The 72089-nt window shown below is 44.3% G+C and overlaps 2 protein-coding genes, 1 non-coding gene and 1 pseudogene across 3 annotated transcripts; 1 reads left to right on the top strand and 3 right to left on the bottom strand.

Moving 5' to 3' along the window:
- The first annotated feature begins 8420 nt into the window (after positions 1 to 8420).
- On the top strand, positions 8421 to 19026 carry LOC136502797 (putative receptor protein kinase ZmPK1; annotated as a pseudogene).
- Positions 19027 to 19884: 858 nt separating this feature from the next.
- LOC136506064 (dirigent protein 22-like) lies at positions 19885 to 20498 on the bottom strand. Its single transcript, XM_066501188.1, has one exon. The coding sequence runs from the start codon at positions 20496 to 20498 to the stop codon at positions 19980 to 19982; it is 519 nt and encodes a 172-aa protein (XP_066357285.1). The 3' UTR covers positions 19885 to 19979.
- Positions 20499 to 40336: 19838 nt separating this feature from the next.
- Positions 40337 to 44278, bottom strand: LOC136503235 (verprolin-like). The gene is made up of 6 exons (XM_066498379.1): positions 44265 to 44278; positions 44075 to 44174; positions 42304 to 42746; positions 41707 to 41768; positions 40815 to 40948; positions 40337 to 40684 (listed from the first exon to the last, which is right to left on the bottom strand). Exons 1-6 carry the CDS (start codon positions 44276 to 44278, stop codon positions 40337 to 40339), a joined length of 1101 nt encoding a protein of 366 aa, XP_066354476.1.
- Positions 44279 to 58918: 14640 nt separating this feature from the next.
- LOC136506232 (small nucleolar RNA R71) lies at positions 58919 to 59025 on the bottom strand. The gene has a single exon (XR_010771455.1). It is a non-coding gene; the product is annotated as a small nucleolar RNA R71 (small nucleolar RNA).
- Positions 59026 to 72089: the final 13064 nt, after the last annotated feature.

Here is a 72089-nt window from a genome sequence, read left to right on the forward strand (position 1 = left end):
GGTGTGCGTGGCCACGGCGAAGAGCATGAGGCCGGTGCCCATCCGCTGCCACAGGCTGAGCCCGCGCGCGTGGCCGGTGAGCCAGGACAGTGGCCGCACCAGCACGCGGTCGTACACGGCTACCCAAACGGTGAGCGTCAGGATGGCGAAGACGTCGAAGGAGGCCGCAGGGATCTCCATCTTGCCCACCGTAGTTCCCTCCATGGCCATGCCAGCGACATGATGAATGCCACGGAGATGGAGAGCCAGACGATGTTGAAGGGCACCTCCTGCTTGTTGACACAGTACTAGAGCCGCGACAGCGGCATCACGCCGTCCCTAGAGAAGGCATACCCCATCCTCGAGTTGCTGGTCACGGACACCATGCCGCAGAGGAATATGGCGACGGCCATGGCCGCCAGGCATAGGACGCCCCCGCCGCCGCCGCCGAACCTCTGTTAGAAGGTGGTGTACAGGGCTTGCGCGATGGCGTTCCCACCGGCGTCGTTGGTAGGGTCCAGGAGCGACGGGATGTCGATCACCATGGATGTCAAGGCCACCAGGTAAATCCATCTGAAGATGCTCGACGGGATGCCCCATGCGTGTTCGACGGACGCCGCGCCGGAGCCAGACTCGAGCGCGCGGGGATGCCCAGGAGGAGTATGGCGGCGCCCGTGCGTGATGCCGGTTCAGTGCCGCGCGTCGCGGCCACCGGCGCCAGCCAAGCCTCGAGCACTCCGTACCTCGCCCGCGTGCCCGCGTGGTCGTGGCGGGCTTGTTCGCGCGTGTAAGGAAAATGGACCCTAAGCCCATTTACATTGGATTTTGGTGTTTGATGACCAACACAACCAAATTGGACTAATGAATGTGCAAGTGTTTGTTTTGTAGTCCAACAGGGTGCAAAACGTGACTTGGACGAAGGCGAAGTGATGATCCGATGATCAACACCTTAAACAAGACCTTTGGAGCACAAGAAAAAAACCCAGATATCAAGCAAAGTCCAAGCATAAAGATAGGAACCAAGCCGTACGCAAGATCACGAAGAAACGAGCTTGCAGATGCGACTAGACGCAAGGACCGAACGCTGGAAGCACGACCGGACGCTGGACTGATGGCTCGGCAGACAGGCGACCGGACGCGAGGACCGAACGCTAGCGGCAACTGACCGGACGTAGAAACGCGGCGTCCGATCGAGTACATAAAGGTTCCAGAGCGGCATATCTGCGACCGGACGCATCCGATGGCAGGCGACCGGACGCTAGCCAGCGTCCGATCAGTGTTTTGCCGGCTCAACGGTCGGGACGACTAGACGCGTCCGGTCAGGATGATTCAGCGTCCGGTCAGGATGATTCAACGTCCGGTCAGTAGCAGTTTCGCGGGAATTCGACCCCAACGGCTACTTTCTCAGTGGGGCTTATAAATACAACCCCCAACCGGCCATTTGAGATGTGTGGAACTGAGGAAACATACCAAAGGTGTTGATACACCATTTTAGTGATCTCCACATACATAGTGCTTAGTGTTTTATTAGGTGATTAGCATAAGTGCTTTGTGAAGTGCTTAGGTTGATTAGACCACCGCTTATGCGCTTGCTCTAGGTTTATGCCTAGTGTTTAGTGAGGTTTGCATACCTCTTGCCACCCTGTGCTTGCGAGCACAAGTGTTGTACATCGAAGGGGCTTGAAGTCTTGCGAGATTACACCAACCGTGTTTGTGGTGTGGCCACCACCGTGTATCGAAGGGAACAAGGCCCACAGCGTTTCGGCCAGAAGCTTGATAGTGAAGATGGCGGGGAGCATCTGGGAGAGGCTTGCCGAAAGGCACATCGGAGACCCACTTGCGCGTGGAGAAGGCCCAAGGCTATCCATGGAGTTACCCGACCGGGAGCTTGGCCCTTGCGAGGGATTCTTTGCGAGGGGCTCCAATGAGGACTAGGGGGAAGCTTGCGCGCTTCTCGACACCTCGGTAAAAATACCAGAGTCGTCGATGGGAGTTTGCATATCTCTACCTTGCTCTTTAGCTTCTGCATTTACATTGCTTACTTTACTACGTTTGCGGTAGAGATAGCAACACACTAGCAAAACCATAGTTGCACATCTAGATAGTTTATCTATTACATAGGTTTTGCTATGGTTAGAAAAAGAGGCCATAGTTTAGAGTTAAAGTTTTAAGTTGCCAAATTCACCTCCTCTCTTAGGCATCATGGTCCCTTCAATTGGTATCAGAGCCGGTTGACTCATATTTGGACCTTTGGCTTAACCGCCGTTGAGCCAACACTTTTGTAGAGTGGCTGGGATGGATACCGCTAGGCCTCCTCAATTTGATGGCACTAACTTCCCCTACTATAAGGCTAGAATGGCTTGCCACCTTGAGGCGGTTGATTTAGGTGTATAGAGAGTCACTCGTGACGGGATAAAACCCATTAAGAATCCCGAAAAGCCCACAAAGAGTGACGAAAAAGAAATGCATTTTAATGCTAGAGCTAAGAATTGCTTGTTTGAATCATTTAGCATGGATATGTTTAACCAAGTGTTCACCTTAAATACGGCACATGAAATTTGGTTAAAACTCCAAGAGCTCCATGACGGCACAAGTAATGTCCGTGAGCAAAAACATTGTCTAGCTAAGCAAAATTATGATTCCTTTGCTATGAATGATGATGAGCTTGTTCGTGATATGTATTCTCGATTGAATCTAATTATAAATGAGCTCCATTCAATAGGATTATTAAAGCTAGATGATGCGGACATCATGAGGAAGATCATCTCCGTTCTACCACAAAAGAAATATGCAAGCATCATCACCATTCTTCACAATATGGAGAACTTGAGCACTATGACCCCAGGCATTGTCATTGGCAAGCTAGTGGCATTTGAAATGTCACGTAAGATGGGTCAAGGAGAAGCATCTTCATCAAGCAAAGGCAAAGTTCTCGCTTGTAGCGAGAAGAAAAAGATGAAGGGCAAGAAAGTTGAGTCAAGCTCAAGCTCAAGCTCCTCAAGTGAAGAAGAAGAAGATGAGAATGATGATGATGATGAACAAGAATCAAGTGATGATGATCAATCTTCCTCCTCCACCTCCGACCTTGATGAAGAATCAATCAAACTTATCAAAAAAGTGGAGAAGATGATCGTAAGGCTCAATGTCAAGGGTGTGCCCATCCAAATTCAAGACCTCGTTTTCTCTAATCAAAGAAACGAGTAAAGAAAGAGAGGATGCTATGGATGCGGCGAGTTGGGGCACTTTGTGGAAGTTTGTCCAAACAAGCCCACACCCAAGGCAAAGAAGAAGGTGTGCAAGAACAAAGCCCTCACATCAATAAGGTCATGGGATGATTCTTCAAGTGAAGAAGATCATCACAAGAGGCGAGGGCGCAAGCACTCATCATCAAGCTCTTCTCGTGTGTGCCTTATGGCATGAGGTAATGAAAGCTCATCCTCTAGTGAGAGCGATAGTGATGATGATTTGCCTTCTTATAATACAATTGTCCAACAAAATCACAAATATGCTAAAGTTTGCACTAGTCAACAAAAGAAGCTCAAAAATTTAAAAGAAGAGCTAGGTAGTTCACAAGAAGCATACAAGAATTTGCTTGAACAATATGAAAACTTTGCAAATCTCAATGTTGAACTATCTACTAAAATTGAGCAACTTGAGGCTAATGCAACAACAAATGAATGCACAATCAATGATAAGCAACTTGAAAAGAAAAATGAAAAGTTAAAAGAAAAGTTAGCTAGCTCACAAAATGATTATCAAAGTTTGCTTGCTAAATTGGAAATCATGTGCAAACATTGTGATGAGCTAACTAATAAAGTTGCTAATCTTGAAGCCATCAAAAATACCTCCATCAAGGCACCTAGAAAGAAAAGTTCTATCATTAAAAGGGATGCCTCTACTTCTTGTAATGATTTATGTTTAGACTCACCTTTGTGCAACCAAGTTTATGTTGAGAAAGTTATTGTAGATACATGCACACAAGAGGTTGCAAAGGAAAATGAGGAACTTAAGCAAGAAGTAGCTCGCCTCACGAAGGACTTGACTCAAGTAAAAGGCAAGGCGAAGCAAGCTCAACTTCATCAAGATAACACCATCAAGGGAGTGAAGAAGCTTAATAAAGGACAAACCGTGGTTTGCTACGTGTGCCACAAGGAAGGCCACAAGTCCTATGAGTGCAAGGTGAAGAATGGGGGAGGAGCAAAGGAGGAGAAAAAGCAAACAAGCAAGTTCTCCAACATGGTGGACAAGAAGGCCTCCACACCTTATCTCTTGAAGAAGAAGAAAAATGACAAGGTGGTGGCCATCAAGGTGAACAAGCAAGCCAACAATGGGGTCAAACGCTTTTGGGTGCCAAAGGAAATCATTTCAAACATGAAGAGCACCAAGAAAGTTTGGATCCCAAAAAGGAAGTGAGAAGTCTGTTGGACGTCGGGGAATTTGGAGACTTAGCAAAGTATGGGTGCATTTCATGGGGTGCATCATAATGAAAAAAGTAAATGCCAAGTAGGTGAGTGGATACTATGGACCCAAATTCTCCTTCCCATGTTAGGTAACTAGATGTCATTACTTTTAAATAGTATTTATTTCAATTGGTTTTGTTTTTCAATTGATATACTCTTAAAGCATCTAGTTATCTTTCATGCCTATGTTTGCATTTAAATGCTTAAATCTTTTGTCATGCATTCAATAGGTATATCATATGGTAGGATTGCTCGGTTTCATTATCAACCCTTGGAGCAAACCTACATGGTTTAAAATTATTTAGGAGCACGGCACATAGCTTGTTTTACAATTATTTATCTAATATGTGCCATAGTCCAAATTGTAGATAATCTCTCCAAAATATCATCTTTCAAGTGGTATTTTGATACTTAAATAAATGTGCACAAACTTTACAAGTATTCAACACTTATGTGCACATATTTAGGGGGAGTAATTCTACAACTTGGATGATTTGAGACTATCACTTGTTCACATGGTATCAATTTTTCAAACCTATCACATGTGTAGTAGTCTCATTGTAAGGAAATTGGAGTCCCCGGAGTTAAGCATCACTCTTCTATTGTCATCATCTTGTTGTTTTTCTTTTCATATTTACATGCTTTCTCTATGCATTATATAGATTAAACTCTCTTGTACAATAAATTGCTAATTATGCATATGCTTTGCTTTCTACCATATGTATGCATATATTTAGGGGAAGCTTAGTCTATATAATGTGAGAGTCAAATTTTGTGATCCATTTCACTCAATTTTCGAAGGATCATGAAATTTGATCCTCCCTTGTGCTACTAATGTCTTCCTTTTCGGTGTTTGATGCCAAAGGGGGAGAATTTGAAGGACCAAAGGCAAGCATCAAGTAGATGTCTACAAGTGGTAATGGTCCGAAAAAGGGAGGAAAGTGAATTATGTATTAGTCTAAGTAATGGGGAGAGTTTTTTAGAAAGCTAGGCTTTAATCCATAATATCACATGGGGACATTTGCAAGGGCAAGACAAGCTTTTAAGTAAAGTTTCATTTGGTATGTATCAATTAGTATCATATAACCTTGCCCTTTGCATTGCATCCTAGCAAGTAGGTAGTTTTTAAATTTCAAAATCTCTATCATTTGCTTGCTTTGGTCGTGTTGTCATCAATCACCAAAAAGGGGGAGATTGTAAGGAAAATGGACCCTAAGCCCATTTACTTTGGATTTTGGTGTTTGATGACCAACACAACCAAATTGGACTAATAAATGTGCAGGTGTTTGTTTTATAGTCCAACAGGGTGCAAAACGTGACTTGGACGAAGGCGAAGTGATGATCCGATGATCAACACCTTAAACAAGACCTTTGGAGCACAAGAAAAAAAACCCAAGATATCAAGCAAAGTCCAAGCATGAAGATAGGAACCAAGCCATACGCAAGATTACGAAGAAACGAGCTCGCAGATGCGACCGGACACAAGGACCGGACGCTGGAAGCTCGACCGGACGCTGGATCGGTGGCTCGGTAGACAGGCGACCGGACGCGAGGATCGGACGCTAGCGGCAACCGACCGGACGCAGAAACGCAGCGTCCGATCGAGTACAGAAAGGTTCCAGAGCGGCATATCTGCGACCAGACGCGTCCGGTGGCAGGTGACCGGACGCTAGCCAGCGTCCGATCAGTGTTTTGCTGGCTCAACGGTCGGGACGACCGGACGCGTTCGGTCAGGACGATTCAGCGTCCGGTCAGTAGCAGTTTCGCTGGAATTCGACCCCAACAGCTACTTTCTCAGTGGGGCTTATAAATACAACCTCCAACCGACCATTTGAGATGTGTGGAACTAAGGAAACATACCAAAGGTGTTGATACACCATTTTAGTGATCTCCACATGCATAGTGCTTAGTGTTTTATTAGGTGATTAGCATAAGTGCTTTGCGAAGTGCTTAGGTTGATTAGACCACCGCTTATGCGCTTGCTCTAGGTTTATGCCTAGTGTTTAGTGAGGTTTGCATACCTCTTGCCACCCCGTGCTTGCGAGCACAAGTGTTGTACATCAGAGGGGCTTGAAGTCTTGCGAGATCACACCAACCGTGTTTGTGGTGTGGCCGCCACCGTGTACCGGAGGGAACAAGGCCCGCGGCGTTTCGGCCGAAGCTTGATAGTGAAGACGGCGGGGAGCATCCGGGAGAGGCTTGCCGGAAGGCACGTCGGAGACTCACTTGTGCGTGGGGAAGGCCCGAGGCTATCCACAGAGTTACCCGACCAGGAGCTTGGCCCTTGCGAGGGATTCCTTGCGAGGGGCTCCAACGAGGACTAGGGGAAGCTTGCGCGCTTCTCGACACCTCGATAAAAATACCGGAGTCGTCGACGGAAGTTTGCATATCTCTACCTTGCTCTTTAGCTTCCGCATTTACATTGCTTACTTTACTACGTTTGCGGTAGAGATAGCAACACACTAGCAAAATCATAGTTGCACATCTAGATAGTTTATCTATTGCATAGGTTTTGCTAGGGTTAGAAAAAGATGCCATAGTTTAGAGTTAAAGTTTTAAGTTGCCTAATTCAACCCCCCCTCTCTTAGGCGTCACGGTCCCTTCAGCGCGCCCGCAGCGATGGTGGCGGCACCTGCTCACAGCCACAGGATGTTTGACGAAATGAAGCATCAACGGTTGTTTTAGAAGAACAGGTCAGCAGGCTACGTCAGCATGAGAAGCCTATATGGAGCGATATGGACCTAAGTGATACACATGTTAAGTTTATGGACCCAAAAAGACACTTTAAAAGTTGATGGACCTAATTGAAACCTCCTCACAAGTTAATGGATCTCTGGTGCATTTAACTCGTAAAAAAATATTGTTGCGGGATAAACCTTCGGAACCTTCTTCCCTCCTCTCACGTAGAAGGAAGGCATGAAGGTCAACGTGGAGGACAGCAGGGCAAACACCTTCATGAAGGCCGAAGATGCCAAGCTCACAGCACGAGACACAGGCGGGCCCACTTCTGACATCTGATCTAGGGCAATATTGGGCCTCAAATGAGAAAACAAAAAAGACCTGTAAATAAGGAATATAGATTGCCCTAGAATATTATTTGTTTCCCATATAAATAACTCATGATGGGACTGTACATGGCATGACGTATAATTGCGTTTCCATACTAAGAAATACACATGAAGCATAGAATACCTTCAGAGCTCCCGGTGGAGATCCGCAACGTCTTGTCTCACTTTCATTCATTTTATGTTGATTTTCATTTAAATTGACTGAGTTCATTCATGTTCTCATCTAATTCCTTGAACCATTAAGTCTTACCTTTAGCTTTGCCAATTGAAGGTTTACGTCCAAGGCTAAGGTTTGAACAAAAACTAAAGTCCCAAATAAAAGAGGTAAGAAAAAAAAACCGATTATAGTCATTTTCAAATAGATAACCCAAAAATGTACTCTCTTTCTCATTTTTTTTCTCTATATGTATGTAGTATTCCCCATCAAATCGAAACACTTTTACTATTGTAGTACTGTCACAAAACGAGTTTGTGCTGTACTAATGAATCTTTGTTACATTCTTAAACAGCAGGCGTAGAACTGACAGCCCTTAACATGAAAACCTCAGTAGTTTGTTGGATTGACAGGCTGTTGAAATTAAAATTAATTATGATGAAGATGTGTAAAATCAATCATATATGGAGATTGAGGTAGTTGAATGGAAGAAATACAGTTTGGAGAGTGTCGGCCACGTATAAAAAACTTGTTCTCACCACCTTCCATGTCAGCTCAACTGATTATGTCATAGTTTTAAATTAGGAACGTAAACCACTTCCATGTGCTTGATGCATTGTTTAACTGCAAGTCTGCGTACCCAGTACATAGAGCTCCTACTCTGTGCGGGGTCTGGGAAAGGATGTCAGTGCCAAGCCTTACCCTCGCCTGTGCAATGCAAGAAGACCACGACTCGAACCCGGGACCTTCCGGTCACAGGCGATAAGACTCTACGGCTTGCACCGGCACAACCATGGAAGCACCAAGTACCAGCATGCATCTAAGATACTCCTCTCCTTTTTTTTTTTGAAATGAAAGATACTCCTCTCCTTCCTCTATCTGATCAGTAGCACCTTTTTCTCTATATGTATGTAATATTCCCCATCAAATCAAAACGTTTTACTATTATAGTACTGTCACAGAACGTGTTTCTGCTGTAATAATGAATTTTATTAGATTCTTAAACAATAGATGAAGAAGTGACAACCCTTAACATGAAATTTCAGTACCTTGTTGGATTGACAGGCTGGTGGAATTAAAAAAATGTAGATGTGTAAAATCAACCGTATGGAGATTGAGGTAGTTGAATAGGACAAATACAGTTTGGAGTGTTGGTCGCGTAATAGAAAACTTGTTCTCACCAACTTCCAAGTCAGTTCAACTGATATGCCATAGTTTTAAATTAGGAACATAAACCACTTCCATGTGCTTGATGAATTGTTTAACTACAAGTCTGAAACATGGTCAATATACTGGCACAACCATGGGAGCACCAAGAACCAGCATGCATCTAAGCTACTCCTCTCCTTCCTCTATCTGATCAGTAGCAGCATCGGTCCTCTTTACCCTGGTATCGTTTGTGCATACTTTGTATCATGGTGAATCCGTTTTTGATACTACACATTACATTCCTTTTGATCTGTTCCCTTTTAGATGAAAGAGTAGCAGAGATTGCTCATGCCACTTACCTTCATAGAGGCTCTTCCCTCTCAGCAAGCCTCAGATGTCATAAGATCACCAGATGGCTCCTTCTCATTTGGCTTAGGCCTGGTTTAGTTCCTAAAAATTTTCATCCCAAACTATCACATCGAATCCCACGGCATATATAAGGAGTATTAAATATAGACGAAAAAAAACTAATTGCACAGTTTGGTTGGAAATCGCGAGACGAATGTTTCAAGACTAATTAGTCCATGATTAGCCATAAGTGCTACAGTAACTACCATGCGCTAAGGATGGATTAATTAGGCTTAATAAATTCGTCTCGCAGTTTCTAGGTGAGCTGTATAATTAGTTTTTTTTATTAGTATCCGAAAACCCCTTCCGACATTCCCGAAACATTCGACGTGATATCCAAAAATTTTCATTTCACGAACTAAACACACCCTTGTACAATCTCTCATCCACTGCCTTCACCTTGTCAATCTGGTTCACCAATGCAGCTGACAGGACCACCGCCTGGACTGCGAACCGAGACCGCCCCGTGCACGGGAGTGGATCGAAGGTTACACTGAACAAGGATGGCAGCATGGTTCTCAAAGATTATGATGGTACGGTTGTGTGGAAAGTCAGAAAAAGATCTGCCATGGTTGATCGTGTGGAGCTCATGGATACCGGGAACCTTGTGATGGTGGATCAAGAAGGCAACATCCTGTGGCAAAGCTTCGACCATCCGACCGACACTCTGCTACCAGGTCAGCCGCTAACGGCCACCACAAAGCTGGTATCAACCAATCCCTCTCACTAGTCAAGTTACTACACATTGCGCTTTGATGAACGGTACATTCTGTCACTTTCTTATGATGGACCAGACATTTCCAACCTCTACTGGCCTAACCCTGACAAAAATAGCTGGTCGAACTACAGGATCTTGTATAAGAGCGGTAGGAGAGGTGTGCTTGATAAGCTTGGGCAATTTGAGGCTAGTGACAACACAAGCTTTATTGCTTCTGATTGGGGTTTGGAGATTAAGAGGAGGCTGACGCTAGACTATGATGGAAATCTTAGTGCGTGTTTAGTTCGCGAATTTTGAGAATTTGGTTACTGTAGTACTTTCGTTTTTATTTAGCAATTAGTATTCAATTATGGACTAATTAGGCTCAAAACGTTCGTCTCGCAATTTCCAACCAAGCTGTGCAATTAGTTTTTTTTCGTCTATATTTAATGCTTCATGCACGTATCGTAAGATTCGATGTGATGGCTACTGTAGCACTTTTTGAAAAACTTTTTGGGAATTAAACAAGCACTTAGGCTTTACAGCCTAAACGAGTCAATGGAAGCTGGTACAACTCTTGGATGGCTTTCTCCCAGCTCTGTGACATTCATGGCCTATGTGGTTGGAATGCACTATGTGTTTATGTTATCTTTCTAGAATCATCTAGCAGTCGGTCTAGAGGGTAGACATCCAGAGCAGTAGACAACGGTAATGATGTAGACCTAGAATGCTATCTAGAGGAAGGAGAAGGTGTCGAACCTGAGATCCCAGAGGGAGTGGATCCAGAGGCCTCCATCAGCTTCGTCGGTGAAGTCTGCTCACGGGCAGCGATGGTTGGGGAAGACATCGGTGTAGCGGTCGTCGGTGTAGCATGGCGGCGCGGCTAGTGGTGCTTCCCGTCACTGGCTGCGCGCCCTCTTAGATCGGTCTAGGGTTTGTCGGTGGGGTTTGCGGCTCACGGTGAACCTCGTGCTTTGAGCCACCGGCCCCCACCTCTTTATATAGCGTAGTGCGACGGGGGCCCACCAACCATGTAGGGTTAGACGCCCCCGATCAGGGCGCATGACCAAGGCCCAATAGGCCGTTGGGCTTATTGGATGGGAGATCAATCTAACATTCTCCCCCTTGATCTCACTATTACTTTTATCTTTAAACTTTAAACTTCAATCCTTTTATCCTTACTCATTTCTTCACAGATGATGCATAGAGCATGTCTCATCGTCACGGTCAATCACCGATAGATTTAACAGCTACAATGCACGTCTCTGATCTAAAATAGTTACTTTAACTTTTGGGCCCTTTATAGTCCAGGAATCATAGACTTTTCCTTAAACCCATGCCGGCTACATGTTCTCTGAACACGTTGGGTGGTAAGCCTTTTGTAAGCGGATCCGCGAGCATCTTTTTGGTACTTATATGCTCAAAACTTATCATTTGATCCCGGACTTTATCCTTCACAACATAATACTTTATGTCAATGTGTTTGGCAGCACCACTTGACCTATTGTTGTGAGCATACTGTACTGCTGGATTATTATCACAGTATAACTTCAGTGGTCTATTGATGTCGTCAACCACCTTCAAACCGGGTATGAACTTCTTTAGCCAGTTCACCTGCCCCATTGCCTCATAACACGCTACAAACTCGGCATACATTGTGGACGATGTAGTGACGGTTTACTTTGAGCTTTTCTATGAAATAGCTCCCCCTGCGAGAGTGAACACATATCCAGACGTAGATTTTCTATTATCTCCCGCATAATCAGAATCTAAATATCCCACTATATGGAGTGAATCAGATCTTCTATACGTCATCATGAGGCCTTTCGTTCCTTGCAAATAATGCAAGACTTTCTTTACTAATTTCCAGTGTTCTATTCCAGGATTGCTCTGGAATCTGCCAAGTAACCCGGTAACAAATGCCAAGTCAGGGCGCGTACACACTTGAGCATATTGCAAGCTTCCGACAGCTGAAGCATGTGGAACCACTTTCATTTGATCGATCTCATATTGGTTCCTGGGGCATTGAAAATCCCCATATCTGTCACCCTTGACTATAGGAGCAGGTGAGGGACTACACTTGTGCATACTGAATTTCTTTAAGACTTTTTCTATGTATGCCTTTTGTGACAGTCCTAATACCCATTTACTTCTATCTCGGTGAATCTTGATCCCTAGAACGAACGAAGCTTCACCAAGATCTTTCATATCAAACTTTGAGGACAAAAACTTCTTTGTTTCCAGTAGTAGACTGACATCACTACTAGCAAGTAAGATATCATCCACATACAGGATAAGGAAGATAAACTTCCCATTCTTAAACTTTGCGTAGACACAATTGTCCTCAACATTATCTTTAAACCCAAAATTCTTTATTGTCTGATCAAACTTCAAGTACCACTGTCTTGAAGCTTGTTTTAATCCATAAATGGATTTCTTTAGGCGGCATCCCAAACGTTCTTTTCCTTCCATGACAAAACCTTTCGGTTGTGCCATGTAAACATTTTCTTCTAAGTCTCCATTGAGGAATGACGTCTTTACATCCATCTGATGTAATTCCAAATCGAAATATGCCACTAATGCCATTATGATTCTGAAGGAATCCTTACATGAGACTGGAGAAAAGGTCTCATTATAATCAATCCCTTCTCTTTGTGTAAAGCCTTTTGCCACAAGTCGGGCTTTATATTTCTCTATATTCCCTTGAGAGTCAAGTTTTGTTTTGTAGACCCATTTACAGCCTACTATTTTGGCTCCTTTAGGAATTATCTCCAAATCCCAAACTTTATTTACATTCATTGATCTCATTTCATCTTCCATGGCCTCAAGCCACTTTGATGAATGATCACTTTTCATGGCTTCTTCAAATGAGGTGGGATCATCCTCCATTTGAAATTCTTCAGTGTTGTACACTTCATAATCAGCAGGAATAGCTTATTTTCTAACTCTTTGAGACCTTTTAGGGGCCTCCTCAATTGGCACATTTTCTATTTGAGGCTGTTCTTGCTCCCCCTCATGTGTGGCAATAGGTTCTATAGGATCCTGAGGCACAGGTTCCTCATCATCATTCATTGTTGCCACAGGCGGGATAACAACAGGTGCTGGCACCACAGTGTCTTGTACTGTTGGTGCAGCAACAGCAGTTAGTGAGAAAAATGGCTCATGAATGATCGGAGTGGGTGCATACACCTGCTTCTCTTCAAGGTCAATTTCTCGAGCTACCATGCTCCCCCTAATCATTTCATCCTCTAGGAAGACTGCGTGTCTCGTTTCCACAAACTTTGTATGTCTGTTAGGACAGTAGAAACAAAAACCTTTTGACTTTTCTGGGTAGCCAATGAAATGGCAACTCACTGTTTTGGGATCTAGCTTCCCAATGTTTGGGTTAAAAACTTTAGCCTCAGCAGGGCTCCCCCACACACGCAAGTGGTTAAGTGAGGGTACTCTTCCTGTCCACAACTCATACGGTGTTTTGGGCACCGACTTACTTGGTACTCTATTGAGAATATGAATGGCGGTTTTTAACGCCTCCATCCACAGACTCAAGGGTAAAGTGGAGTAACTTATCATACTACGCACCATATCCATCAGGGTACGGTTACGCCTTTCAGCTACTCTATTCTGCTGAGGTTCGCCCGGTGTTGAATACTGGGCAACTATACCATTCTCCTGTAAGAACCTTGCAAAAGGTCCAGGAACTTATCCATATGGGGTATGTCGACCGTAGTACTCTCCCCCACAGTCAGACCTGACTATCTTAATCTTTAAATTATGCTGATTTTCAACTTCTGCTTTAAATATTTTGAATTTATCGAACGCTTCTGTTCTTTCTTTAATTGGATAAATGTAGCCAAACCAAGAGTAATCGTCTATGAATGTTATGAATGAATCATAACCATCCACACTTTTCATAGGAAAAGGACCACATATGTCTGTGTGAATAATCTGTAGAATTCCTGCGCTTCGTTTGATATCTTTCTTAATTTTCTTTACATACTTTCCTTTTATGCAATCTCTACATTGTTCTAAATCTGAGAGCTCTAATGGAGGAAGAATATTATTCTTAACTAGTCTTTCTATTCTCCCCCTCGAAATATGGCCTAAACGACAGTGCCATAATTTCGACAACGCATCGTGAGCTCTCTTTTGTTTTCTGTTTCCATTGTTCGATGAGGATACATTTTCATTCACATCACATACGGAATTCACATTTTCACGAAGTGATAACAAATAAAGCTCGTCTTGTCGGAAGGCAAGATCAACACATTTATTATTAAACAATATCTGATATTTGCCATTTCCAAAATGACAATCATAACCATCATGGTCCAACTTTGATACACTAATCAGGTTTCTTTGCAAAGAAGGTACATAAAGAACATCTCTAAGAAAAAGTATGAAGCCATCTAGAAGCTCTAGAGGAAGATCTCCAACGGCCTCAACATCTGCTTGTACTCCATTTGCGACTTTAATGAAACTTTCGCTTCTTTGCAAAGTTCTCATCGAACGGAATCCCTGTAATGAATTAGCAACATGAATAGTTGCACCTGAATCAATCCACCAAGTAGATTTTGAAAACTTTACATACAAGGATTCATTTACGAACGTAATAATGTTCTCACCTTTATTCTTCATTATCATCTTTAGGAAATCAGGACAATTCTTTTTATAATGTCCCGTCTTCTTGCAGTGGAGACACTGGTCTTTAGCCACTGGGAATTACTGGTTCTGAGACTGTTGCATGGGACCTTTTCTAGATGACTTGGAGGAAGAGCTGTTATTATAATTCTTTTTCTTATCTTTTAGGTAGTTGACAGAACCACCTTGTGAAACTTTTATTCTTTCCTCCTCCTGCACACACATGGCTATGAGCTTTTCTAAATCCCATTTTTCAGGCTGTATGTTGTAATTAACAACAAAGGTGTCAAATTCTTTGGGCAAAGAAGCAAAAATCAAATAAATAAGAAACTCATCCTTGAGTGCCAAATCCATTGGTTTGAGCTTAGATGCCAGATTGCTCATTCTCAGTATGTGCTCTCTAATACCACTGCCGCCACCAGAGTACCTTTCTGTAACCAGCTGCTTGATCAGCTGGGTTGCATATGTCTTTGAAGAACCAGTGAACTGACTCTTTATTCTATCTAGGTACTCTGTGACCGTGTCACAGTCTGGAATTGAGCCCGCAATAGCAGGTTCAATCGTGTTCTTTATCACTGCCAAATACTTCTTATTGGCAGTGACCCATTTCCTATGCTCAAGGTCATAGGACATCTTTACAGGAGCAAAATCCCGCTCTCTGTTCTGCCATGCAGCATCAGTCTCATCTGTCTCCCTCACCGATGCCACAGGTTCTCTGGGGCACGGTGTGGTGACAACCCAGCCCACCTCAGCGAGGATGAAAGCCAGGTCTATCTTTTTCTTCCACTCAATATAGTTATCACCTTTTAGAGTGGGGATCTCTTTGATACAACTCATCAAGTTGTATTCTCCTGAAAAACACAATTCAAATAGTGTGAGAACAGAAATAACAACAATAATTGCATGCCTTAGTTTAACGTTGGTCAAAATTAAAACATACAATTATTTTATACATTAAATCTACATCACCGTTGGGCAGAAATAGAAATAATGCATAATCATTAAAATTATAATATTGCTATTAACAACGTTGGTCAGAAAATAACAATATCATAATCAACTCATTTTTATCTCTTGGCTCTTAAAATCAAATTCTCCCGTTGGTTCGAATTTAATTAAAAGTCCATAATTACTTTAAATACGCAGCGGAAACATTAACATTCAATAATTATTTTCCTATTTTCCAGAAGCAACTTTACTATTTACTGAACAAAAAATATCATTGGATAAATTTTGTACAGAAAATTATCATAAAAATTCAATTCAAATTGATCAAACTGTTTTTTGGAAAATAAGAAAATCAAAAACTGTGACTGTACTATTTTATTTGGCCATTTCGGCCCGATCCAGCAACAGCCCATGGCCTGTTCACGCGCGCGCGCGCCAGCGCACCCGGCCCAGCTACCCGCGGCCCAGCCACGCGCGCTAGCTCTCCCGACCCAGCTGCCCGCGGCCCAGCCGCGCGCGCGAGCGCACCCTCGCGCCCAGGCCGCAACCTGGGCCTAGGCCGGGAATTTGGCCTCGCGCCCTTTCCCGCCTGGGCTGAATGTGGCCCGATGCGCTGGTGGCCGTTGATCTCCGATCGACGGTTCTCCTTGCTTTTTGGCCGGATAAAAAACGCCCCGGCCGCTCCCCTCCAGAAACCCTAGGCTCATTCTCTCCCTCCCCTTCTCTCTCCACACCGCATCCGAGTGACTGAGCACCAGCGTCAGCCGTCCATGGCGGCCGGAGAAAAGAGAGTACGGCGCCGCCGCGGGCCCCCTCGCCGGTGCGCGCGCTCCCCTTTGGGTGAGCGCGCCGCCGTCGAGCGGCCTCGCGTTGGTGCCCTGAGCGCATCCGCTGGCGACCGCGCGTGCGTCTCGGCTCTGTCCCGCGCGCCGTTCTGGAGCGACGCCGTGGTCTCCTTTCCGCGCGGTGGCGATGCCGCCGGCGGTGGGTAAAAGCCCAGGTAGGCTTCCCTTTTAGGGTTATGGTTTGCTTTTCCGATTTGAAATCGGTTCTTTTCCTTTCTCAGTCAGTCACCGAGCGGGCGCCGGATCCCGGCGAGCTATGCCCCCGGCCGGCCTATCTTTTCCCCACGCGCCGACGTGACTGCAGTGCCACGCAAACGCGAGGTAGGCTACCCTCTTCCCTTTCTTCCCCTTCCTGGATTAGGGTTAGGGTTTGGATAGCTTTTCCCCTGATTTGATTTCTTCTCGGGTAACTTTTCTTTTCTTTTCCCGAACCCGATCTAGGGTTTGGGTTCGATTTCTTTCTTTCCCCGATCCAGATCTACCGCTAGAAAGGCTCTGGTACCATTGTTATCTTTCTAGAATCATCTAGCAGTCGATCTAGAGGGTAGACATCCAGAGCAGTAGACAACGGTAACGATGTAGACCTAGAATGCTATCTAGAGGAAGGAGAAGGTGTCGAACCTGAGATCCCAGAGGGAGTGGATCCAGAGGCCTCCATCAGCTTCGTCAGTGAAGTCTGCTCACGGGCAGCGATGGTTGGGGAAGACGTCGGTGTAGCGTGGCGGCGCGGCTGGTGGCGCTTCCCGTCACTGGCTACGCGCCCTCTTAGATCGGTCTAGGGTTTGTCGGTGGGGTTTGCGGCTCACGGCGAACCTCGTGCTTTGAGCCGCCGGCCCCCACCTCTTTATATAGCGCAGTGCGACGGGGGCCCACCAATCATGTAGGGTTGGACGCCCCCGATCAGGGCGCGTGACCAAGGCCCAATAGACCGTTGGGCTTATTGAATGGGAGATCAAACTAGCAGTTTACACACCTGCAGCGGCCTGCAGTTGTCCTCGCGGTTATGTAGTCGTTGATCCAAATGATTGGAGCAAAGGCTGCAAGCCACAGTTCAACATCACCTGTGGAAAAGGTGTTCAGCAGATGGGCTTCGTGGGCATTCCTTGGACAGACTTCTGGGGCTCTGATACGGACTTTGTCATGTCTGCATCCCTGGACACTTGCAGGGAATTGTGCTTGGCAAGTTGCTCCTGTGTAGCATTCGTGTACAAAGTTTATCCACATCCACATGGGTGCTACTTGAAATCTGGTCTCTTCAATGGCAAGACAACTCCAGGGTACCCTGGTGTCACATATGTCAAGGTTCCTGAGAACTTTCTGTCTCACTCACAGGCAAATTTCTCCGACTCTGCTCCAGGGTACCCTGGTTTGCAATGAATTAAGAACACATACATTCAATTATGCTGCCAACAGAGTTGATGAAAAGGGTACGGCATGGTACTACTACTATTCGTTCCTAGTTGTATTCTTTCTTGTTGAGTTCTGTTTCATTGCTGTTGGTTGGTGGTTCATGACAAGAAAGCAGTCAGTATGTTCGGTAATATGGGCAGCGGAGGATGAGGAAGGCTTCCGGGTGGTAGCAGATCATTTCCGTAGTTTCACCCACAAGGAATTGCAGAAGGCAACTAACAATTTCATGGATGAGCTTGGCCACGGCCGACATGGGTCTGTGTACAAAGGCATTCTACACGACAATCGTGTAGTTGCCGTCAAGAAGCTCAAAGACATGAAGGGAGGCGAAGCAGAATTTGAGACAGAGGTTAGTGTGATTGGTAGGATCTACCATATGAATCTGGTGAGAGTAATGGGTGTATGTTCAGAGGGTACGCACCGGCTGCTGGTCTATGAATCTGTGGAGAACGGTTCACTGGACATGTTCTTGTTCGGTAGCAAGGGACTACTACTGCAATGGCATCATAGGTACAAAATTGCAGTCGGAGTGGCCTACCTTCACCATGAGTGTATGGACTGGATCATTCACTGCGACGTGAAGCCTGAGAACATACTTCCGGACGAGGAGTTTGAGCCCAAGATCAGCGACTTTGGGTTCGCAAAGCTGCTGCAAAGAGACGAGTCTGATTCTGACATGTCCAAGGTTCGAGGAACTAGAGGCTACATGGCTCCAGAATGGGTACCAAGCGCTCCTGTGACTGAAAAAGTAGATGTCTACAGCTTCGGAGTTGTGCTTCTGGAGTTAGTGATGGGCCTTCGGGTGTTCGAGTTACCGACAAATGGCTCTGAGGATGCAGAGTCTGCATTGAGGCAACTGCTATCGACGATTGGAGAAAACAAGAAAATTAGCGATGGAAATTGGATCGATGACCTTGTGGATCCTAGATTGAATGGTGATTTCGTGCGGTCAGAAGTGTTACTGATGCTTGAGGTGGCCGCTCTGTGTTTGGAACAGGACAAAAACGAAAGACCGAGCATGAGTAATGTAGTGCAGAAGTTCCTCTGCAGATAATGGATCTGGCAATTCGCTAAGTACCCTATCCTCTTAGTATTTAACTATTCTCTCCCCTTAAGTAAAGTTGTGTAGTTTTGCGTTCCACTTCTTTTTTCTTACGAGGGTATAAAGTTGATTTGTTTGGTGGATGACTAATTTGATGTAAATACCCCTTTGCCTTTGAACTTTGAGGTATCACTTTGGCACTGAATTGCATGTTCTTTGAACTTTGAAGATGCTGCTGCCTCCTGCAGTTGTTTTTGTAGTGAGTTACCTGATCTATTAGCATCGTTGTCTTCGATTGACTAAATATTATCTTGTCATTCTGTTCAGAGTCGTTTTGGTTGGGTGATTGTTCTGCTACTTTTGTCCTCTGTCTTGAATGAAGTAGTGACCAAACTAAAACATTGAAGCCTTTTGTTCATGACCTCTAAGCCCTGTTCTTCACAATACTCAGCTGTCAAATACTAGATTGCTAGGGGTGCTGGAGCAAACATGTTTAGCTTTTCCTGATGGATGATCTGAAAAAAAAAACCTTTCTTGCAATACCAACATGTCATTTCTGCTATCATGTACAGAACATCCGACAGCTCTAGTAGGGAGGTAAATTTCTCTAGGGCATAGGTTTTTTAGTGCCTTTAGCTTAGCTGCTCAGAGAGAGTCTCAAATAGATAGCTATCGCATCGTATAGATCAAGGTAAATCATAAAATATATTTCATAATCTATATAATAAGGAAGTTCATTTGATATCTTAAATAATATTGTTTTTTCATAAACTTAGTTAAACTTACTATGGTTTGACTTAAACTACTGGAAATCCCTATATTTTGGGTTGGATCAATGGAGCTGAGTAGATAATTAGTCTCCGACGAAATATATATAAAGAGAGTGAGAGAATATATATCAGATTAAAATAAAGCAGCAGAGCAAACAACTGATCCATGCATAATTAGCGCGCGCACACGACACAAACACTGCCTTGTTTCTTATTTGACCAGAGAAAACTAGAACACAAAATACAGAAGTTTGGAGATCCCAGTAAGTGTTTGATGAAGAGGTTGTACTCGACGGTGGCATCGCCGGTCTTGAGGTCGAAGATGTGTGTCCTGGCCTCGTGCCAACCTGAACACGCCGGTGCCGCCGACGATGGCCATCTCCCTGACGGAGGAGAAGACCGAGCACTCCATCAGTGCTTGATGTAGAGGTTGTACTCGACGGTGGCGTCGCCGGTGTTGAGGTCGAGGGTGTGCGTCCGTGCCTGCGCGTACCCGCGCGCCATCCTGAACACGCCGGTGCCGCCCACGACGGCCATCTCCCGGACGGCGTTGAACACCGCGTTCCGGCCCATGATGGCGACGGTGCTGCCGTTGTACTTGCTGCCGGCCTGGAACACGAAGTTCATGTTCATGAACAGGGACACCTCGTCCTTGCCGGCGCTGATGTAGGTGCCCTGCGCGCGGCCCAGGGGCTTGGAGGACCTGAGGTCGGGCCCCTCGGTGAGCGGGTCGTCGATCACCACGACGGCGCCGAAGCCCGTCTTGGAGGTGTTGGTCACCGCCGCGCGCGCCACCTGCACCGCCGTCGGGTTCGGCCCGCTCACCACGTCGTGCCAGTACACCTTGATGTGCGTCTCCTTCTCGCCACCAGCGGCGACCACCACTACCAGGAGGAGGGTCAGGAGGAGCGCGGGCACGGCGGTGGCCATATGGCGCGAAGCTCGTATACTACGTATACGTTACCTGTTGTCCTATATTGACTATTGTTGTGCTGTGGCTCTGTGCCAATGTCTAGCTATAGGGCTATAGGCTATATATAGGCTACAGCGCATGCCATGGATTCAAACGGAGGTTTATGGCCAAACATATAGCTTCTGCTTAGCGTGTCAAGCTAGTGTTGGAGGGTGAGAGACTGATGAGATGGCACGATCGTGGGAGGGGGGAAATGTGACGTTAATTATTATATACTAAATCCAATCTAAATTATGGTTCGTTTGACTTTTTTTTACCTCAAATTTAACCACTCGTATTATTTAAAAATTTGTGCAAAAATATCACTTCTTTTGTTGCAGCCTGCTTTATTAACAAAAGTTCTTCAAGAATAACTTAAATTTGACTATGTTGCCATAAATTTTTTTTGTATAAGACGAGTGGTTACACTTGGGGTAAAAAAAAAGTCAAATGAACTATAATTTAGAACGGAACGAGTAATATATATGTGTGGAATGGATCAATGGAACGTAGATCTCTCTCTCTCTCGCCATGCGTTTCACGAAATCTCGGCACAATCTCTTTTTACCATTATTACATCTAGAAAAATACAATTTGGGTTCATTCCATCTGTTGGGGAAAGACGCTACTTGTATTACCTGCTGGCTGGTGAGGTGCAATATCAGTTGAAGCACGGTGGTTTGATTAGTCGGAGTATTTTATCTCAGAACGCATTGCATTATTTAAATGCCATATTATTAGCCGTCTAGGTTAATAGTAAGAGTAGACGTTCCAAAGCTTGGTTCTGCTGTTCAACGAATTATTGGGAAAGGAGAAAAATGGAGTACAAGAGCATCTCCAACCGTATCTAAAAAATACTCCCCCAAAACAGGTTTTCCAACCTTTGCAAAATGTATTGGTAGACATAAAAAAGTTTCCAAAATCTCGCGCATAAAAGGTAGAAGGTAATTTTACATTAGGAATCCTAAACTATTTTTAAATCACACTAAACACTTTTATACTTTATTTCTTGATCTTTTGTACATTTGCATCAAGAACCCTGTCCTAATTTTTTTCTTCCCCACGTCCTTCCACCTCAGATTGGGGCGACGATATGTGCGTGTAACTTATGTGCGTGGGGGTGATTTTTTTTCAAGTGCCAAAAGATTGGGAGATGTGTTTGGGAATTGTTCGAGATGAGTTTTTTTTCAATCTTGGAGACTCTTTTGGGTACTCTTGGAGTTCTCAAGAACTTCTTTCTAAAACAATAGAGTTTTCCAACTCACCAAAAATTATTATGATGAATAAATAAGACCATCTCCAACAGTTTCCAACAATTCACTCCTAAGATATAGAAAATAATTTTACACCAAGAATCCTATACTATTTATAAATTATCCTAACCACTTTTATATATTGTTTCTCCTTGTACAATTTGGGTTCATTCCATCTGTTGGCGAAAAACACTACTTGTACCTGCTGGCTGGTGAGGTGCAATATCAGTTGAAGCACGGTGGTTTGATTAGTCGGAGTATTTTATCTCAGAACGCATTGCATTATTTAAATGCCATATTATTAGCCGTCTAGGTTTAATAGTAAGAGTAGACGTTCCAAAGCTTGGTTCTGCTGTTCACCGAATTATTGGGAAAGGAGAAAAATGGAGTACAAGAGCATCTCCAACCGTATCTAAAAAAGACTCCCCAAAACAGGTTTTCCAACCTTTGCAAAATGTATGGGCAGACATAAAAAAGTTTCCAAAATCTGGTGCCTAAAAGGTAGAAGGTAATTTTACATTAGAAATCCTAAACTATTTTTAAATCACACTAACCACTTTTATACTTTATTTCTCGATCTTTTGTACATTTGCATCAAGAACCCTGTCCTAATTTTTTTTCTTCCCCACGTCCTTCGACCTCAGATTGGGGCGACGATATGTGCGTGTAACTTACGTGCGTGGGGGTGATTTTTTTCAAGTGCCAAATGATTGGGAGGTGTGTTTGGGAATTGTTCGAGATCAGTTTTTTTTTCAATCTTGCCAAAATTTCTGGATTGGGAGACTCTTTTGGGTACTCTTGGAGTTCTCAAGAATTTCTTTCTAAAACAATGGAGTTTTTCAACTCACCAAAAATTATTGGGAGGAATAAATAAGACCATCTCCAGCAGTTTCCAATAATTCACTCCTAAAATATAGAAAATAATTTTACATCAGGAATCCTATACTATTTCTAAATTATCCTAACCACTTTTATATATTCCTTCTCCCTTGTACAATTTGGGTTCATTCCATCTGTTGGGGAAAGACACTGCTTGTATTACCTGCTGGCTGGTGAGGTGCAATATCAGTTGAAGCACGGTGGTTTGATTAGTCGGAGTATTTTATCTCAGAACGCATTGCATTATTTAAATGCCATATTATTAGCCCTCTAGGTTTAATAGTAAGAGTAGACGTTCCAAAGCTTGGTTCTGCTGTTCACCGAATTATTGGGAAAGGAGAAAAATGGAGTACCAGAGCATCTCCAACCGTATCTAAAAAAATACTCCCCCAAAACATGTTTTCCATCCTTTGCAAAATGTATTGGCAGATATAAAAAAGTTTCCAAAATCTCGCGCCTAAAAGTTAGAAGGTAATTTTATATTAGGAATCCTAAACTATTGCTAAATCACACTAACCACTTTTATACTTTATTTCTGGATCTTTTATACATTTGCATCAAGAACCCTGTCCTAATTTTTTTCTTCCCCACGTCCTTCCACCTCAGATTGGGGCGACGATATGTGCGTGTAACTTACGTGCGTGGGGGTAATTTTTTTCAAGTGCCAAAAGATTGGGAGGTGTGTTTGGGAATTGTTCGAGATGAGTTTTTTTCAATCTTGCCAAAATTCCTGGATTGGGAGACTCTTTTGGGCACTCTTGGAGTTCTCAAGAATTTCTTTCTAAAACAATGGAGTTTTTCAACTCACCAAAAATTATTGAGAGGAATAAATAAGACCATCTCTAACAGTTTTCGATAATTCACTCCTAAAATATAGAAAGCAATTTTACATCAGGAATTCTATACTATTTGTAAATTATCCTAACCACTTTTATATATTCTTTCTCCCTTGTACAATTTGGGTTCATTCCATCTGTTGGCGAAAGACACTACTTGTATTACCTGCTGGCTGGTGAGGTGCAATATCAGTTGAAGCACGGTGGTTTGATTAGTCGGAGTATTTTATCTCAGAGCGCATTGCATTATTTAAATGCCATATTATTAGCCATCTAGGTTTAATAGTAAGAGTAGACGTTCCAAAGCTTGGTTCTGCTGTTCACCGAATTATTGGGAAAGGAGAAAAATGGAGTACAAGAGCATCTCCAACCGTATCTAAAAAAGACTCCCCAAAACAGGTTTTCCAACCTTTGCAAAATGTATTGGCAGACATAAAAAAGTTTCCAAAATCTGGCGCCTAAAAGGTAGAAGGTAATTTTGCATTAGAAATCCTAAACTATTTATAAATCACATAACCACTTTTATACTTTATTTCTCGATCTTTTGTACATTTGCATCAAGAACCCTGTCCTAATTTTTTTCTTCCCCACGTCCTTCGACCTCAGATTGGGGCGACGATATGTGCGTGTAACTTACGTGCGTGGGGGTGATTTTTTTTCAAGTGCCAAAAGATTGGGAGGTGTGTTTGGGAATTGTTCGAGATGAGTTTTTTTTTCAATCTTGCCAAAATTCTTGGATTGCGAGAATCTTTTGGGTACTATTGGAGTTCTCAAGAATTTCTTTCTAAAACAATAGAGTTTTTCAACTCACCAAAAATTATTGGGAGGAATAAATAAGACCATATCCAACAGTTTCCAACAATTCACTCCTAAAATATAGAAAATAATTTTACATCAGGAATCCTATACTATTTGTAAATTATCCTAACCACTTTTATATATTCTTTCTCCCTTGTACAATTTGGGTTCATTCCATCTGTTGGCGAAAGACACTACTTGTATTACCTGCTGGCTGGTGAGGTGCAATATCAGTTGAAGCACGGTGGTTTGATTAGTCGGAGTATTTTATCTCAGAGCGCATTGCATTATTTAAATGCCATATTATTAGCCATCTAGGTTTAATAGTAAGAGTAGACGTTCCAAAGCTTGGTTCTGCTGTTCACCGAATTATTGGGAAAGGAGAAAAATGGAGTACAAGAGCATCTCAAACCGTATCTAAAAAAGACTCCCCAAAAACAGGTTTTCCAACCTTTGCAAAATGTATTGGCAGACATAAAAAAGTTTCCAAAATCTGGCGCCTAAAAGGTAGAAGGTAATATTACATTAGGAATCCTAAACTATTTCTAAATCACATAACCACTTTTATACTTTATTTCTCGATCTTTTGTACATTTGCATCAAATACCCTGTCCTAATTTTTTTTCTTCCCCACGTCCTTCCATCTTAGATTGGGGCGACGATATGTGCGTGTAACTTACATGCGTGGGGGTGATTTTTTTGTGCCAAAAGATTGGGAGGTGTGTTTGGGAATTGTTCGAGATGAGTTTTTTTTTCAATCTTGCCAAAATTCCTGGATTGGGAGACTCTTTTGGATACTCTTGGAGTTCTCAAGAATTTCTTTCTAAAACAATGGAGTTTTTCAACTCACCAAAAATTATTGGAAGGAATAAATAAGATCATCTCCAGCAATTTTCAATAATTCACTTCTAAAATATAGAAAACAATTTTACATCAGGAATCCTATACTATTTCTAAATTATCCTAACCACTTTTATATATTCTTTCTCCCTTGTACAATTTGGGTTCATTCCATCTGTTGGGGAAAGACACTACTTGTATTACCTGCTGGCCGGTGAGGTGCAATATCAGTTGAAGCACGGTGGTTTGATTAGTCGGAGTATTTTATCTCAGAACGCATTGCATTATTTAAATGCCATATTATTAGCCCTCTAGGTTTAATAGTGAGAGTAGACGTTCCAAAGCTTGGTTCTGCTGTTCACCGAATTATTGGGAAAGGCGAAAAATGGAGTACCAGAGCATCTCCAACCGTATCTAAAAAATACTCCCCCAAAACATGTTTTCCAACCTTTGCAAAATGTATTGACAGACGTAAAAAAGTTTTCAAAATCTCACGCCTAAAAGGTAGAAGGTAATTTTACAGTAGGAATCCTAAACTATTTCTAAATCACACTAACCACTTTTATACTTTATTTCTCGATCTTTTGTAAATTTCCATCAAGAACCCAATCCTAATTTTTTTTCTTCCCCATGTCCTTCCACCTCAGATTGGGGCGACGATATATGTGTGTAACTTACGTGCATGGGGGTGATTTTTTTCAAGTGCCAAAAGATTAGGAGGTGTGTTTGGGAATTGTTCGAGATGAGTTTTTTTTTCAATCTTGCCAAAATTCCTGGATTGGGAGACTCTTTTAGGTACTCTTGGAGTTCTCAAGAATTTCTTTCTAAAACAATGGAGTTTTTCAACTCACCAAAAATTATTGGGAGGAATAAATAAGACCATCTCCAGCAGTTTTCAATAATCCGCTCCTAAAATATAGAAAATAATTTTACATCAGGAATCCTATACTATTTCTAAATTATCCTAACCATATTTATATATTCTTTCTCCCTTGTACAATTTGGGTTCATTCCATCTGTTGGGGAAATACACTACTTGTATTACCTGCTGGCTGGTGAGGTGCAATATCAGTTGAAGCACGGTGGTTTGATTAGTCGGAGTATTTTATCTCAGAACGCATTGCATTATTTAAATGCCATATTATTAGCCGTCTAGGTTTAATAGTAAGAGTAGACGTTCCAAAGCTTGGTTCTGCTGTTCACCGAATTATTGGGAAAGGAGAAAAATGGAGTACCAGAGCATCTCCAACCGTATCTAAAAAATACTCCCCCAAAACATGGTTTCCATCCTTTGCAAAATGTATTGGCAGATATAAAAAAGTTTCCAAAATCTCGCGCCTAAAAGTTAGAAGGTAATTTTATATTAGGAATCCTAAACTATTGCTAAATCACACTAACCACTTTTATACTTTATTTCTGGATCTTTTGTACATTTGCATCAAGAACCCTGTCCTAATTTTTTTCTTCCCCACGTCCTTCCACCTCAGATTGGGGCGACGATATGTGCGTGTAACTTACGTGCGTGGGGGTAATTTTTTTTCAAGTGCCAAAAGATTGGGAGGTGTGTTTGGGAATTGTTCGAGATGAGTTTTTTTCAATCTTGCCAAAATTCCTGGATTGGGAGACTCTTTTGGGTACTCTTGGAGTTCTCAAGAATTTCTTTCTAAAACAATGGAGTTTTTCAACTCACCAAAAATTATTGAGAGGAATAAATAAGACCATCTCTAACAGTTTTCGATAATTCACTCCTAAAATATAGAAAGCAATTTTACATCAGGAATTCTATACTATTTCTAAATGATCCTAACCACTTTTATATATTCTTTCTCCCTACATTTCCATCAGGAACCATTTCCTACTCTTTATTCTTTCCCACGTCCTTCCACCTTAGATTGGCAGACCGATACGCGCGTCTTCCACACGCGGATATATCCGTGCTTTCGGTGATTTTTTCCAAGTGCCAAAAGATTTGGGAGGTGAGATTAGGACCTCTTGGAGATAGATTTTTTATATTCTTGCCAAAAATTCTAGATTTAGAGGTTTTATTAAGTGCATCTCCAAGAGTTCCCAAGAGTTTCTCCAAGAGTTCAAAGGATTGGACCAAGATAACAAGTTATTGTAACACCTCTGGTGTTACGTGCTCGCTAAACACTGAGATTATGGCCTGAGAGATAGATCTATAAATATAGTGAGTTAATTTACTTAAATACCTATATGTGTTACTGAAAAATCCTAACGCGAAGGGTAGAATAAGTAGTTCTAAACATTGGCACGGAAGCAATTTTTATAAACAAAAAATAAATATAATTTGTATGTAGTACTTGAATAAAGTTTAGAGTGTAAGTGTAGTAGATGGAAATGCAACATTAATTTTTGGAGAATAAATACTATTAGTTAGTAATTTGGGAAGTTCAAAAATCAAACTTGGGATTTAAGAAGGGTCATTTCGTTGCCGGCAAACACTTGAACTTGTGTTTAAAAGTATTATTCTTTGGCGAACTATATTGGACATACTAATTAGGAAGTGCTTAGATATTTTATTTCTAAGAGTTAGTATGTAGTATGGGCTAGGTCATGGTACAATTGTTAGTTGAATCCTGCAAGGTTTAGAGCTTTTAAAAATTCAATCAAAAGTGTTAGGGGAGGTTAGTACTAATCCGACATTGAATTCTTGTAAGTCTGAAATGATAATAGACAATGCTATTTTGACATTTAATTTCTAACAAAAATGTTTAAACACTAGCCGCATATTTTGGTATTGTCGATTGCATCAAAGTGAGTGCTTGAGCATGGCATAGGTCGACATTGTGTTGGATGTCACGTTGTCCGCTCTAAAATTGCCCTAACTTCACTAGAACGCGCTGCGAACCCTGATTCGGTGCTCGGTTCGTGAACTGGCGTTCAGTGTGATGAACCCATGTTGGCACCTCCCTATCTCCCTCTCTGGTCGCTCTCTAGACGTGATGTTTGCTTCGTTAGCTAGGTGTTAGTATCAACTATGGGTTCATGGAGTTGGTTGAGTCTTCATCGAGTTGGTAAGTAGTTTTTGGCCCACTTTAATAAGCGTGCGTGTCACCGTTTCGTCTGTTTGGCCCCGTGGGCATGGTCGCCTCGTGCGTGTGCGTGGCTGGCGTCGGGCTCGGCCCCGCGCTGGTGATGTCCTTTCCCTGCAGGCCAGTGCCGCTTGCCGAGACGACGCCGCAACATGCCTCTCACCCCGCCTACCCTCTTGCTGGCCAAGCCGCGCCGAGCCGCTGTGCCGCGAGCAGCGCGGAGGCGAGGCTGTGACTGCCGTTGCTCGGTCATTGTGGGGTTTTCTCCACCCTCCGATTCACTTCGACCGCTGTGGTGCTCGCCCTCTGCCTCTCAACCCACCTACCACGCCCTCATCTCGACGCCGTTGCGTGGCCGCACGCAGGCGCTAACTGACGCATCGCTCACTCATGTGGTCGTGTCTCTACTGCCGCCGTCCATGCCCTGCCAAAACTAAGCCGTCCCATCCTGACACCCCACGATATGTTCCATCTGTGCTGCACCGTGCGGACGCTCTTGCTCATTAAATGCAGCCTCGGCCGAGGTTGACCGTGCCTCAAAGCCTCTTCCCCATTGCCTTGCCGCCGAAGGAGCCACGCCGAGGTCCATGATATCCCATCTCGATTCAGTTCCCCAGTGGCTAGGATTGGAAGCCAGCTAGCAAACCAACCCACACCAAAGCGCAAACGAGCCTTGTAGTCGGCCAATTTGACGTGTTGCTCGTCGCCGGCCATCTCACCTCTAGAATAGAGCACGGTTGGGGGTAAGGCCCTACCCCTCGGTAGGGGTTCAATTGGTGGTTCCTTGGAGTTCACTTTGGTCCTCTCGTGCGGTTGCTCACCCTAGTTTGACCCGGAACACATGGGTGAGGTCCTGGCACGTCAGTGTCATGCTCGGAGCACCGCCATGAGGTGCATGTGCACGTGGCCGGACCTGCTCGGGCCGCCTCCGCTTCAACCGTCACCTCGGCTAGACTTGTGGTAATCTCTTGTTGCTCCCACCCTTTCCGTTGTCCTCGTCATCGCTCTAGCTCATCGGGAAAAGCCTCGCCACCATGGTGATTGGTCCGCCGCCGTCTGCAGCGCGATAGAAATCACCGTTTAATGCCTAATCACTGCCTAGGGTTTCATCTTGGCTCCGCGGCGCTCGTCGGCTCGCTTGTGGGGCTGGTGTTTCTCTCCGTTGGTCGGTGTACGCACGCTACGTCGCCAGAGTCACGCCATCGTGCGCAGGCCGCCGGGGACCATCCCATGGTAAAGACAGGGTAGTTCAGGGGTATTTCTACAAAATGTGTCTCTGTCGCAATAGTGCGCATAGTGCCACGTAATAAATGGATAGATTGGGGACTCTTCTGTAAAACCGTCGGTGCGCACGCGAACTCCCCACCTTGGGCCATGGCTGGGCCGACCTGCTACGCACACCCACGTTCTGCATGGGCCGTATTGGGCTACCGGGCTAGATCCGGTTACTGCCGGCCTTTTCAATTCTAAGACAATTTCTAATTTAGCTTCTAAGCAAGATTGCGAATTTAATATAAAATTTTGTAGGAATCCAAAAATTGTGAAAACAATTTTGTTAAGTTCATAAAATCATGATCTACCTGCTAGTGTACTTGGTTCACATGGTTCTAAAATATTTCACGGATGCTTTAAATGTTTTAACATGCTTTAAAATTATTAAAGTTCATTACTTGGTTCACATGGTTCTAAAATATTTCATGGATGCTTTAAATGTTTTAACATGCTTTAAAATTATTAAAGTATGAACTTGTAGGAATTTTTGTGGCAAAATAATGATAGTGTTAGCTTTGAAAATTTTACAGTAGCTTCACAATATTATTATGTGCTTTTTGTAATTTTTGCAGCTCCAGAATAATTAGTTTGCTAGAATACCTATTAAGCCCTGGTTTAAAAATATATTAAATCAATAAAATGAATTAAGGATATATCTGGAGATTTTGTAGCTAAAATACTTATTGGGAAGTAATGCCTCGTCCGACAACATAGATACATAGCCTTGTACGTTAGTCGCTAGAGCCAGCTCGTTAGTTTAGCAGCGTAATCATATTTTAGAGTTGCGATTGCCGTGATCATTTACGTTTTTGCGTTGTATCCACGTATATCATAATAGGAACAATGATGGATCATGAAGAAATCTGGAGTAGCAGAAGCAAATGGTGACGTGATGATCATGCCACCATCATGAACAGCTAACTTGGTTATATTTTACCCAGGCAAACCTCGGTGCATAATCCCTATTATTCTGTACTTTATCTTATGCTTGTGCATTAAGTTTTAAAGAGTTGAATGAAAACCACCTGCATATATATATATATATATATATATATATATATATATATATATATATATATCCTTATCCTATGAGTCTTACTAGTATGATAGAATCATGTAGATTGCTATGCTACAGGACTCCGATAGAAATCGAGTGATTGCTTGTCACTCGCGAGAGATAGGAAATATATTATTGTTACTATTATCATGTTACTATCACATAGAATATATGTGGATAATAATTGGAGACCGGGCGGGACCATATATTGGATTTGGATTTGGACTTGGTTAGGTAACCGAGCGAGGCTCTGGTTGCGTTTGTCCCGCCTGTGTCGATTGAGGATCGTCCGTTGCATTTGATTCTAGTCAGGTCACAGACTTATTATCCTGAGCACATACTTGCTTATGGGGGCGGAAAGGCTTGTTGCTCTCTTATCGTGGGTTTCGGCTCTTTCCAGACCGACTGATTGGAGACGGGGATGGTGGAGGTCTAAGCACCACACTGAGTCTAGGACTCAGGTGTGGGGGCTTGGAGTCCAAGTTTGGACGGGGACCTGGACCCCTTGACAGGAGAGTGGTGGATTGGTCCTGCTTGTGCCTGGGGTACAAGCGGGACGTGTGTTTCAGGGTACCCAGCTGGGATACATTGGTTCGCGAATCGCCGTGTGATACGGTACGACTTGGCTACGATCTAGCACCGTAGTAAGAACTGGAATATAAAAGATGGTAAAATGGTTCTGGTTGCTTACCACCTACTTGAAAGTAGCACATGTGCTTACATATAATGGTTAGTTAATGAACTAATGATGACTGCTAATGAAATTGAATATAAGGATGCACGCTTAGTAATGCTTCCTGCAGATGCAATAAAACCACAAGCCAGATAGCCTTGCATATCCTTGGAGTCTTTTCTTTCCTCTTGACGGGTAAGTCTTGCAAAGTACAATTGAGTACTCAGGGTTTGTTCTACCCTGTTGCAGGTGATAGGAACATGTGGAGCTGACACTTGTGTGTGGAAACCTCCTGGTGGGCTCAGCAAGGATTTCCTTAACGTTGCGGGAGTTTATTTGAAACTTCCACCCAAAATGTTTTACAATGGAAAAACTTATAACCTGTTATGATGTATATAATGGATCATCATGTTAATGTTTAACTTGTCATTAAATGATTTTATTTCCGCTAAAACTCTGATAACATGGTTATATTCCGCTGTTATAAACAATAAATATTATACTCTGATGTTGCATGGAAAGTGATGTAAGAAATGGCTAAAATGTTGTAAGCTTTATTATCTCATTTATGATCCTGTTAAAAAATGTGGATTTTCGGGTTCTCCCATGTGGTGTGCTCGATAGAACTGCCTGATGTAGCTCACCTTCGTGGTGCTTAGTGTCTAGTGAAAGACAAGCGCCTCCGTAAGTGTGTTATTTCGGCCGGTTCTGCCACAGTTATTCACTCTAATGCATTGTTGGAACAAGTTGAAGGGCGAAGGCAAGTGGAAGGCGAAGATGAAGGAACTGGCAGAGCAGAAGCAAGCCGCTAACAAGAAACAAAAGGTACACCCTGATTCCACTCCGAGAAATGTAGAAGTCAACGACACTAAAAATGTCACTGAGATGTGAGATCACACCTCTAGACTACGAAGCACGAAAAGGCCAATAGGTCAGAAGAAGGCAAAAGAAGCTCTACGGCGAGGAGGAGGTGAAGCTTGCTTGGAGGCATTGGACCAAATGTGGGCTAAGAAGGAGGCTTTTGACATGGAGAAAGAGAGGAAGAAAGAGGAGAGGTATATGGCTTCACATGCTCTAGAGAAAGAGCAGCTGGTATTAGAAGAAGAAAAGGTACAAGCTAACATGGAGAGGGTGGAATTGGATAGGATTGCAAAGGAAGATAAAATAATGTCAATGGATATTAGTTCCCTTTTCGAGCCGCAGCAGTAGTATTACAAGCATATGTAGGAGACTATTGTTGCTCGTCGTCTGTCAAATTAGGTTTTGTTGATATACAAAAATTAAATTAGATTTGCATTATCAAGATTGTTAATTTGCTTTATGAAGACTGTCATATTAGATTTGCATTATATTCAAGTACTATTTCCTTGTTAATGATTATGTTTGCATGGTACTGTTTGCATGGTACTGTGTGCTGGCCGCAAGGTACTGTTGCTACTGGCTGGCCGCTACTTGCCTGATCGTGGCTGGGCGAGGCTGGGTGGCTTGCTGTGGCTGGCGGCCGGCTGGGACAGGCTGCAGCGAACAAGGGTGCCGGCCGTGGCTGGCTGTCGCTGGCTGGGCTAGGCTAGGGATCGGCACAACTGTGTAGGGAGGCGTCGTAGATGCGACTGGTGTTCTAATCTAGCGCGAAAAAACTGCCGCCAACAAAATTGTGTGTGGGACCAAAATTTAGATATTTTGGAAGTGAATTATTGAAAACTCTTGGAGATGACCTTATTTATTCCTTCCAATACTTTTTAGGAGTCCGAAAACACCATGTTTTTGGAAATAAATTATTGGGTACTCTTGGAGATGCTCTAGTAGGGAGAGAACTTACTCTTGGTTACCTTCGTAGCTACCGCCTCTCTGCTGAGATGTCCGAATCCTTTTTCAAAAAATATTCACATTTATATCCTTAGACATTTTATGTGAGTCTTTGGACCCCAGGGTCAGCGCCATGGCCTATGGTGCCGAGGTAACACGTCTCGACACCATAGATTACGGCGCCGAGCTTCGAGTCCATTGAGTGGCGTGGCGGTGGACGTGACATTGACATGGCTACGCTCGGCGCCACAAATCTTGGTCATAGATCATGGCCTATGTTGCCGAGTCGTGTTACGTCAATGTCGAGGTCCATGGCGTCGACCCCTGGAGTTCAAAGACGAAAATAGGTCGTCCAGATGTGTAAATGTGAATATTTTTCCAGAAAGGTTTAAAAAACAAAAAATTTGGCTGAGCCGCCCTAGCAGGTGGGCCATGAGGAGCTGGTGCAGTTGGAGAGCATGCCTCTAATATTGAGGAACAAGAATATATCTAAGGAAAGTCGAACTAAGTTCACAGAAATTTCATAAAGTTGTAAAGTTATGTATGTCTATGTAAAATTCTTGCGACTACTTTAAATTAAAAAGCTCAAGACTGTGATGCACTGCAGCGAGTAGTGACTATTGGATGTTGAGAAATTTTACGTTGCATGTAAATAATTAAAACCGTTTGTTAGTCTATATCTAACAGTTTAAAACTGAGAGATACTTATGAAAGAAAAAACTTAAGTTGTGGATCGAAAACCTAACGTACAACATTCGTGTATGTAACACCCCAACTTTTTTCCTAATCTTAATGAACAACCATGGGGCTAATAGTCATTAATTAAGAAAAAAACTAAAAACAAGCAGTTTAATTTTTCTTCATCTCTTGACACTTACCAATCATCCAAAGATTATGAGTCACATGTTTGACGGTTGACGACAAACAAATAAGTTACAATATTATACGAGCACAAAAAAGTAATAATTAAAAAATCCTGCGGTGTTTGGCCAGCAGCACATACACGTACACTTCTCATACAACAATACCGTTTTCCATTTTTCCTGCTCATAGAAAGAAAATCAATAATTGATCATGTATGGCTAAACATAAATTAGTTAATATCAAGATACTTAGCTCACTGAGATACCAAGATCGAACAGAGCCAATCGGCACCTCTAGCTTATGGGTTTCATCATCCGGCTAATTACCTGCATCACATATGAATTCATTTATGCACAGCCCCTCTTGCAATCACCACATTTCAAGGGCCACAAAGAACCCCAAGCATAACTTTTCCAATGCCAGCATGGGCAAATACACTGAAGTCTCCATCCATATCACTGCTCCTAGTCAATCCACCGACCACGGTAGAGCAATAACAGGAGGGGAGCCAATTAGTACTCGACAACCACCAGTAGGAGGGAGGGGAAGGGCTGTAGTAGGATGGGGAAACAAATAGGAGAGGAGCCGAGAGGAAGGCAAGAACCAGCCCCATACATGAAGACCACCCGGAGAGAAGCAGAGGAGGAAAACCAGTAAACACTCCTCACGGCAAAAAAATCCAAATACATCAAACTAGCCACTGATTTCCCCTACCAGCCATCCCTATAGAATTTCTTTGTCACCACCAAATCATCTGGTCGAGGAGAGGGGCCAGAGAGGAGGACTAGCCATGAGTTGTGGTGTGCTGAGATGGAGGGAGCTGACCAGGCATGGACGGGGGTTCATGCAAGGACGGCCACAACAGCATTGGTGTGCTCATGGCCCTGACCGAGCACATCACCAAAGCAAAGGTGACTTCCGGTTCCCACACAAGCACTAAATTTTAGTTTAATTATACACATTAGCATCCTGTTTCTAGGCACATCGTCACACCATCAATATCATGGCACTCTCTCAATAGCATACCATCACAAAACAAAAAACCAACTTGGAGGAGCACACCGAGGCCGCGACACAGTTCAGTAGATAGACAAGGGAGGGGAGATGACGTGCTAGGGATTGGGGAGGAGATACTAAGTTAGGAACTAACCTCGCTCACACAGCTAAACACAATAGAGCCAGCTTTGGCCCGGCACCACCACACATCCACGTCCATGAACCTAAGCATCGGTGTGCCCAATGGCACAACCGGGTGCGCCTCCGTAGTGAGCACACGGTGGCGGTCATGAGCCCCATCACGGCACCCCGCGAACTGGGCCGCGGCTGGCGACGGCAGCGAGCCTTTTTACTTAGGTGAAAGGTCCTTATTTGGTTTTGGTAATTGAGTGACAACCTAGGTGGACTAATATGTGTTTAAGTGCAATACACATGTGATTAGTCCACAGGTACATATGTGTGAGCAACTCATGCCATGATGGTGAAGATGGCTTGGATTTGTTGCAAGGCTCACTTATGTGATGAAGGAGCTCATTGCATATGAGACATGACATTGAGTCATGTGACCAAGGTGGAGAAGATCAAGACAAGGCTTGGCTTGATGGACCGGTTGCAAGTGTGAAGGGAAAGTCTAGTGAGGACTTGGTGCTGATGGACCAAGGCAACGTAGAAGAGCAAGTGAGGTCAAGATCGAACCAACAAGGTCACGTGATGATATAAAGTGGATCATATCATTTGTGATCATGTTGGTGCATGTGTTGCATCGACATTAGAGGAGATGGAATGGAATGCGCAAGGCAAAGGTATAACCTATAGGGCATTTCATTTCACCGTTCATAGGTGTGTAGAGAAGTTTATGACTGGGTTTAGGGTAGATTGTCGTACTATCAAGAGGGGCAAACTTGTTTGCATATCGATCATCTAGTGCCACTTGAGCCATCTAACTTTGCGATGTTGCTAGGATCGAGTGGCGTGGTGGATTGAGTGACTCATCCTTTGGAAAATGTTTGTGAAAATGCTAACACACTTGCACTTGGTAGTGTACACTTGGTGGTGTTGGCACATTTGCAAAGGAGAAGTTGTTGGAGTTGAATTGTATCAACTTGGAGAAGAGAGAAAGGTTTTTCGATGTCCTCTGAACTTTGTGATGGTCCTTGGATTGGAATTCTACATTGATCCATTGTGCTTTGGATCAAATATGCAAGTGGGATGTGTAGCCCTTTGAGTAAGCTTTCCAAAATGTCCAAGATCATCGAAATCGGACTCCGGAGCTAAGAGTTATAAACGTTTTAGCGTTGAAAGGATTGTGACCGGACTCTACGACCTGCGCGTCTGGTCGCCACCTGGGAGTCCGGTCACAAAGTCCGGTCAATGTTTTTAACGCATCCAGGAGCGATCGGACGCACCGAGAGTCTGGTCAGTGATGACCTGACACGTCCGGTCATCAAAAGAGATCTCTGAAATCTCTCTGGAAGTGACCGAACTCTAGGAGAGTCGAGTCTAGTCGTAGGAGAAAGGTGAGTCTGGTCAGTTGTGTAGAGGCGCGTTGGTGACGGAACACAGACTCGGCGCGTCCGATCACTGGACCTAGGCGCGTCCAGTCAGGAGTATGAGCGCATGGGAGCTAGCCGTTGGTGAGCAATGGTCATCTTCGAACAGCTAGGACACGTGGCGCACGAGGTGCGACCGGACTCTGCGACCTGCGCATCTAGTCACTTCAGCTTCGAGTCCGGTCAGTGCGAAAAGTGCCCAGTGAAGGGGGTAACGGCTATTTTAGCCCTTGGGGCTATAAAAGAAGTGTGTGGCCGGCCTTGGATGATGCTGAGCACCCTTGGGACTTAGTGTCCATGCTTGAGGAGTTCTAGGAGAGCCTCTAACTCACTTGTGCACATAGTGGTTGCATCAAATTGCGAGTGAGTGTGATTCTAGTGTGATTGCATCATGAGGTTGCATCAAGTGGCACGAGGTGATCGAGTTGCAAGCCGGTGGTGCTTGTTACTCTTGGAGGTTGCCACCTCCTGGACGGCTTGGTGGCTTGTGACTCCGTTGAAGCACACGAGAAGATTGTGTGGTGCTCCGGAGGAGGATTTGTGAGGGGGATTGTGCTCACCCCACGGGGATCGCGAAGAGCAACTCTAGTTGAGCGTGTCATTGAGCTACCCTCATTTTCGGGGTAGGTTCTTGCGATGCCCGATGTGCGGGCTTGGCGGGTGATGCCAATTAGCCGCCGAACCACCAAGTGAGAGGTCGACACAACGGGGATGTAGCTTGGTGGCAACCAAGTGAACCTCGGGAGAAAATCACCGTGTCAACATTCACTACAAAAAAAATTGGTTTGTATGACATAAGCACACTGTCATGGTAAGTACAAAATTGGTCATAAAAAGTGTCTTATGACAAAAAAGCAGCGTCATGCCAGTCGTCATATAATGACCGTCACATAATGTACCTTGTGACAATAATATTGAGAACCGTCACAAAATGTTATGACCTTTTGTGACGGTTGTGTCTTTCCGTCACATATTGTTATATTTTATGACGACTGTAACTATCACATATTGGTCAGTCAACGTGTCACCTAATGTACGAAACGTCATAAATGGTACGTGCGAGGACAGTCTCAGATAAGTTTTTTTGACGACATAGAAACATCATATATAAGTATGTAGATTTTGTGACGTCTAGATTTTGTCTTGTTTTGTATGGTAGTTAGAGACATTTTGAGACGACTGTATGGCATCACAAATTGTCCTCTCATTCATGACGAGCGTGGCAGCCATATTCAGTGATGACACACTGATCTTTCATCACAGCTCATAAAAGCATAATACACATATATATTAGCCAAGCCATCATCCACAACATTCTCATCACAAGTCATAAATCATACACAATTCAGTCAAGCCATCATGCATACACATAAATTCAAGACCAGAAGACAGTGGTTCAACATGTTCCAGCACACTTGTTCCACCACATAGTTCTAGGTTCCATCAGGCATGTTCCACCACAAGAGGTTCAAACATACTGAGGTTCCACCACAAAGGTTCAAACATACAAACAGATTGCACATAGTTCTAACAAAGTTCCAACCACAGAGTAATTTCTAGCAAGGTAGCAAAAGCTTAGGCAAAGGCATCATCCTCAGACACTACATTCATACCTACCTCAATCTTTCTGAAGTTTCAGGATAGCTCATAGCAGTGCATTAGTCTCTTCAAACTTGGTATGCACCCCCTTCACTTCCTCTTGGGTCTGACGCAGCAACCTTTGGTTTTCTTCAAGTGCGGCCTGTTGAGCTTGAAGCCATGCTTGCAACTCTTCCTGCTTCCTAGCAGCTTCCTCTCTTTCTGCTTGGAGTGTTTCCTCAAACTGAGCTTGCAGGCATGCTTGTGCGGCTGTCGATGTGGACCGGCCAGTCTTCGATGGTCGAGGGACACCAATGTTAGGAAGGAAGGTGGATGAACGGCTGATCTAGCTGAGACAGTCAGCAACAATCCTAGAGGGAGACTTTTGTTCTTCTCCTTCTTTTGGCTCTCTTTCCTTCTCTGCAACCATTTGTTCCTACATAAAATGAATCCACTTAATAACAAGGCCATACAACAGTGTTGAACCAGGCATTTACTTGAGTGCAGTACATGCATGTATCCATTGATTTTGTAACTTACATATATTTCATTTGCAAGAGGAGTACGACCATTTTGGGGACTACTCATACATTCCCCAAAGAAATCAACAACATCTGGCTCCATGTTGTTGTACTTAGTCCTCTGCAGCATGTTAAAAACTTGGGATATAAGATTAGCCATAGATTATTTGTACATGCCAACAGCAAGATGCCAAAATATGTATGCACTACAGATCATACAAGTATTTGCCTCAAGATTTTTTATGCCAACAACAAATACAATCACTAGCAAAGTCAACTAATTACTGATAGTTCAAGGAAAACAACACAGGAACATGCATCAGTGCAACCTGGACAGATCAAGAATAATAACTTGGCCTAAACAACACCTACTACTGATGATGATCATCTCTGATGACATAGCAATTCCTCTTGAAGATTTCAGTTTCAAATGGTCACCATAAAAGAATTGGAGCCTAAACACCTATTGATTATAGCTCACTCGGCACAACGCAAATATTATGAACATGGGAGCTCATCTCAGAAATAATTGGAGCACGTGCTAACTTGACTGTTCAAAAGCACATGGTAATTACTAAGCTACAAATGTACAAAAGACATAGTATCCGTACCAGGCTATATCGATGGGCAATATAGGACCTAGCTCCAGTCCTTTGATGAAGCTGCACTTGGGCTCAATTTACTTTATTCTTAGCACATTTTTCCTGCACCACATGCAATACAGAGTTGTCATTCACATACACAGTTTGCATTACATATTAACAAAAGCAGATAATTCAGGCATGGACCTGATTCTTTGGGTCACACCAATACTCTACCAGCTTGGTCCATTCCTCTTTCTTCATTTTAGGTGGAGGTTGCTTGGCTAGCAGCTGTTCTTCTGTTAGTGACTCGTCAAAGTACTTCTTTTTAAGGTGATACCTCGTCTGCCTTACTCCCCTCTTAATGATATCAGTGCATGTAGCTTTACTTGGTGCCTCATTCTTAACATCCACATCCAACCTTGACTGAAGCCACACAAATCATTTATTAGATACAATTTTTCACATGGGAGTAGAGTAATGCAAGAGAGTATTTGGAGGAGTGAAATAGTTGTCTCACTGCCACTTTGTCAAGCACTTTTTTTACTTCTGCCTTTCCCGCATCATTGTCATAAAGCTTCCATGATGTGTAGATGGGCATGTTGTCTCTAAGGGCAACACCAGTTTCTGATGCCAGCTTCGCTGCCTGAAGTGGGACATCAGGTCTTTTCTTCCCTTCAGCCACTTGGATAGCCAGCTTCTTTCCTCTATTTAGCATCTTCTCTAAGCCATGACCCATGGTTTTCTTGTGGACATTCTTTGGGGGCGCTGCATTGGCAAATAATGATCAAAATGTGTTATTAAAGCAGTAACAATTGTAGATAATGAATGGAGAAACAAATGCTTAGAAACTCGTATTGTTTACCTAGAACTAAGTCATCTCTTGGTTCTCCTTCATATGTATGACCCTCTAAATTAGTGGCATCAAATTGCTCAGCTGACTCATTAATGTCATTGCTTTGCCTAGAGCTCTGTCCACCTGGTGAGGTGTCTGCAGGAACTGCTTGGTTAACACTAGTTGTGGGAGTAGGTTGCTGAGATAGGGTAGCAGTGGCTCTAGGAGTACTATGCTTAGTGTTTGCACCAGGCGAAGACATGGCTGCACTAGACCTGGTGAATCTAGGAGGACTAGGTATTGTGTTTGCACCAGGCGCAAACATGGCTGCACTGGTCCTGGTGAATCTAGGAGGACTAGGTACTATGTTTGCACCAGGTGTAGGCATGGCTACACTTTTCCTGGTGTATCTAGGAGGACTAGGCTATGTGTTTGGAATAGGTGAAGACATGGCTGGACTGGTCCTGGTGACTCTTGGAGGAGTAGGCACTGTCTCAGTAGTTTCTGTGGTGTGGCTGCCGCTTGTAGTGAGGTGGCCTTGCAGTTGGCTGCTACTGGAAATGGCATTTGGTTTTGGGTTGGCTTTCAAAGTGTTCTTAGGAGGCAAGGGATGTCTTGGCCTAGGCGGTGGACGGCCTACAGGTGAAGGCATGTCTGCACTTTGCCTAGTGATTCTGGTTGGCGTGCACGGTGGCTGCTGGTTCGCAGCCACCATTGTTGCCACCTTTTGCTTCTTCTGCTGCGGGCGAGTTCCTGGAACCATTGGTCTTTCCTGGCAAGAGAAAAATGCATCTTATTAATTATGAAAGAAGTGTCAAGTAGATTAATTAACTACAATGAAGTATATATGTTTCAAATGGAGAGACCAGAAACTTGTTAATTGTCCAAGTAATCCATCTCACCTCAGTATTGACCTCATTATTGAGGTCATCATCAGAATTATCATCGCTGTCAGATTGGTTATCAATGTCAGATGAAGGATCATACTCAGTGTCAGATTCTGGATTGTCAGATACTAGTCTCTTCCCTTTGCCCCCTTTTTGTTTTGAAAAACATCACTAACAGTCTGAGCTAACACCGCAATACCAAAAGACTTAAAAACCTCCTGAACAGCCTTTACATTCGCATCCCTCTCCTGCTCGTACTTGGTTTTTGTCATTTCTTGTATTACTTATTACGACCAAACGTAGAAAGAGCAGAAACTGGATTCAGTTTCTGTAAAAGAGTTGAAAAAAACCTAATAGATCAGTAGAGAAATTGTAAACGAACCAAAAGGAGCAGTCTAATAGTTAGTCAAACCATTGAAATTGTAAATGAAACAAAATGGAGCTAATATTGTACTGCTTTGTGTATCTTGATACAAAGAGCATGTCGGGGTGCCTTTTTCTATGGGCTTAAGATGTAGTTAATATCAGATTTCAATAAACATGTCACAAATTCATAATTCTTTTGTTTAGCATGTTGGGGTGAATAAAACAAGTATGAAACGGCGGTGCACTAACCAGTAGTCCTGCACTAACGCTTAACAACTGGTGTTGTCATACACGTACAATTTAAATGATTGTTTACATTTTATCATCTATAACACAACAAGGCCAAAAGGTAACAGGAGCTACAAGTTAGGGGAGATGGGAAGCATTGGCTGCAAACTGTAAGGTACCTTGAGATACACTTCTTTTCCTTTTGAAAATGAACCCAACAGAGATTTGGCACTGGTTAAGGAGGAAAGCAAAGCAAAATGTCAGAGCATAACATATGGCAGCATAGAAAACAACTAACGTGTCTTGCGCATACCTGAAATATGATGTCTTCCAATATAAGCTTTATTACACAACAACCGGAGAACGACCAAGTTCCTGAACACAGGAAGAAGATAGGAAAAAATTGACAAACTCACAGGGTAGATGATATCTTATTTACATTAAAACTGAGAACCGGTATGATTAACGTAGCTATGAAGACAATAAACAGGGACTGATATATAAGACGGGCTAAAACATTTCGGTTAGCCATCATAGAACTGGTCGCTAAATAACTGCAGTGGCATCTGATTGGAAGAACAACACAAAGCTACAAATATTCATAGACCAGTAGAGGGAATCCTTTTGCGGACATTATGAAATGTATTTTTTTTATTAATCATAGTGGATGCATCATTCATTTCGTAGACTAATTGCACGGCACCGTGGCACGAGGCGGCCACCGCCAGGGCCCGCTCGTGTGGCTGCGCCGCACAGCGGAGGCGCCGTGGCTAGAAAATGAAATCGAGCACATGAGAAGATGATGAACCATAGGAAGCCTATGTTCTTCCCCAAATCCGGAGCCTAGAAATCAAAATCCCCAAATCTTACTGCATCCCTAACCCTAAGGCAAAGAAATAAGGCCATTTACTTATCGGCCACGGCGGAAGCGTTGCCCACAAGATGGGCAGATCCGGCCACGGCGGAGGTGTGGCGCCGGGATGGGTGGCGGCGGGAGGTGTGGCGGCAGCGGTGAGTGGTGGGCGGGGTGGTGGCAGCGGAGTGGCGGCTGGTGGTGAGTGGCGGGCGGGGTGGTGGCGACAGAGTTGCGGCGGGCAGGGTGGTGGCAGCGGAGTGGCGGTGAGTGGTGAGAGGAGTGGTGGCGAGCGGTGTGGCAGCGGCGTGGCGGCGAGTGGAGGGAGGAGAAGGAGATTGGGGATTTCCCCTTGGTCTGACCCACGCGCAAGAGGATAAGGCCGCGGGAGGGAACTTGGATGCCTTGAGCGGGAGGCGTGGTGGGGCCCATGTGTCGGCGAGCGAATCAACGCGGGAGAGTGTGAGGTGCAGCTTTGAAAAATTGGCCACATTTTTGTCCTACGCAGTGGGTCCACTATGTCAGTGACCATTTTAGTAGTATTAGGACTTCAAATGGATTTTTTGGCTAATAAACGATTGAAAATGCAAACAATGTCTGAAACAAAGTTGTACAACACGTTGAGATCTACCAATTTGGTTCTGGTTATTTCTTCGTATGACTTTGTTTCGATAGTTTGAAATTTGAATTTCAAAATATTCAAACTTCTAACAAAAATTTGGGGTACTAAATAATTTCAAATTAAAAAGTGATGAACACAAAGGTTGCACAACTCATCATGACCTACAATTTTTGTTTTGGTCATTTGTTCATCCGACAAAGTGACAATAACTTTGTTCACAGAAATTACATCTCTCACTTATAGTTCATGAAACTCTAAGAGAGAATGTAAAATTTATGAACTAAGTTACTACCACTTTCTCGGATGAACAAATGACCAATACAAAAAATGCAGGTCTTGATGAGTTGTTCAACTTTGATGTTTGTGATTTTTTAGCTGAAATCATTTAGGGTTTCAAAATGTGGTGTAAAGTTGTAATTTTTTTATATTCAAATTTTGATTTGTTCAAACTTTGACACATGATGATGGAGCCAAAATCAACACTATACATTGATAGATCATGATTTTAGAAAATTTTAGGAAAAAACATCAGATTTGGAGCTAGTATGTGGGAGAAAAACTTGTTAGACGTTTTTGCCATAGATCAAAAAAAGAATTGATGTTTGCACCACATGGGAGGCTATTGAGCATGCTGGGCCCGCATGTCATTGAAACTTTGGACCACATGGCACTCAAGGCTAATTAGCTGGAGCCTGGCCAGCCAAGCCACCTACAGTAGCGCCGGCCCCCTCCCCCCCATCAGCAGCCTCGGCGCCCCCCAGAGGTAGCCTGGCCGGCGACCACAACTGCTCCCTCGCTCATGCCGCGCCGGCCACCCATGATGGAGCCTGGCCATCCACCCCAGCTGGAGCCTGGCCGGGCATGCCACCTGCTCCTGTCGGCCCCCTCCCCCCCCCACCAGCAGCAACGCCGCCCACCCTCACAAGCAGCAGCGCTGGCCACCCGTGGTGAAGAAAAGTTGAAAGTACAGAGGCAAAGTTTCAGTACACGAAGCTTCTCAGCAGATCTCTAGAATATTTTAGTGGGTAATGATGCTACCCATCCTCTTTTGTTATTAGAACAAAAAAATGATGTTGTCTCAGGCTTAATTTCTTCAGCCGTATCAGAATCGGTGGCTACCACCCAGCGTGTGTTATAACCAAAATCAAGCAATCTATAGGATGAGAAGTCCTCTAGTTTCATTTCTTCGAGCAAAGCAGTGGCTACCTCCCATGTTTTGTCCTGTTGATATTCTTGTATAATTCCATCACAAATCCAATAGTTGGAGGCATGGGTGGACAAGTTGTAGTCCAGTACGTCGACGCCCCTGGAATTCAGTAACAACATATACTTGCAACACAATGCAGCTTGATCTTACATGTAGATAAGTTTTGTTCCATGTGAAACTTACACTTACAAAAATAACATCATGAACGATTGTAGTTAATTGCATATGAAATGTAGATACATTCATGATTCATCATCCAGTTATGAACTGCTGTAGGGATTTTTAAGCTTCAGTATATGGAATCAATAGCAAAACCTCCCCTAACATTAGCTTGTTTTTAGCACAGATACGGGTACAAAGACAAGAAGCAGGAGCACCATAGTGTATTTGAGCGTCTTCTAATTGAAGGCCTCGAGAAATTCATACAACGAGAGGCAGTGGAGCTATCCCCCCCACCAGCAGTAGCACCACCCAGGTCGAGATGGATAGAAGCTGGATTTATAACAGTGCCCCATTTATTATGCCCTATTTGTCTGGTGTTGCACAATTCATGGAACATGTCAGAAGTAGATATAGTGCAGATGAGAAAATCAAGTGCCCATGCCGAAAATGCCTGAACCAAATAGAAAAAGCCAAGATGAGGTACAGGAGGATAACGAAATCAATGGTATGTCTAGGTCCTATACAAGGTGGATTGACCATGGAGAGGGAGATGATGATGTTGAACAAGATGATGATGGAGAACTCACTGTTGTACATGAAGATATGTCATGGGAGGGAAATGACCAGGCAACACTTGATGAGGAAGGACAAGCTAAAGATGTCATAGAAGATAGTGCACGGGGAGTTCAGGGGTTGATTCAAGATTTGCACACTACAGCAAGCCATGACTTTGGTGGTAACTTATATAAAGAAATCATGGAAGAGGCAAAGCGTGAGCTTTATCCAGGTTGCACCGAGGAATCTAGGCTAACTTTCATTATTAAACTGCTGCGTATAAAAGTGTACAATCGGATAACAAATTCTGGGTTTGATGCTTTCCTTGAGTTGCTTTCGACATCTTTGATGAATGTGACCGGCCTCCCTAAGTCCTATAATGAAATGAAAGCTCTACTTCAGAAGCTTGGTTTTGGTTATGTTTGTATTGATGTGTGCAAGTATGATTGTGCCTTATTTTGGAAGGACCATGAAGACGATGATCATTGCCCAGTTTGTGGCTTCACAAGATGGAAAGTGAACAAGGAGGGCAAAAAGAAAGTTCCTCACAAGGTCCTCCGTTACTTTCCAATAATTCCACGCCTTCGAAGGCTTTTTATCTCAAAGCAGCGGGCACAGTATGCAAGATGGCACAAGGAAAAGAGGGTACCAGTTGAGAATGAAATGAGACATCCTGCTGATGGAGAAGCTTGGAAAGAATTTGATAATACTTTCAAGTCTTTTGTAGATGATCCCCGTAGTTTGAGGTTAGCCATTGCTACTGATGGATTCAACCCATTTGGTCAGATGACCAATTCATACAGCATCTGGCCAGTGATAGTGGTTCCATACAATTTTCCACCATGGATGTGTATGGACCAATCCAATTATTTGCTTGCTTTAATAATTCCAGGCAAAAATTCACCGGGCAAAGATTTCCATGTGTTCATGCAGCCTTTGATAGCAGACATGCTAACTCTTTGGGAAGGTGTCCCTACTTATGATGCATATGAAGGCAAAGAATTCAGTCTACGTGCAGCGATTCTGTGGGGAATCAATGACTACCCTGCATTAGGCACCTTGTCAGGCAAAACTACTAGGGGTTACTTCGCATGTGTGCACTGTGATGAGAATCCATGCTCCGAATGCCTGAGAAACAAAATTGGTTTCATAGGCCATAGACGTTTCCTCCCAAATGACCATCCCTAGAGGAAAAACAGATCTTTCGATGGCCACCATGAAACTAGAGAGCAGCCAAGGAAATTTAGTGCAGATGAGGTTATGGCAAGGTTGGATGAAGTTTGCTATGTTCCAGGCAAAAATCTAGATAAGCCGAAATCAAGAAAACGACGCCGTAATGGAGAACCAGTATGGCATCTGAAGATTAGCTTGTATGATTTGCCATACTGGTCAAAATTGAAGCTGCAGTACAACCTTGATGTTATGCACATAGAGAAAAACATATGTGAAAACATTTTGTCAACTCTACTTAATATTCTGAACAAGACAAAGGACACAATCACTGCTAGACTAGATTTGGAAGATAGAGGTGTAAGAAAAGAGCTTCATTTGTAGGAAGACACTGGTAATTCATCCTCAATGCCCAAAGCTTGTTACGTTCTAACACAAGAAGCAAAGAAGAGGTTCTTGCAGTTTATGAGCAATGTTGAATTTCCAGATGGCTATGCCTCTAATATATCAAGATGTGTCAATATGGAGGGAGGAACAATGCATGGGCTGAAAACACATGACTATCATATACTGCTGCAGCGTATTTTACCAGCTGGCCTTCGTGGTTTGGTGCGCAAAGATGTATATGAAGTAATTGCTGAATTGGGTAGGTTTTTTAGACAACTTTGCTCAAAAACTCTAAAGGTTGATGCACTACACCAGATGAAGGAAGATATTGTAATTATCCTTTACAAGCTAGAGAAAATTTATCCTCCTGCATTCTTTGATGTTATGGTTCAGCTAGCAGTACACTTACCTGATGAGGCACTCCTTAGGGGACCGGTTTAGTATGGATGGATGTATCCCATTGAGAGAAGATTGGGCACCTTTAAGCGTTTCATCCGTAATAAAGCAAGACCTGAAGGATCTGTTGCAGAGGTATACACTGCATATGAGTGTATGACCCAGTGCTCAACATATTTCAGTGACATTTTTACTAGGTTCACTAGGTCTGAAAGAAACTTAGATGCAGAACATAACATGTCACCCAATGGTTACTCTATTTTTTGTCATGGTATTAACCTGTTGGGTGCTTCAACACTTCATTGCGAAGATAAAGACGATGACTCCATGGTTTGGTTTGTTCTAAATAACTACGAAGAGGTTGATGAATACAAAGAGTGAGTAATTGCTGTCATTTCATTTATGCCAATTTTAGTCAATATTAGTCTCACAATAAACTAATTAACTACTTCCTTTGCAGAATGTATAGAGCCTAATTGGAACAACAACAGGTCAATAATATTGAAAAAATGATGTCAACACACTTTGCTGCATGGTTTGAGAAACATGTGTGTGCAACTTTTACAACCTGAGTGAATCATTTATGATACAATAAATTTTCAAAAATCACCAATTCTCTGTGTTTTCCTATAGATTACCAGATTGAATTACGAAGGCACAGCAAATGTTGATGAAGACTTGTACTCACTCGCATGTCGACCGGATAGGCGTGTGCGATCATACACAACTTGTATAATCAATGGGGTACAGTACCACACTATGGCTCGTGAGGCACACAAGAAAACACAAAACTCCACCATCAAGACTGCAGGGGATCACAATGATGTCACTATTGACTACTATGGGACAATCAGAGACATTATTGAGTTGAGTTACACTAAGAACAGTAAAGGAGATAGATCTGTTATCTTATTACGGTGTGAATGGTACAATCTTGAGGGAAGGACATACCAAATGAAAGATGATGGTTACTTCAAGAGCATTAACATCGAAGGCCGATGGTATAAGAATGATCCTTTCATTCTAGCCATAGAAGCTTCACAAGTATTTTTTTTGGAAGATACAAAGTTCGGCTCATCTTGGCGAGTGGTACAAGAATTTGGCCACTGACATATATTTGATGTTGAAGAGTCCGACGGAAAGCAACCAATCCATGAACAAGTACAGATGAGATGTCAGGAGGCATACCAAGAGGAGAATACTTCGTCTAGAGATGGTACAGTGGGAGACATTTATCCTGATATGGATTTGTTGCACATGGACAATCAACCAAGCAGCCCTATTAGTAGAGACCTTGTCGAGAGCATCTGTGGACATCAACATACAGCTCAAGGTGATGAAACATATGGTGAAGATGAAGATGAAGATGAAACCTTCCTTGAGTACCATAGTCCAGATGAAGACAACATATCAAAAGAAGACAGTGATGATGACTAGCCTTTGCATTTCTGGAGCTATTTGTGAACCATGAACTTCTGTTAGTGATTCTGTTGTATCTGAATTATGCCATTGAAATTTGTATCTGAATTATGAAATTGTAAGACCTTGTATGCAATGATTCTGTTTCAATGTTAAACTTGATTTATGAATTCTATTCTATGCACATGTAACCTATTGGAAGTTACATACATGCTATATGCTGCCAAAATATCATGGATATGTTATATGCTGCCCAGAATTCATTGAGATGATATATACTACAAAATTTTTGGGTTTTTATGACAACCTGACAGTGTCATGGAAATTACAGGATCTGTCATGATATATATGCTAGAAGTTACATACATGCTGCCAAAATTTCATCACACACAGGTGACACATCAAAGCAAAAGGGATGTTTAATTCCAACATACATCACAAAGGTGCATATTTCATCACACAGACAGGTTACATATCCATGCACACAAGAGATGTACAATAGCACAAAGGCACATATTTCATACCAACTGCAAATACATCCTAGATAACAGGTTCAATACAACATGTCCTAGCCTACTTCATCATCATAGCCAAAAGCATATCAAGTGTGACCAACATATCCAACCTACTTCACAACATGTCCTACTTCATCATCATTGCCTACTTCAACACTATAGTTACAACCAAAAGGATGGCCAACACCAAGAATGTTACATTCAGACAGCCACACACAAGACAAATACAGCTTCCCATGCCTTCCCTATTCTTGCCAACCATTTCCTTCCACTTGTTCAGATTCTGCTCTAAGCTATCAATTTTTTTCCACCAGCTCAAGAACTTCTGTTGTCGAAGATGCTGCAATGGTCGAGGAAGCTGATAGTAGATAACCATTATCATGAAGGAACACAACATATTCTTCCTCGAACCAATACCTAGTACATGTCCCCTGCATCCAAATTAAAACAACAGGCAAATTAACATCAATAGTGCAACCACTGAATGCTAATAACACTACCATTCTAAGGCTTGCCCATTCAAACAAGAATGAAATTTGGGCAATGCAAAAATGATTATAACACTGACATTTTGATAGTTCTTCCTAGGGCACTTGAAAAATCTCCTTCCAATGTTATACTTAGACTACGTGGTAGTGGCAGCAAACACCCTCACGTCCTTGCAATCAGGGCACATTATCAACGGCAACCCGGTCACATCATCAATCGGCGCCTGCGGCTCGACAGCAGTGGGCAGAGGCACTGCAGCAACAACATCAAGGGGTGCGGGTTGCTAGGAAACCCTAGCTACGCTTGACTGCTGAGTGCGAGCGGTAGATGATGACGCCTGCGACATGAGAACTTGAGGGAGTGGGGATTGATTAGGCCTCACACATCAACTGGAAAGGGGGGAGGTGAGTGATGGGGAAAGGCAATGAAAGGGCGAAAGGGGAGGAGGATGAGGGCGACACTACCATAGTGGCACACCTAGGGACTAGGAGCATGCTGCCAACCAACGAGATGCAGTCACCGTCGGTCACCGAAAATCCGTGCTCCGCCGAGCGGCCTTGCACCGGATCTGCACGCTGGCTCTACCCAGAGGCTGCTACGCCGTGAGTTGGGGAGATGGGGAGCTACCACTGCCGAGACACCGAGACACCGCCTGCCCCCACCGCCTGCCGTGCTCCACCCAGACGCCGCTCACTGCCCACACGCCACCCACCGTGCTCCCTGCCCACACGCCGCCTACCACGCTCCGCCTAGATGCCGCCCACAGCAGTGTGTTGGGGATATGGGGAATGAATCGAAATGGTCAACGGAGACGGTCTGTTCTGTGTATATTGATGTTGGGGCTGTCTTTTTTGAATTAACAAACAATGACGCTACGGAAAGGTCACATAAAACCAGCTCATATCGTCATAAAAACGCAGCAGACGACCGGTTCCTGGCGCCTGACATTTTGTGACGATAGTTGGTACCTTTATGTGACAAAATAAAGAGTGTCATCATAAATAGATCTAGGTCTTCTGAATTTATGACGCCACTGAAATTGTCGTCATATTATGGTACATTATATGACAAAAACTGGCCCAGTCATAAGGAATTTTGTCATAGAAAGAAGGATTTTTTGTAGTGATTGTCTTCATCATCTTCTCGATGGTTTGCATTCCATGAAACACAAGCTTGTATTACTTTCATATACAAGTGTAGTTGCTCTTGTGACTAGTTTAGCTTTAGTAGCATGCTAGTTGCCTTCTTGCTTGTGTAGCATAAGAAGTAGCTCCCTTGAGTGGCTAATTTGGTTTTAGTAACCTTGTTAGTCACATTGCTTAGTTTGTGTAGTTAAGTAATTTGCGCTCTCTAATTTGGCTTGTGTATCCTTGTTATTGAGCATTGCTAGTAAGCTTAGGTGGCTTTGTGCTTTTGCTTACTAGATTGTGTAGGAGCTCCCTCGGTTGTGTAAAGTACTAGTTGCATAGGTTTGTTTGACCTTGCAAGCTAGATTGGTTAGGTGAGATCTAGCTAACCCAGCACCTTAGTTGCTTGTTTAGGATCTTTTCATGGTGCTTGATAACTTAGATAGAGGGGTTTAGTCATGGCTAGACCAATAGTTTTAATTCCACACTTGTATCGGTTAGCCGGCATGATTAAGTTTTAGAAAGGACTATTCTCCCCCCTCTAGTCCATCTCGACCCTACATTAGGTGAGCACCAAAGCTAGGGTCTCCAAATACACAGTACCAGGATGCCAAATTAGAGGGGAAAAGCCATGTAATACCCATGGCCTACCGGCAATCGCTGGAGACGTGAGTGACAAGGGATCACAGGTTATGGCCAACAGAGCAGAGGCACAATGTGTAACAACCCAAAAATCCACACACTAAAAATACCAACTACAAAATTTTTCTTAGAACTCCCATGTGATGATGAGTGTCATGTATAATAACCCAACCTAAGAGATGCATTAGGTCTAACCCCAACCCAAGTTAACACATAAGCATGGCATGTCATTAGTTAATTGTGTTTATTTAAATTCTAACAAATAAAGTGTTGCATACATTGATTATTCAAAATGTGATTTGGATTTCCATTTGAGTTATGACAAGCTTAACAACTCCAATGAATATGGTGCACCAATTTGGAATCCAAATTTAAAAACCAAATTTGAATTCAAATCAAGGAAGAAGAAAAAGAAAATAGAAAAAGAAAAAGGGAAGAAGAAGGCCTCGCAGGCTCGGCCTGCTCGGCCCGCGCCAGCCAGCCAGCCCAACCGGCCTGCCAACCCCCTTCCCGTCTTCCTAGCACGTGCGCACGGCCCACGAGCTGGCCCAGCACGCCCGCGCGCCCTCCGCTTTACCTGCTGTCGCTGCCTGCCAAGCCCCACCCGTCAGCCTTCCCCTGTTCATCTTCTCCATGCCATGCTCAACCGCCCGCGCGACCAAGAGCCGACCGCGGTGGCAGGGGTGGGCCAGGGGCTCACGCCCAGGGCATGACCCTGTCCCCCTTGCGCCGCGCTCATGCAACCCCGTGCCACCGTCTGATGCGGCGCGCACGCCTCCACCGCACGATGCCAGCCACCATGGGAGGCATGGTGCTCGGCTATAAAGCCAGCCCGCACGCCGCTCACGCCCGGTGCCTTATCCTCATCCTCAGCCACCGCCGCCGCTTGGTGGCCCAGCAGCCGCACCGCACTGAGAGTAGAGGGCCGAGAAGGAGATCGTGAGAGGAGGATCGGAGCCCCCGCGCGCTGCTGAAGTCGCCGGAGCTGAGGGCGACGCCGTCGTCGTCATCATGGTCACGGGTCGGCACTGCACGGCTTCCGAAGCTACACGACCGCAACTCGTCACTGCACCGCCATCTCCTCTTCCACAACACCTACGGTGAGCCCCCGGTTCTTCCCCTGCTCGCCACCGGACCCTGCTACTCCGGCCATGGCGCTCCACACCGGGAGCGCGTAGGCTAGGGCCGTCTCCGGACGCTGGGAACACATGCACCCACGCACACACCCGCGACCACGCCGTGACCACCCCGCTAGAGCCCTGTAGTTCACCCGTACGCCTCGCCGTCATCACCATGTCACCGTGGCCGCCGGGGAGTCCCAACCGGCCACCTAGGGACCCGAAGCCACGCCTTGAGCCCTGGACGCCTTCGCCGTGCACCCACGGGACCGTAGAAGCCCCTATCTACCCAGTCGAGCCACCGGAGAGCCTGCTTGCGTGACCTCACCACCGGCGAGCACCGCCGAGCCGCCAGCCGCCATGGCCAACACCCTGGAAGGGCCCGGCCACCACTTAGACCCCAGCATCATGATCGCCGTGGCCTGGGGAAGCCTTTCCCCTCCCCAATTAGACACCAGCGCCGCCATGGAGGCTCACCAGCGAGCATGCCACCGGCGGGAGCACAGCCGCGGGAGAAACAGGGGAGACTCTCCTCGCCGGCCATCCGCGCCTACACTCGATGCACGTGAGACGAGCCGAGGGAAAAGACGGTGGACTCGGTCCACCATGGACCCTGTCTTAGGTCCATGGACCATGAACCTGCGTCCACCATGAACCACGCACCATGAGCCAGCACTGTGGACGAAGCCCAGTAGAAGCCCATGGCTACGACGCGGCAGCGTCACAGCTTGCCACGTGGCGAGCCAAGCCCGGCCCAGATCCAGCCCTGTCCATGCCCAGTCGAGACCCGGCCCGTATTGACCGTTGACCGGTCAACGTTGACCATTGACCTGGCCCCACATGTCAGTAGCACAGACGCTCTGGACCCACATGTCAGATGTTGACGTCATGCTGACATCACACGGGACCCACACGTTAGAAGCCAACCCAGCCAGGGTGACGTCATGCTGATGTCACGATGACATCAGCTGCTGACGTCAGCAGCCCTAGCCCCACACGTCAAGTGACCTGACCTGTTGAGTGTTGACTCGCCGTTGACTCGCTGTTGACTCTGGCCGGACCTACCTGTCAGTGACCCGAAAGCCCTGGTCCCACCTGCCGGGCTGATGACGTCATGCTGACGTCAGCTGGACCCCACCTGTCAGCTCAGAACCGAGACGATGACGTCATGCTGATGTCATGCTGACGTCAACATGCCACGTGGACCAGTCACACCATGACACGTGTCAGCCAAGGATTAATTCAGCCTTTATCCAATTTCAGAAATGATTTAAACTTCAGAAATTCATAACTAATTCATACGACCTCAAAAAAATACGAAACTAGGACCAAAATTCATCTAAAATCAAGCTCTACACAATGAACCCATGTTTGAGTTCATTTGGCTCTTTTGAATTTCCATTGCTTCTTTGTGCTATTCTATAGACGTCGCTAACGCGACTATAATGCGAACGATGCAGACTCGGAGGAGAACCTGACGGACGAGGACTGTGAGTACCGTGAGGAGAATGGAGATGACTACACTAAAGGTGCCACATCCCACCCAATCTCGTAGCACCTATTACGCATGGCTAACATAGAACTGCTATCGCTTTACTTTACTGCTACAGTCATATTATGATAGGACTTGCATGGTAGTATGCTTACTTAAAGGCCTTTACCTTGACGCAACCTTACCCCTGCATACCCTGCTATTAGGCTAGACACATGCTTACTGCTATATATTTCATTACTTATACTTCTACTATGCTTATACTATGTGCGTGGTGGAAACTGGTGTTATCTGAACTATGGGGAGAGTGCTGCATGTGTGACTTGGGTGTGTGGAGGGTGAGGGTTGTGTCGACCAAGTTGGAGTATACGACGAGCCTGGGGCAAGTCTTGCTATGGGATGCTACCTGGGCACCCCTGGAAATGGATACCTGTGGTGGGTAACTGGTATATGAGGTGGTCCTGGGTGTGAACCTGTGATGGGAGGAGCCCGGGATGGAGGTGCTGTGGTGGCACGGTAAATGGAAACCCTGATGAAGACATTCTAGCTTGGTCATCCCTAAGAACTTACTAGTACTTAGATTCACTAGGAAGCCTTACGTACCACTCGCCCTATATGGTGCGGGACGGCCGGACTACTTGGTAGGATTTTGCCACTACTGCTAGGTTGATAGCGGACAGTGTAAGGAGGTACGGGGCGCAAAGGATTTCCCCCACACCCTTCTGAGACTTCATGGAGACCTTGTGGACCCGGCTCATGACTCACAGTTTCAGCCACCCTAGACTAGACTTGGGGTGAACTAGGGCTGAATGGTAGAGTGGCATTATCCTAGGCTAGCAAGCGGCCAGAATCAGCCTAGTTGACGACGGTCAGTGAGGAAGGCGGATCTTGTGGTTATGTAAAACCTCTGCAGAGTGTATGGTTGATCGATCGATACATGTGCTGACTTTTCGGCTATGGACCTTTCCTGGGTTTCACTTAAACTAGATAATGAGACGAGTCATTCTCTTCTTCCCCCGTGAGAGAGAGTCGGTCATAGCCAAGGGCTACGGGCCTTGAGATAGTGCCGAGAGGGAGTTGGCCTGTCGACTGAGCGATGGTATGGTATGGTGATGATACGGAGATGGTGGTATGTCGATCCCAAGATCGAAACCTGGCTCGGAAAAGGGAATGGAGTGGAATGTGTGTGGGAATGGTGTTAAAACTTGACAAACTATTATTATTTACTTGATATGCTAATGCATAGGAAACCCCAGCTTTATAGGTTCCTTTGACTATGTCCAACTTGCATCCAATTTCCACAAAGCAATGCTCATAGGGTTGGGAGTGGCCAGTACAAATCATACTGATAAATTTTGGCACACAGGTTCTGCTGAGGAGTATAGCTCCGAGGAGTTTGATGGTTGAGGGGTTCATGCCTACGCTCGAGTTTGGCGATCTTATCTTCAAAGCTGTTCTGAATGAATGCTACTTTTGATTCCGCCAATGCAGCGATGTAATAATTTATGTAATTCCGCACTATTTGTACTCTGATATTATCGTTGCATGGATGTGATATTCGACTAGAATTTGGGTAATATGATCTACAACGGTCTTATTACACTTTGACGCTGTGGATTTCCCTTCGTGGGAATCGGGGTCGTTTCACAATGCATACATAAATGGATGGCCGAATGGCCTTGGTCCTTTGGACTCACTCGTCATTCTCTAGTTACTACTAACTCAACACAATATGCCTTCTCTCTTGGATTATGCCTTCTTCTTAGTCATCACCCATGCACTATGACATCTCCCCCACCAAAGATGCTGCATGACCCGAAGCAGGCGCTGATGGAAAACTCTCCTTGATGACATAGTAGTCTTCCTAGGTAGCAGATGACACCGGTAGACCTGTCCAAGTGATCAGGACCTGAGGCACAACATGATTACCTTTCCTTACCAGGTGATGCTCTAGGATAGTGGTCGGTTGAGCTTCAATTGCTTATAGATCAGTAACGGCTAGAAGAGAAGAGTACACTGGTGTATGGTTTGGAGTAAATTCTTTCAGCTGTGAGATGTGAAATACAAGGTGAATCTTGCTATCTGCTAGTAGCTCGATCTAGATGATAAGACATTGTACCCACTCTTTCAGTAATTGTGTAAGGCCCAAAGAACATGTAAGCTAGTTTAGCAAAGGGTCAATTGACGACTGAAGATTGTGTGTATGGGTGTAGTCTGAGCAATACCTGATCCCCCATAGAGAATTGCTTGTCAGTTCTATGCTTATCAGCTTGCATCTTCATCCTATTCTAGGCTTGTTCCAATCATTGCTTCAGTAACAGCAGGTGCTCTTCGTGGTGTGTAATAATCTCATCGACTGATGGAGAGACATCTGCTATTGGTAGGATACTAGTACCCAAGTTTGGATCATAGCCATAGAGAGCTTTGAAAGGTGAGCATCCAATAGCTATATGAAAGGAAGAATTATACCACAGTTCTGCTAATGACAACCAGGATTTCTAGCTTTTAGGTGAGTCCTACACAGAACACCTAAGATACATTTCTAGGCACTGGTTCACCCTTTTAGTTTGTCCATCAGATTATGGATGGTATGCAGTTGTAAGAGATAGATTGACCTTGTATAATTTGAACAATTGCTTCCAAAATGTGCTGACAATAATAGTATCTCTATCAATCACTATGGAGCTGGGTAAGCCATGGAGTTTCACATCATGATCCAGAAATAACTGAGCAATCTGATGAGCAGTATATGGATGTTTAACTGGTATGAAGTGTGCAAACTTAGTCAACCTATCCACTATGACCAAAATGACATTGTACCCTTTAGATTTTGCTAAACCTTCTATAAAGTCCATTAAGAGGTCTCTCCACACACCAGCTGGTATAGGTAAAGGTTGGAGGAGACCAACAGGGTGACTTAATGAGTGTTTGCTGTGTTGACATATTTGGCACTGTTTGACATAACTGTCTACATCAATTTTCATGCCCTTCCAATCAAAATGTTGTTTTAGTCTGTGATATGTGGCATTGACTCCAGAATGGCCCCCAATGGCACTAGAATGGAAGGCTACAATGAGTTTTGTCTGCAAGGCTAAATTCTGTCCAATCCAAATGATGTTGTTCCTCTTGATGAGTCCTTGTTCTAAACTAAACCCATTACTGTTAGGACTGACTATTGCCAATTGAGTGATCACCTGCTAAGTGTTGGCGGTCCTTAACAACCAAATCCGACCACCAATTAAGACATAAAAGGGGAGAAATTAGCAATCTTAAACACATAAGCATTTACTATTGACCAAGTTCCACATGTATTTGGAGATTATTGTTTTGCAGGACAAACACAAATACATGAGAGAATACACCAAAAGGCGCTTTTCGACAAAACATAATGCCAAATTGTGCAAAGGATAAATAGAAAGGCCCATTCACTCAAATAATTTCGGCGAAAGATGACCCAAGGAGCAGCCCAAGTCCACTCACCAACCCACCACACGAAGGCAGTGGCGAGAGAGCTCGGTCAGGGTGTAGCCGCACCCTAGGTGCGCCCGCACCCCACTTGGTGCCTCTCTGCAACTCCTTCGTATGGCGGTAACATGAAGGCATGCAGAGGCGGTGGAGTCCGTGCCTCGTGCCAAAAATAGCATCCACACCGCCTCAAGCCCTGTATAAATAGAGGGGTAGAGCACCCCTCTAACAGACACAACATTTGAGCAACAACTCACTCTCCTCTCTTACTTTTACCTTTAGTAGTGTTTTGGATCAAGGCAAAGCTACCTCAAAGGGTTTGGCTCCTTGGAAGAAGAGATTCTTGGTATGAATAGAAACATGAGTTCTTCCAAAGTTATGTTCTCATCTTATAATTATAGTCATACTTATGAACTAGAGTATAGTTGTTTTGTTATGATCTTGATATATGAACTAGTTTATAGTTTGTATGTCATGAGAATAGCGCACATGACTGTATGCTTAACCATTCTTATAACTTATATAATTGGAATTAGAGCTAAGTTGAGGTGGCAGTTCATTATGCCATCAGGTGTGCCCACGTCCTTTACTTGTCGACCCATAGGGTCGGAGTCCCAGGGGGATTTGGGTAGTTTCTGTGTATGCAAGCATGGTGCTTGGGTATGGAGAGACAGGTGAATGCATTGTCCCTCTCCACGGTTGAGGTGGTAGGCGGTAGGTGGTGACAGCCCTGTCCGTCCCTTGTAATCTCCCACGTTCGTTTGGGGTGTAGGAGTCCAAATTGTCACATGAGGTTGCCGGCAGACCAGTACTCGGTGGCCTCCCGACTTGCTCCACACTTAGCGCTAAAACTAATTATGTAACTTGCATGATTATTAACTAATCTTTGTATGACTATACTAGATCATGCCTGCTCTACTTAGGAATATTCTTTTATTCTTTCTTTTCCATTTTATCCTTTGAGGAATGCCCACATGTGTGTCCACTATCTTGAAATTATCGTTCTTACCCCTGTTATACATTGGTGTACTTGCAAGTATATTATTCAAGTTCATATTCATACTAGACTCTTAATCAATATATGCCTTCCTTTGGGAAAATATAAATAACCATACCCTGAATACTTTCAGGTGAAATGCTACAATGATAGTTCTGTGCACTTAGGGATAAATATCTAAAATTGTTAAGGAACTATCAAGGCCTTACCTAGTGGCATTGCTATTTATTAGTGATGTTGCTAAGTATTGCCAACAAGGTATTTCTAGCACCATTACCGGGGAAGGCATATTGATTAAAGAATCTAGTAGGACATGTTCATGATAATATGCATGTACGGTAGCCATTGTTTATGCAGGCTAACTTTGCTTGTTTTCTCCTGTTGTGGATGAAAATCGGATAGTGTATGACTGGCTTCGATCTGGCAACCAACTACACCGCAAATCCAGAGGCACTCCTAAGGAAGAACCGGTCCCATACCGCTTCTTCTTTTGCCACTCCATTGATAGTCGAACCAGTCACCCCCGCAACATCCTCTACTTCCATCATGGCCAAGACGCTCCACGACTACTCTGTCCCCGCTGTTGCCAACGTGCCCGTTGGGTTGGCTATCAACACAGGCATGGAAAACTTCGAGCTCCACATTGGCCTCATTATGATGGTGTAGGCAAACTAATTCTCTAGTTTGCCTAGTGAGGACATGAATGCACATCTACAACACTTCCTCGAGCTATGTGACATGATCGTCATCAAGGACATTGAGCCTACAAGCATCAAGCTCCGCTTGTTTCCCTTTTCCTTCTCGGGGAGGGTGAAACAGTGGTTCTACAAGGACCGGGAAGCTGTCAACATGTGGGACAAATGTTCCATGACATTCCTCACTAAGTTCTTCCCCATGGGCAAAACCAATGCCCTGAGGGGACGAATTTCAAACTTCTAGCAAAACGCCATGGAGTCCATTCCCGAGGCATGGGAAAGGCTGCAGGACTACATCCAAGCATGCCCGCACCACGGGATTGAAAACTGGTTAGTGCTCCAAAATTTCTATGATGGGTTAACACTCATGTCTAGGGGGCACGTCAATGCTGCTGCTGGAGGTGCTTTTCTTTCCCTCACCATTGATGGAGCCATGGCTCTCATCAATAAAATGGTGTCTAATCAAAGCTGGGGGGAGGAAAGAAAAACACAAAAAGGTATGCATACCGTGAAGGAGATGGATATGCTTGCCGCAAAAATAGACCTTCTTGTGAAGAGACTAGAGGAACGGGCTCAAGAAAAAGAAGCAATGAAGGGCACCGTCCAGGCCATCGACTCACACATGACGTGTGGTATGTGGCAATGTTATCCATTCAGGGAACAACTGCCCTAAAACCCGCGAAGAAGCTGCCTTCATCAACAATGGGTTCCACCAACAAGAAGGTAATAATAGATGGAACAATCAATCCCGCCCGCAAGGTAATTTGAACTTCAATTCCAATTACAATTCGAATCAACCTTCTTTAAAGGACTTGGTATTAGGCCAAGCAAAAATAAATGAAATATGAATAAAAATCTTTCAACCAATGATAAAATTCTTGAAAATATAAATTCTTAGATTGAAGGTTTAACTTCTCCTGTTAAAAATCAATTAAGTTTCAATTAACCAAAATTGCAGCTACCATTCTTATTAGTAACGATGGAAAAATCCTGGCTCAACCTAAAAATTCTTTTGAAAAAGTAAATGCGGTAGTCACGAGGGGTGGTAAGTCCACTCGTGATCCACCAAATCCTAACCATTCTACAGGAAAAACAAAAGTACGTCAAGAGGAAGAACCTTCAATTCAAAAAGAAAAAAAAAAGAAGAGGAGACGGCACTGTCGGTGCGTCGATGTTTGACCACCGATAGCCTGCCATGGGGATACCCAGGGTAGTTTGTTCGGGCTTCAGTGTATGCAGAACTCGATGGTAAACGCAAGAGACAGTCGATTTATCCTGGTTCGGACCCTCGATCTTTGATCGAGTAATAGCCCTATGTCCAGTCGACGTTAGCCTTTGCGTTGGATTGATTGTCAAGTGTTGTGTCGTACAATTGTTCTCTTAACTCCCGATTCAAGGAGCCCTGCCCTCCTTTATATAGTCAGGAGGCCAAAGTCCTAGTTGGTTTATAGTGAGAGTTCCTAGTAGGATTACAGGATAATACTACTACTAAGATTTCAGGGGAAGAATCCTAGTCAGGCTAGTTCTTCTCCCTTCCTTGCGGGGTACCCCATGGGTCCCACACCGACAAGCCCCCGAGCACTTCATGGTTGAGTTCTGGAAGCCTCGTCTTGTTCCTTCAAGTCTTGTCGAGCAGGAACAAGTGTCGTCCGAGTGCTTTCTTGAGCGAAACCGTGTAGCGCTTCGTGAGATCTTCACGTGGTGTGTACCTTTTTGAAGAAAAAAGTACCCCCATTTGGATGTAGCCCCCGAGCCTCTTGCTGTTTGGCACAAGGAGCTTGAGGGTCTTTTCTTGAAATCTTCCTGATTCAACGTTGAAAGGTTCCCCGACTTCCTTGTCGAAAAGAGCCATGATTTAGCTGTGTTCGGGTTCTTTTTGTCAGAAAGAGTTCAGATATAGCTATGTCTAGGTTCTTTTTATCTAGTGGCCTTGAAGTCGTCTGTCTTGAAGAAGTGTTCTGAGTGACGTGTGCTTTTTGGAAAAAAGTGCACTCACTAAGTGTAGCCCCCGAGCCTCTGGCTATTTGGAACAAAAAGTTGGAGGGTCTTGAATCTGAGTTGTTCGATAGAACTGTATACCTCACCTTTTGCGGCCCCCGAGCATATATCTGGGTTGTTTTATTCAGGAAGAACTCGGATGCAGAGTCTTGGTGTATTCTCTGGTAGTCTGCTGTTGTCAGATGTAGTTGTATGGTGGTGGTTGAGTGTAAATGCCTTTTGTTTACGGGTTGTACTGTGTTGGTATATTCTTCCGAATATGCTCGTCTTCGAGTACTGTTCCCTCTCGCCTGAGTCTTCCATTATTGAGTCATGTCTTTTCACTATATCCTTTGTTAGGCTTCTTTCGTTGGTACTCCTAGTCCATGTGCACCGCTCCTTTGATCTATAAATACCCTCCCGGAGTGCTTGTTTTCATCCGTTGAACATTCTGTTGAAACCTTCGTGGTCATGAACATGGTAGTTTGTGAAGTAGAGCAGCCCCCGGGCGTGTTTTGTAGTTCCTGTGTGTCTTGTTGTAGCTGGAGGAAGTCTTGTGATAGGGATTAGAGGTAGGCTAATCCCGCAGCAGCATTGTACCAGGATGTACGTGGCGGTAGTTGGAGGAAGTCTTGTGATGTGGGCTTCGTTCCTTCATCTGGCAGTTCTGGGTTGATCCTCGTCGCCTATCCTGAGACTGTCTGGCGCAGATCAACACCATATCCAGCATCACATCGGTCTTGGGTAGACAGATGTCTGCCGGCCTTCTCTGCTCCATGTTGTCCTACCGTGCTGCTGATTTCCGCCTTGGATGCACTGCGTTCGTCCTTTGAAGAAAACAGTGTAGATGATGGCGGTTTGTCCTTTTGAGTAGCAATTTGGGACACATAGTCGTTCCAGAGCCTAGCCATGTCTGTGTTCCTCCTTGCTACTTTGCTTTTCGTGGTATCGAGTTTATTGGGTCTTGTAAGATTTGTAATCTTCTATTTTTGAAGTCGCTTGTAATGGAACAAATCTTGTCTTCTAAGTTGTCCTTTACTTTTCTGCTGTGATCCCTGTCGTTCATGAGATTACCGAGTTCTTTCCGTAATAACCGAGTTCTTATGTTCCTTGTGAGGTAGCCCTTCTTTTCTTCATGGTTGACGGGTTGTTTTTTGCAGTAATCTGATAACTCTGTCGTTGTGCTGGATGGATAAGTCTGAAATCTGCTCGTTGAATTGTACCGTTGTGTGGATTTGTGCCCTCCATCATTTTAGCCGTGTTAGTAAATGGACCGTTGTGTTCTCACATGGTGTTTTTAAAGGGCCTAGTGGGCCATTTTTATCGCTGTAAAATCTATTTAAAGACCCTTCATCTTCTCTTTCTTTACTACCCTTCTCTTGCCTTGAAACCCTAGCTCTCAGACATCCACCGTCACCATTGCCGCCGCCATCTTAGCGCCACCATCCAAGCTTTCTCTTCCAGTAGTTGCCTTTTTGCCTCCGTTAGTACATGGGTAAGAAGAAGGCCACGAGCAAGTCCCAGTCAACCTTCATGGACGAGGAATCATCACTCTCCGTGATTGAGAATTAGGAGTTCGTGGCCATGAGGGCTGCCCAAAAGTCTTGACCAGCTCCGACAACAACTGAAGAGCAGCTTCGCGAGCTTGTCAGCGACGGCTTGATCCAGAGCAAGGACTTTGCTGAATGGAGAGCTCTAGGCGAGCATCGAGTCCCTACTCCCGGTCCTGGTGAGATCGTCCTCTTTGTCTCCTTTGTCCATGCTGGACTCTGCCTTCCCGCTTCTGCCTTCCTCCATCGGTTCCTTAATTATTTTGGGGTTACTTTGAACCATCTTACCCCCAATGCTATCCTCCATCTTTCTGTCTTTGTTCATCTTTGCGAAACCTTTCTTGGAATTCCTCCTTCTCTTTCCCTCTTCCGTTTCTTCTTTTGTCTGAAACCACAACCCCGCCGTGATGACACTTCTGTTCTTGGTGGGTGTGGGATTCAGTTCCGTCAGGGTCTCAAAATTAAATTCTTTGATTATGACTTAGTTGACTCTATGAAGGATTGGCGTTCTGAGTGGTTTTATTCTACCAACATGATTCTTCCTCTTTTCGTTCATTCTTCTTCTGGTCCCACGGTTAACGATCGATGGGAAAAGAAACTCTTGACTGGGGCTACATCCAAATGGGGGTACTTTTTTCTTCAAAAGGGTACACACCACGCGAAGATCTCACGAAGCGCTACATGGTTTTGCTCAAGAAAGCACTCGGACGACACTTGCTCCTGCTCGACAAGACTTGAAGGAACAAGACGAGGCTTCCAGAACTCAACCATGAAGTGCTCGGGGGCTTGTCAATGCGGGACCCACGGGGTACCTTGCAAGGAAGGGAGAAGAACTAGCCTGACTAGGATTCTTCCTCTGAAATCTTAGTAGTAGTATTATCCTATAATCCTACTAGGAACTCTCACTGTAAACCAACTAGGACTCTGGCCTCCTGACTATATAAAGGAGGGTAGGGCTCCTTGAATTGGGAGTTAAGAGAACAATTGTATGACACAACACTTGACAATCAATCCAACGCAAAGGCTAACGCCGACTGGACATAGGGCTATTACTCGATCAAAGATCGAGGGTCCGAACTAGGATAAATCGTCTGTCTCTTGCGTTTACCGTCGAGTTCTGCATACGCTGAAGCCCGAACAAACTGCCCTGGGTATCCCCGTGGCAGGCTATCGGTGGTCAAACATCGATAGTGGTGCGGGACCCACGGGGTACCCCGCAAGGAAGGGAGAAGAACTAGCCTGACTTGGATTCTTCCCCTGAAATCTTAGTAGTAGTATTATCCTGTAATCCTACTAGGAACTCTCACTATAAACCAACTAGGACTCTGGTCTCCTAACTATATAAAGGAGGGCAGGGCTCCTTGAATCGGGAGTTAAGAGAATAATTGTACGACACAACACTTGACAATCAATCCAATGCAAAGGCTAACGCCGACTGGACGTAGGGCCATTACTCGATCAAAGATCGAGGGTCCGAACCAGGATAAATCGACTGTCTCTTGCATTTACCGTCGAGTTCTGCATACGCTGAAGCCCGAACAAACTGCCCCGGGTATCCCTATGGCAGGCTATCGGTGGTCAAACATCGACAGCTGGCGTGCCAGGTAGGGGCTTTCGGTGACTTTGCATCTGAGAGCTCGATGGACCTCGACAACATGATCTTCTCGAAGGGATTGACCTTCATCTTCGGTTCATGGATCTACGAGGCAGGCGACGATGGCAAGCTCCAAGGCCGTCTCCTCAAAGATTCAGATCATCATCGGGACTTTTCCATTTCGGCGACAACAACAGATCAGCTGACCAAAAGATTCGCACAGCTCATAATGTCCAATCCGACTCAGATTTCATGACTTCACGCATCTGATTCAAACTCAAGTTCCGCTTCCGAAACGAAGTCTTATCCGAGTTCTTTCGGAAAACCAAGTTCTTTTTTGACAAAGCTCCAGAACATGACGTCAACCTGTCAAGAATACTACTTAGACTACACCCAGAGTACTTCAAAGAAGTCGGGTCCTCTTCCGTTCGGACTCCACAACATGGCAACATCTTATCAGACATGGCCCGAAGGATCCACTTATCCCATGCTTAGAATGCTGCTGAAGGGAGCCCATGAAGGTCTTGTTTTAACCATAACATCTCAAGACTGTATCATTCACTGGCCAGGTACCGTTCCTGAGGATGATGGCACCCAACTAGTCGACGATACAACAACAGAAATTCTACCCTACCAAGAAGGAGATTCGATCTATGACTTTGAAACCTCTACTGAAGTTGTCAACAGCTCTGGCAGTACGGAAATCAACAACGATGGTAGAACAACTCACGCTAGAGAAGTATTCATGATTCACCGTCCTCGATCACCATTGATCCCCCTAGAAGCACTCGACGTATGGTCTTCAGATGAATCCGAGTCCAACATATCACCGTTTATCCAGGGGCACAATGGTGAGACTAAGAGTCAGAGGCAAGCGAGAGAAAGAAAGAACAAATTAAAACAAGGACGTCAACGCTGTGCTAAACAACGAAAGGACACTTGGATCAAATATGAATCAGACCTAGCCGAGTACAATAGAAGAAAATCAGAACGAGAGGTCGAAGAAGGACGAGCAGCGAATACACCCAACGATAAGATCCAAGAAGCACTAGAAGAACTCAGGGCGACCTCATATCCCAATGAAAAATAAGAACAGCTCTAAGACTTTCTCCGATCAATAGTCTTTAGGACACACGACGAAAGAGCAACATCTCATGAACAGGAAGATCAAAATCAAAGGAAGTCCGCTTTCGAGAGGCTTGGACCAAGCGGAAGTCACAACGGAGAGAGCCGAAGAAATCATAGTCAAAACAACCGAGTCAAACAACCAAGAAAGGCCAGAAGTAGAGCACCTACTCGGACAGCTACGCAAAACTGCTCTCACCAAGACGACAGTTGGCAAGAAGGGGGCGCAGAATCAGAATATACAGAAGCCAGAATGCACGATAGATTCCCCTGTTTTGCAAACAGACTTGCTTCAATACGACTACCTCACAAGTTCAAGCCGTCCAACCACTCCAAGTATGATGGCAAGACCGAACCAAAGCAATGGCTCAGGATTTACTCACAATCGATTGAATTGGCCGGAGGAGACGATGACATCAAAACCTTGTTCTTTCCCATGGCCCTAGAAACCATGCCACTTCAATGGTTTGACAAATTGAATCCAGGATCAATCAGAAATTGGGAAGACTGCAAAGAGCTTTCTATGAAAATTTCGTGGGAATTATTACACATCCAATCACCCATGTAGAATTAAAAGGACTCAAGCAGAAAGGTGGTGAAAGTCTCAGAAATTACTATCGACGATTTGGCGAACTACGAGCTCAAGTACATGACATCACACTACGAGAAGTAATCGAAGCTTTCTCTCACAGAATCGTGGCTAGGTGGCAATTTCAAGAGTTCTGCAAAGAAAACCCAAGAAACAATGAAGAATTCAGAAGAACAGTAGAAAAAATGATTACTACATAGGAAAAAACAAGAGAAAGATTCCCGGATAGAAACAATAGAGACAACCCGGACAGGCAAAATCCTTGAAACAACAGACATCAGGAGAGAAAGCGAGGTCCAGACAACACAGTAGCAATGGCTGACAAATCAAAGAAATTTACCAAGCCCAGAAGATATGACGACATTGAGAACATACGTTGCCCCTTGCACCCCAACGGAAAGCACACCATCGGAAATTGCTACACCTTCAACGAAAGATACACTAGAAAAGATAGCAAGGGAAATAATAAAGAAGACAATCAGAAAAAAGAAGGAGACAACCATGAAGACAAGGGATTCCAAAAATCCAGAGGGACAGTGGCAGTAATCTTTGCTGGGGTTCCAGACTCCAGAAGCAAACATCAAGAAAAACTAGCATTACGAACCATCATGGCAGCAGAACCTGCTACACCAAGATATCTCAACTGGTTAGAGTACCCAATTCAATTTTCAAGAGAAGACCAATGGACCAGCAAAGGAAACGTAGGCCATTACCCATTGGTTCTAGATCCAACCATTGCCGGTATGACTGTTACGAAAGTACTAATCGTGGCCATGAGGGGACTCAACATCATTTTTTCAGAAACTCTAAGGAAGATGGGACTACAACTCGTTGGGATGATCACACCAACAAGCACACCTTTTTATGGCATAGTACCCGGCAAGGCAGCAATGCCACTTGGAAAAATCACTCTACCGGTTACTTTTGGGACTCCCTCAAACTACCGCACAGAATTCATCAAGTTTGAAGTCGCAGACTTCGATTCATCATATCACGCAATCCTCGGGCGCCCAGCACTAGCAAAATTCATGGCAATACCGCATTATCCGTACCTGTTGCTTAAGATGCCAGGGCCTAACGGCGTTCTTTCTCTTCGAAGTGATTTAAAGCATGCATTTGACTGTGATGTTCAAGCAATCCAAATTGCAGCAAAAGCACAAGCAAACAATGGAAGAAAAGAAATAGCCACCATTGCCGCAGAAATAAGCCAAGAAGAACTAGAGATACCGGCTAAAAGACCAAGCATCCTAGCACTACCAAAAGAAGCCGACATCAAGCAGATCGACCTAGGCACCGGTGATCCCTCAAAAATAGCAACCATCAGTACCCACCTATTAGCAAAATAGGAACTCGTGCTCACCAACTTTCTTTGGGACAACAAGGATATCTTCACTTGGAAGCCGGCCGACATGCCAGGGGTCCTAGGAGAGTTGGCTGAGCACGGAATTGATGTCAATGAAGGCTCCAAGCCTGTGAAGCAATGACTATGACGATTCTCTCCCGACAAGAAGGCTGTAATAAAAAAGGAAATTACAAAACTAATGGCAGCTGGATTCATCAGGGAAATCCTCCATCCAGATTGGCTAGCAAATCCAGTTCTGGTACAGAAAAAGAACACGGACGAGTGGCGCATGGGTGTTGACTACACAGATCTCAACAAACACTATCCAAAGGATCCATTTGGGCTACCACGCATTGATCAGATAGTTGATTCAACAGCAGGATCTGCCCTATTATCCTTTCTTGATTGCTATTCCGGATATCACCAGATCGTATTAAAAGAACAGGACCAAAGCAAGACATCTTTCATCACTCCGTTCGGTACCTACTGCTACAGGACCATGTCATTTGGACTTAAGAATGCTGGAGCCACCTACCAAAGAGCCATCCAAACATGCCTTGGTGATCAGATCGGTGAAAACATAGAAGCATATGTGGATGACGTGGTTGTAAAAACAAAGAATCCGGATACACTGATTGAAGACTTAAAACAAACCTGAGAATCTGAAAAGGTGGAGGTGGAAATTGAACCCAAACAAGTGTGTATTCGGAGTTCCTTCAGGACAACTACTCGGATTCTTGGTCAGTCATCGCGGAATAGAAGCAAGCGCCAAGCAAATTCGAGCCATAACAGAGATGGGCCCTCCTTGAAGCGTCAAAGATGTACAAAAACTAACATGCTGCATGGCGGCACTCAACCATTTCATATCAAGACTCGGCAAAAAAGGGTTGCCTTTCTTTAAACTGCTAAAGAAGATAGACAAGTTTGAATGGATAGAAGAAGCCAATGAAGCTTTCAAGAAACTTAAGGCATACCTCACGTCCTCACCAGTCCTCACACCTCCAAAGAAAGATGAAGACATGATGCTATACATTGCAGCAACTTCTACTGTAGTCAGCATGACGATAGTAGTGGAAAGGGAAGAAGAAGGGCGCGTGTATAAAGTACAACGCCCAGTATACTACATCAGCGAAGTACTGTCAGAATCAAAAATCCAGTACCCACATGTGCAAAAACTACTCTACGCCCTACTGATCACTTCACGCCAGCTTCGTCACTATTTTGAAAGCCACGAGATTACCGTGGTGACAGATTTCCCACTAGGAGACATCTTACACAACAAAGATGCAACAGGACGCATATCCAAGTGGGCGGTTGAACTCGGTGCTCTCAACATTGATTTCACCCCGTGGAAAGCAATTAAATCTCAAGCCCTTGCTGATTTTGTTGCCGAATGGACAGAAATTCAACAACCCATGTCAAGCGCCATCCTTGATCATTGGAAAATGTACTTTGATGGATCACTCAAGCTGGGCGGAGCCGGTGCAGGCGTCCTCCTAATTTCTTCAGATGGAAAACAACTAAAGTATGTCCTTCAGATATTATGGCAAGCTACCAACAATGAAGCAGAATACGAAGCTCTCATACATGGGCTAAGAGTGGCTATTACCCTCGGAATCAAGCGATTACTCGTATACGGTGACTCAGTAGTAGTCATCAACCAAGTCAACAAAGATTGGGATTGCACCAAAGAGAACATGGGTGCTTACTGTGCTGAAATCCAAAAACTCAAAAAACATTTCCAAGGATTAGAAATTCTACATGTCCTGTGGGATTCCAACATTGCAGCAGATGTCCTTACCAAGCTTGGATCAGACAGGGCAGAGGTCCCACCAGGTGTTTTCATAGAGGAGTTATCAGCCCCCTCTATCAAACAACCCGGAGAAATAACCCCTCAAATCTCAGCAAAAGGCACCCAGATCTTGGTAATCACCACTTCATGGACCTAGGTTTTTATTGATTACATCAAAGAGAATAAGTTGCCAGCGGAAAAACAGGAAGCCACATGAGTCATTCGCAGAAGCAAGAATTACGTTCTAGTAGGAGACAAGCTATACAGAAGAGCCGCATCATCAGGAGTACTCCTAAAATGCGTCTCATTTGAAGAAGGCAAACAAATCCTAGACGAAATACACTTAGGTTGCTGTGGAAATCATGCCGCTTCAAGAACATTAGTCGGCAAAGCATTTCGCACTGGTTTTTACTGGCCAACCGCTTTGAAAGACGTAGAAGAACTCGTCAGAAGATGCAAAAGTTGTCAGATGTTTGCAAGATAGGCTCATGTGCTAGCCCACAACCTCATCTGCATCCCACCTGCTTGGCCTTTCTCCTGCTGGGGGCTGGATCAAGTAGGACCTCTCAAGAAAGCAAAGGGCGGTTTCGAGTACATCCTTGTAGCAATTGACAAGTTCACCAAGTGGATCGAATACAAACCACTCGCAAAATACAGCGCAACCAAAGCAGTCGAGTTCATCCAAGACATTATGCACCGCTTCGGCATGCCCAATCGAATCATCACAGACTTGGGTTCTCCCTTCACGGCTATAGAATTCAAAAGTTGGGCACAGGATTGTGGCTTCAGCATAGATTACGCATCAGTCGCACATCCAGAAGTCAACGGACAGGTAGAAAGGGCTAATGGACTCATACTAGCTGGATTAAAACCAAGACGGTATGAAGAACTAGTAGACTATGGGTCAAAATGGATTGAAGAATTACCCAAGGTTGTATGGGGGCTACGGACTCAAATAAGCAGAGCCACCGGATACTCACCTTTCTTCCTGGTGTATGGATCAGAAGCCGTACTACCCGCAGACTTGATCTGGACATCACCAAGGATAGAGCAATACGACGAAGGAGAAGTAGAACACACACAAAGATTAGAACTCGACAGTACAGAAGAAGTCAGAGTAAACGCTACCCTACAATCAGCAAGATACCTCCAAGGACTAAGGCGCCACTACAACAAGAATACCCAGTCTCAATCATTACAAGTCGGAGACCTAGTACTAAGAAGAGTACAAAAAACCGACAGACGCCACAAACTACTTAGTCCATGGGAAGGTCCTTTTATAGTCACGAAAGTCATCGGACCAGGCACATACAAGCTCATAACTGAAGACGGAAAAGAAGTCAACAATACATGGCACATCAGTCAGCTACGAAGATTCTATGCATAAAAACAAATCAAGGGAAAATATGTATACAAGACACAAGAGATCAACGTTCATGATCAACAAAGATAGCGCTATGTTTCATTGTAATACACCAATATTCATGATCAATAAAGATGATTATCTCTCGACAAACATATGTCTCATGGCTCTATCCGAGTTGTTTCTTAAATGCAAAATGGCTAAAAAGACGCCTGAGCATCCCGGCCGAGAGCAAAATAGCTGAAAAGACGCTTGAGCCCGCCGATGAGGGTAGCTAACAAGCTAACACCCGAAATAAAATGCAAGATGGCTGAAAATACGCCTGAGCATCCCGGCCGAGAGCAAAATAGCTGAAAAGACGCTTGAGCCAGCCGATGAGGGTAGCTAACAAGCTAACACGCAAAATAAAATGCAAAATGGCTGAAAATATGCCTGAGCATCCCGGCCGAGAGCAAAATAGCTAAAAAGACGCTTGAGCCAGCAGATGAGGGTAGCTAACAAGCTAACACTCGAAATAAAATGCAAAATGGCTGAAAATATGCCTGAGCATCCCGACCGAGAGCAAAATAGCTAAAAAGACGCTTGAGCCCACCGATGAGGGTAGCTAACAAGCTAACACCCGAAATAAAATGCAAAATGGCTGAAAATACGCCTGAGCATCCCGGCCGAGAGCAAAATAGCTAAAAAGACGCTTGAGCCCGCCGATGAGGGTAGCTAACAAGCTAAAACCTGAAATAAAATGCAAAATGGCTGAAAAGACACCTGAGCATCCCGGCCGAGAGCAAAATAGCTGAAAAAACGCTTGAGCCCGCCGATGAGGATAGCCAACGAGCTAACACCCGAAACAAAAAGCAAAATGACTGAAACTAAGCCTAGGCATAGAATAGAGCAATTTCAAGACAAGACCCTCCAGCTACTTGTCCCAAATAGCAAGAGGCTCGGGGGCTACACTGGAGATACCCAAGAACAAAAAGACCTACATATAACGAGTCATTTACATAGCACGGAAGAAGGACCAGACAAGCACTCGACAGATCAAGAAAGGTTGTCAGCACAAAGATCTATGTATATAACGAGTTGTTTACATGGGACAGAAAAGTACTTGACAAATCAAGAAAGTTTGTCAAAATAACGCGCAGAGTTGTTTACAAGGCAAAGACGAAAGCAAGACAAAGTACTCGGCAAGTCAAGTAACTCTGACCAATTGGACAAATCATCCAAGGAATAAACAAGGCATCCAGGCAGAGAAGACATCAACAAAAATCTTCATTCAAAAGAAGCATAATGTCATATTACAAGGCACGGGCATAAAGGTCAAATACATCAAGCCTCATCATCAGGAGAAGGGAGAACAATGTTAAGATTATCTACTATTCTACTAGCTAAGTCTTCAACTTTAGGCTCCATCCTCTCAACGACATCAATGTATTCTTGACTATCAGCTTCCTCTGCTATCTTGGACAAAGGAGCCGCTGGAGCAAGAACCCGGACCTGGGCCAAGACATTCTTGGTACACAGTTGAGCGCACCTCTTCACAAACTCTTGGAAACGAGTCGAAATTCAAGGAATCAACTGAGCCCAAGATTGCCCATCATCCGCTGGAGTTCGAAGAACGTCGGCTACTGAACGAAAGGATTTCCACAAAGCTTTCTAGTTTTCAGTAGCCATCGCCAACTTGCCAGACAAGTCTTCAATAGTTTTTTGGGACTGCACAAGATCTCTATCAGCTCCACGCCTAATCAACTTAGCAAGCGCAAGTTCCTCCTCAGCATGAGTAATTACCTCCTCAGCTTTGTTGTGACTCGTACGAACAAGAGTCTTCATTTCATCAACGCCCTCTGAGAGTTTCTGCTTTTCAACCCAGAGAGCTGGACAAGGCAACAAACAACAAGTCAGCAGAAAGGAGAATTTGAATGCAGAAGGAAACAAAAAGAACCTGCAATACCGTTGCACTCCTTCACGGCCTCCAAGTTCTTCACGGCCTCCAAATTCTTTTGAGCCTCCTAAAAAGCGGCATCCCTCTGCTTTTCGGTCTCAACAATCCGAGCACAAA

This window comes from Miscanthus floridulus, chromosome 14 (genome assembly GCF_019320115.1).
Source record: "Miscanthus floridulus cultivar M001 chromosome 14, ASM1932011v1, whole genome shotgun sequence".
NCBI lineage: Eukaryota > Viridiplantae > Streptophyta > Magnoliopsida > Poales > Poaceae > Miscanthus > Miscanthus floridulus.

Bases quoted from the DNA above. Each gene is read 5' to 3' on its own strand.
- LOC136506064 (XM_066501188.1), bottom strand. From the start codon at position 20,498: ATGGCCACCGCCGTGCCCGCGCTCCTCCTGACCCTCCTCCTGGTAGTG.
- LOC136503235 (XM_066498379.1), bottom strand. The intron at 42,747-44,074 runs GTAGCCACTGCT...CCCACTGCGTAG, and splicing joins AACAGGACAAAACATGGGAG to GACAAAAATGTGGCCAATTT. The intron at 41,769-42,303 runs GTAAATGGCCTT...TCCTGTGTTCAG, and splicing joins GCTTCCGCCGTGGCCGATAA to GAACTTGGTCGTTCTCCGGT.